Here is a 72,089-nt window from a genome sequence, read left to right on the forward strand (position 1 = left end):
GTAGTATTTATGAGATCACTCATTATTTCTATGTGTATAAATATGCTCATATTTAACTATATTAGAGTCTCACCATGGAAACTAATTGCCATGTGTTTCAATGTAACGAGCAAGGGCACAGATACATTTTAATAATTAAGGGAAAATGTAAACTCTACAATGAGTTTAAAAAGACTGCATTCTTACCGAAGTTTTAAACACTCTATACAGGAACATGCAGAATTGCACCTTAGTTACCATGCTTCTAAGTGTGTGAACAAAGAAGTTAACTCAAGCGTTTCCAAAGTGAAACTCTATGTCTAATTCTTACAACAACTCTTTATGAAGTTAGTTAACGTGGTCAAGTTGCATAGCAAGATATCTTTCTTTTCTTCTGAAACATTAAACCAAAGAGATAGCTTTCATTTTAAAAAACAAAGTATCAGTTGGCTTATCATTTATGATACTCTTATGAATTTAATCTCTTTTAGTGACAAAAAAAGTTGTCAACAATTTAGCATGTGTTTTAGCCATCTAATGGGTTGTTTTCCAGGAGAGCTTTCCTTTCACAAAGGACTATTTCATTCTTCCTTTAAAAATATAATTTATGTGAACCTGATTACTTACCAATTATCCCAGTATTTCCATGGAATGGAAATTCTTGTTGTATGGCCTTAAAATATTTGGGTTTTAAAAGAGTGGTGACATTGGTACTTTCCAGATATTAAACAGTATAGAAATACAAGTGTCTTCCCAAGGATATATAAAGAAGGTAATGGAGGAAGGACGAGGGAACTGCTGGAAAGAACAGTTAAGGCCATTGAATCCAGAATAAACCTAGTAAAAATCTTAAAACTTCTAAGCTTTAAAAGGGAGAACAGTTAAAAGTAGTAACAATTTGTATCAAAAAGAAACATTCTAGGAATAATAGCTAATGTGTACATAAAACAACATTTCTACTTCTTGTATCCTGATTTGTGTGAAATGTGCCAACTAAAGAAAATTAGAGTATACCAATATTCAGTTAACAACAAATGATAAAATGAATGTTTTTTGGTTGTGATGCAATCCTGGTCGATCTTATTTTGAGGAAGGGAGAAAGAGAAGGCAAATAGGAGGAGAAAGAAAGCTAGCAAGAAGACAGGAGAAAGAGGAAACGCTTACCAACGTCAAACAAAAACATTGTAATTGTAAGTGAAGACAGAATCCAAATAATCCACTCAACTCCTTGAATTTCTCTTAATTTGCATGGGGCGACTTAAAAATACTTGATAATTTAAGTACCAGGGAATTCCCCTGACAGATTGGTTACAGTATATGAGAATAAATATTTAGTTCTACTCTGCATGTTCCCAGAGAAGAAACACTGATATATACATACAAACGGACATATATTCCACTTCAATACTTTTTACAGTCAAGGCATGAATTAAACTTTGACTGATTTCTTCTGTAGCCTACCCTATGACTTCCGAAATAATGAACTCGCAACCAGCGTTGGCTTGATCAGAGGATCTAATGAGGTTGTGCATAGCTCATGATCATGTTAGAATTGCTCAGGAAAAAAAATGCTGATTATGTACAGTACTTGGCTTTGCCTCATCTGCACCCAAAGTAACACACTGTCAGGAATTATACATGTCCCAACAGCTTCCTCTCCCTAGATTTAAACAGAGAGCAGTCAGGAAGAGACTCACACGGTAAGAACATTTTTCAGTCTGACCATTTAAAAAAATACAAAACTTGAATTAATCATATGACATGACATATGACATATATGGGGTAGAAGCATACCTGCACTTTACACTCTTAAACATTCTAATGATAAAATGTCAAAAATGAGAAATATGTTGATTTTACTTCACGTTGACAGTATGAATATTTTGATGAACAGTGTTTAGAACTATTTTGGAGTTCATATCATTCATGTCTCATAGAAGCCGTAGGAGATACCATCAATCAATTCTCATTAGATTTTCTCTGCATTATATAGCCACAAACTAAATTTACTGCATCCCTAATACACAGTCCTTTGCGTGAACCTACAATAAAGTCAGGTTGGAAATACTCTACAAAAACAAGCAGTGGTGGCCACTAGTTTTTATTAACTACTGAATATTTAGCATGGCTTACACTTTGACAAAGTTATAGATGGAATAGATTTGTTGTTAAACCACACAAAACATCATTAAAGGTCAGAAAGAAGCCATCGGAGTTAGGTTGCTAGCAGTAGCACATCTCCCAGAGTCGTTTCAGAGTCCTGACTGTGGTTTGAACTGATGCCAGTGTCTGAATCGGTGTCATTTGTATATGTGTTAAACATCCTTTGAGTTAATGGAGGGATCTCCCCATTACTGCTGGGAGCCTCAGCTTCCTTTCCCCTGTTTTCTTTTCCCTGACATCCATCTTTGTTGCTCATGTGAAGTGAACTGAACTCCTTGGCTAGGAGTTCGTATTCCCTTGCTTTCATCTGAAGCAGTGAGTCACTGTATTTAATCTCTCTCTGGATGCCACTCAAGTGAGAGTGGATTTTCAAACCAGCTTTCATGCTTTTCTCCAAATCGCACTTAACGCTTTCCAAATCGGGCTTTTCCAGCTCCCAGGCAGCTGCCCCCTCTGTGTCTTCGCTACCATCCATGCCCTTCACCTCTCTCTCAATCTCAGCAGAGAGTTTATCAATGAGTACTCTGTAGTATTGCAGCTGTTCCTCCAACTGCGCCATCCCCTCACTGTCGTTCAGCTCCTCTAGAGTCTGGTTGTCCTCAGACTGAATGTCTAGCTTCTGCTCTTCGTCATTGAACCTGCGCATTAAGTAGGCCTCTTGAACATAATTGGCCCCATCATTCCCAACCCGGTCCAAGTGGATCTTAGCTTCACATTTTTCAATTTCCATATCTAACTCTTTCATTCTTTGCACTTGCTGGTGAATCGTGTGGTCCTGAGAAATAATCAGATGAACTAAACACTCCATATTGTCTCGATCATGAGAACCCGTGTCCTGCTTAATTTTAGCCAGTTTCCGGAAGGTTTTCCTGACGATTCTTTTTTGTTTATCTGGTGGCAAAGTTTTCATGTAATTCGCTGGGCTGAGCTCCCAAGGCTTTTCATTATTTTGCACCTGTTTGGTTTCGGCTGTTCGCCACAGTGGAACTGGGAGAAAGGCATCTGTTTTAACCAAAACAAACTGCATGTTGGGCTGTTCATCTCCCCAAGCCTTCCACAACTTGAGGATCCTCGTCAAGGGAGGCAGGGCTCGCTCTGAACCCCTCCACTTTTCTACGATGCAGTAGTCACTGGCCTTGCCCAACAGAAATCGCTTTTCTCCAAATGTAGCTTGATGCTCCTCGAGCAGAGCCTGGATGACATCGACGGAGGTGGTGCGTTTAGTTAATCCGCAGACAATCTTCTCATCCTGGCAAACCCAAACCACAATTTCCTTCTCTTCAGGATCCATGTCTTTAGTTGGAGATCTAAAAAGAAAACAAAGAGCATTTCTGTCATCGCCTGTGTAAACTCAGAAAGATGGTTTAGCATTAATGCCTATTCTTGCCTCTACACACTCTTAGGTTGTACCTACAGAAGAATAGGAAGACATGCTTCAGGAAATGAATGCAAAACTTTTGGATTTCTGTTCAGTTTCCTTTTGCAGCCATTGGTGGAAGGGACACAATGTCAGTGAACACTTGAATGAAAAGCAAATGAAGTGCTTATCATTTAATATTTCAAAGTTAATCTTGACATGTTTACAGAACTGAGGCACTGACAGTAATTACAGACAAGAAGCAAAGAAGATGTAGGATGAGGGTCTTCCCCTTCTTACTGATGTCTTAAAACTAAAGGGTAAAGGTGGAAATGTAGAGTAGAATGGTCAGCTTAGGTTATAAAGTTACAGAGTTATAGAGTCAAGAATAGCTGACTCTACAATTCTATAGTTAAAGTGGCCATTCTTTCATTGAAGAAGTGCTTTTGCTACATTGACTCTGTGTCAACCCTGCAGAAGCAGCAATACAAAAAGAAGGTGATTACACAGGAATCTGTAATAGGTAACAGTATCAGGTTTTACATTGCTGTGACAAAATACTTGACAGTCTACTTAAGGGAGAAGGATCTATCCACATTTTCAGAGGGTTCATTAGAGCTCTGGGGAAATCCAAATATCATAAGAGGGAAAGGGGACATATGAAGTAGGGAGCATGGTAGACAGGAAGTAGTAAGACAGCTTATACCATTGTAAACAAGAAGTAAAACCGACTCCTTAAAGGAAGGAATCATGGCCCTACAGACATGACTGAAATGATGAACTTTTGTTATCAAGGCAACCAATCACTAAACTATATGACTTTGCTAGGAAAGAATGAAAGATGATACTTTATAGGGCTATTGTGTTAGGTGCAAAGATATTAGGAAGTGGTTCAATTTAGAATATACATGAATATAGATTTGAGGCATTTCCTCTTTTTTTTTTTTTTTACTATTAGAGGAACTGGTGTATTGGTTTGGTTTTGTTACTAACAATCTACTGAAAAAAAAAGACTACTTTTTAAAGGGACAACAAGGTTCGTTGTGGCTCACAGTTCTAAATAACAAGACCTAGAGACTTCATCTCATGAAGACTTCTTGCTGATAAATATATATATATTCCAGGGTAACACAGAACATCCTACGGCAAGAGATAGAGAAGGCACATGCTTATGTAAAGCACTCCCCAGACTTGCAAACCCCAATAACTTCCTCCCAATCACAGTCCTGAACACTATAGTCATAGAAAGTGTTTGTCCCTTTACTATTGTAAATATATGGCAAAAATAAATCCCTGCATAAAATTCAATGTAAACTAAAATATAAAGAAGTATTTATCCAGAAGTGGATAAAAAGAGTTTTCTTGAGTAAAAATAAGCAAGGAATCTTGACACCTGCAAATATCCTCTTCAGAAAACTGTTAAAACTATATTTCTATTATGAGTATAAATCACATGGACTGTGTCTTTCACAATAGAACGTGGGCAAACAGGTGACTGATTTATACTCCAGTGTGATTTATGAAGCCATGAGACGTATGAGTGGAAAGAGATTTGCTGTGCAAGTTAAGGCAAATTCATCTATCAATTTAATAACACTGAAGCTTATACTCAAAAAAGAAATTACCCATGATATTGTTGCCATCTCACTTAACACTTAGAATGTATAGCTATTATGATGTTTTAGTAGCAAAAGTCACTAATGCTATTGTGCGGATCGTCTTTCCTATGGAATATTCATCTCACTTTGGCTGTTGACTTCTGAGACGAAGAAAAAACAATATCAGCCACGCTAAGAATCATAGAAGACCAAAGCCACTCCCTAGCAGAGGACTTAGTAAAATGAAATACTCAGTTGTAGAATCGAGTTTTTTTATGATCAGCCAAAATATTTTATTTTTATTTATTTATTCATTTTTAATGACGTTCTTTTCTGTCTGCATGTATGCCTGCATGACAGAATAGGGTATTAGAACCCTTTTTAGATGGGTTTGAGCCAATGTGTGCATACTAGGAACTGAACTCAGGACCTTTGGAAGAGCGGCCAGTGCCCTTAACCACTGAGCCATCTTACTGGCCCATGATTAGCTAAAATCTATACTGGATTTTAATAAATCTCTTACAAAATATTTTCACTTACTAATATGTGTTGAATAATATATTTTTAAAAGAAATGTGGTATTTTTCACTCTGTTTATAGCCCTTGGCTAAGTCTTTGCCACATTAAAAATGATACATAGGAGAAATGATACATAGTAATTTTTACAATAAAACAAGTATGTTCTCAAAAAAAAAAAAACCCAGCCTGATTGACCAATTACTGTTTGTGCTATGGCTCCACAGTATACATTAGCTTTAAATGAGCCCGTACCTCCATGTGTCTTAGCCATATACATGTAATACACAAAATTACTGTATGTTTTTTAAGTTTTGAATTTAGGTGTCGTTTACTTTGGTTTTGATGATTTTAAAAGCAGTAACTTATCCAGAACTTATATTTAATTACAACTTATTTACATGTTATGTTTCATGGAAAATATAAACTTTAGTCTTTGTTTTAACTATCAACATTAATTGACAGTACAAATAGCTATAATATTTAAATAAAAAGGTTTTAAGTGTTTTTTTAAATGTTTGGAGTGTTGTAAAAATCTATTCAATATACACAACATTAGGACAGCAAGATGGATCACATGGAAAAGAGCTTTAGACCAAGCCTGTTAATAATCTCCAGGATCCATAGGCTGGAAGTACAGAATTGACTCTTACAAATCGTTCTCTGACCCCTACATGTCTATAGCTGCATATGTCCCTACCACATACACACCTACACACACAATAAAATATATACAATGATCATAAATTTAAAATCTATAGCATTGGAAATCATAACTATTAATCATTTGAAAAACTCCATATATTCTTCTCATACCTGCTGTGTATTAACTAATTTAGTTGTCACCATTACATAGGGACAAAATTGAAATAAATCTCAATTCACAGGTAAATAAACAGGCATGGGAATCTTACAATATTATATGTTAGATGATTTATAGATGTGAGATAAGTAAAAACACCAAAATAGGTTACTTTCATTAAACTTTAGGATGAAAATATAACCTTCTGAGAGCATTATAATCAGTATCCACTGTATAACACTCAGTTCAGCTAGAAGGACATCTCTCATTTGCAGCCATGGGAAAAGTACACAGTAAAGTGTCACTTAAAGAAATAATTATGTATCAAAGCTAATGCAGTAGTGGTCACATTCTAGCTGGCTTGGGCAATTCTATTAGCTGACAACACATGAATATTAAAAACAACAATAGAAACAAACAAACAAAATCCAGAGCCATTTCCTGTTCTCTTTTCTGGTTGGAAACCATGAGTTCTGGTGTTTAGCAGTGGTGGCCAATTGGTCTATGAGCTCTTTTGCCCTGTACTAGAGATGTGTATATCACTGGAAGCAGAGAGCAGAGAATCCTTTTTATGAAGAGTCATAATGATGTCCATTCCCACTTCCAACATTCCCAGAACTCCTTCACCAATAGAAGTGTTTCCTACCTTGAAAGGATCAAGTTACTATACAGAGTTTTCCCTACCTCATAAGGCTGCTGATTTTTAGTTCTTGTCATTAAGCTGCAATAATGTTCATTATAGACAATGAATAAAAACTATTCATTTCATATTATATATAAAACCATTGGAGACTTTTATTATAATCTCACAACCTTACCAGCTCCAAGACTTCATTTATATATTGTTTTAAACAACAAATCAATGCTATGTATTTTCTAGGGTGGACTATTATTAACTATTTAGGGGAATTTTTATAGCCATTATTCAAACAAAGTAATTTTTAAAACTTATGCTATCTGACTGAACACATTTAAATGTAATGATCACTCAAGACTGAATTCAGGCAGTAATTCTTTCACAACTTGCGTGTCATATTTAAAGAATATTTTATGTCTGGCTTCGTATTTTGGAAACTAGTTATTTCATGATACTTCTCTGGCTGACTTTTCTGTTCACTCACTTAACAAATATTTCAAATCATTCATCTATAGAATCTGTACATGATACAGAGACAGCAATGATTTACAAGACTCTCTCTGGCTCATATGGGAACCAGGTATTCATTCAAAAGAAGAATGAGGAGGAAGAGGAGGAGGAGGAAGAGTTGGAGAGGAGGAGGGGGAAAAAGAAGAAGAAGGAGGAGGAGGAGGAGGAGGAGGAGAAGGAGGAGGAGGAGGAGGAGGAGAAGGAGGAGGAGGAGGAGGAGGAGGAGGAGGAGGAGGAGGAGAAGGAGGAGGAGGAGGAGGAGGAGGAGGAGGAGGAGGAGGAGGAGGAGGAGGAGAAGGAGAAGGAGAAGGAGAAGGAGAAGGAGAAGGAGAAGGAGAAGGAGAAGGAGAAGGAGAAGGAGAAGGAGAAGGAGAAGGAGAAGAAGAAGAAGAAGAAGAAGAAGAAGAAGAAGAAGAAGAAGAAGAAGAAGAAGAAGAAGAAGAAGATAAAGAAAACACTAATTAGTTCGACTAATTTTCTTAGTTTATCATATATATTCAAATGCAGCATTGCTGTAGAATAATGATAATCCTTAGCATTTAGTTTCATGGAGCTAAAACAATTTAAAATTAAAACAGTAAAAATTGAAGATCTAAAAACCCCTAAGCTAAATTAAAATTTTTAAAAAAGTATTTAAAAATAATTATATTATTTGATCATAGTAAAACTTAGTCATCTGATATGGATAAATGTTTTAACCCTAAAATTTTAGAAAAAAGGCCATGTTTCTTAATCTTTAGCTTATGCAGGAGTTCTGAACACACATACCAATATTTAGAAATATACTATCTTGTGAAAGTCATGTTATCTTCAAACATATACATATCAAAAGGTTAAATATCCAAACTTTGTGTCATAACTTGGTTTGTGATGCAATATAATAAATACTGGCTATCTAGTGAATACAATTGTAGTGGTTGAGATTCATAACTCATAATACAGCTGGGCACTGTGACCTGAAAATAAAAATGTCTTGAGTGTGGTTTGTTTTGGTTTTGCCTTTTGGTGGTTTGGGGAGAGTATTCATCAGACTCTTTATTGCTGTGTCACAATTTAAGAGGGAAAGAATTTATTTTGGCTCAGAGTTTAAGAAACTCTAACTTGGGAGGCTCCAACCTATCTTGGAATTTGTGGTAATGACTACAGTGGAGGGGGCTTAATTTAACAAAGATGTCCATCTCATGGCAGTCAAGAAGCAGAGGGCAATAAGAAAGGACAAGGGACCAGGTGTTAATATCAAGCGCATGCCCCAGATGTCCATTGATTGCATCTGTTCCCTAGCATCATAATTATAAATTCATAAAGAAGTGCAATCTTTGGGTGAAATTAGATTCTTCAAAATGCAATGAATATTTAATGATTGGAGTCATGAGTACATTTTGTAACACACTTCATACCCAAACTAATAGGCTATAGGCGCACTAAAACTAATTTTACTGTTTATTTTTAATTTATAATATATCTTAGTCTAATAATCTACTACTAATTACTGTTTGTATCCCAGTGGTTTAGCAGTATTTATAAATGGATTCACTCTTGTTACAATTATATGATTCAGTTTTATGTTTGTTGTTCAGCATGCAATATTCTTGTTCATTCCATCTTAATCAATTAAACTTCTTCCTTACTGTTGGAGATGTTTGTATGTATTGACCATTTACATATTAATAGATTTACTTAACTATCAGATACTTTATGTCTTTTGGTAATCACAACGTTAAGAAAACATGCATGTTGTGCTTATAAATACTGCCTTGATTATCGTTGGTAGAACTGAGACAAGGCGATGGTAACTGCTGATGTCATCATCATGAATCGAGGAAATCGTCAATTGCAGTGCTTCTCTCAGTTCCAATTTTAGAACAGAGACTAATAATACTATATTAAAATAAACTACAATAGCATTTACAATGACCCATCCAGAAGCATTTCTGTGCTTGCCAATAGATCATGTTTCAAAACTTTTTTTACACTAATTTTTTTGGGGGGGGAATTCAAAGCATTTTTGTGATTTTTGTGTAGTTTACTTGGTACAGTTTCAAGACTCTGAAGAAGGAAATGGAAGAAGACCTCAAACAATGGAAAAACCTCCCATGTTCATGGATCAGCAGGATTAATATAGTTAAAATGGCCATTTTGCCAAAAGCAATATACAAATTCAATGCAATACCTATCAAAATCCCAACTCAATTCTTCATAGAGTTAGAAAGAGCAATTCACTTATTTTAATACTTTTAGATAAAGCAAATTACAGTAGAAGCTTGGTTCTACATATTTTAACATAATTTATTTGATATTAGATATAGAGGTTTCTCATGCTACCCTATTATATTGTTGAACACAATTGTGTCTATTTTATCTTAAAGTAGTATGCTTCAAAATACTTAGATGTTAATATTCAGAAAATCATTTTAAAAATCAACAGTACTTAGGATGTTTTATTTAACTTTTTAGTTGGTTTTTATAAATTAATTGAAAATTAAAATGCAAAATCATACAGCAGTTGTTCTTAACTGTCACAAACCAGCATGTTTTAGTCAACAATAATTTTTCTAATTCTCTGTAAACTTTGCTTTAATACTAAGTGATAAATATGTGACTCAATTTTATCACAGTTATCAAAAGCACAAATCTTTTAAGTCTGTAAAAGATGAAGTGTGTAAATAAACATTATGTGTAATAGTAATAAAATTATACTCTGATTTTTATTTAATGTAGAGAATGGAATTATTATATAAAAAATCATGTTAAACTTACTGTAATGGTTCATAATCTTATTTTGTAGATATATTTAACTTATGACACAATGACCTGTCTCAATCAGTGAATTCTTCTTTAGCTCACAAACTTTATTTTTAAAGCTCATAAACTTAAGGTTTGTATTAAGATGAGACAGCATGTTTGTGATCTTCTATTTATAACTTGACATTGTTTGGCTGCACTAATATAGTGCATTCAACAGTCAATTTAGAATAGCTTCATCAAAATATTTAGATGTTTTATGTAACATGTATATCATCACATGATAATTACAGCCTTAATAATAGGGACTTTCTCATATTCTCTCTGAAATAATAGTATTGAATAATAATAATAATAGATATTTTATGTGATGTCTATCATTGTATAGGAACATAAAGTTTAAAACACAAAATAACAATAATTAAATTGAATGGCACAAATGTTATACAATTAAGATGAACTGGCTTAGAAATTCAACATTCCTATTATCAAATATTACATTGAATACTGTGAAAAAACATGAAAAAATAAATTATGAATTTAGGTATTGAAGCTTTCAGATAAAATTAAGTGAAATACTATCGATGGCATTACAATGCCAAATGAAGACACTCTAAATATATATTTATACAACAAGGAGCATTAGTATTTAGTCAACCATATGAACCAATCATTGAAGTTGGAGTACAGAATAATTAAAGAGAAGATTCCCTTAACAGAATATAGCCAACAACGATAAACTTGAATGTGAATACATAAAACTTTCCAGTAAAACTGTTGATTTCTGATCATGCTTTCCTTAAAAAAAATAATAAGATTTGGTAGAAATAAGTAATAATTATTCCATAGAGTATGCTTCTCAATCACTCAATCAAAGTGCACTATGATACAGCCCATAAGTTATAATAATATTTGGAACTCCGAAAACATTTTTCTATAGAATCTATGAAAAAATTATTATTTCTCACACCAGCCAGGATATATAATAGTACAATTTAGCTATAATGCAGAGGAGTGTGTGTATGTTTGTTTTCAGTCTGTTTGTTTTTTGTTACTCGAACCTCTGGAGAATGTCTTTATGCAAAAAAATCAGAATTTTTCAAGACTTTATACAAATGACATTTGTGCTGTAAACTATGACATCCTTAATGAAAGATAGTTAGCTGGGAAGCATTAGGGGAACATGGAGCATGAGTCTTGGCTGATTACTTACAAGCCAGTCTCTATTTCTTTATTATTACCAACTATTTTTATACCAAATGATACAAATAGCCTACAGTTTATGAAAGAATCCCTCATGGCAAGAAACCCTCTCCTCTAAATGCCAACAATGGTGCTGTATAAATCACATCATCTTCAATTGTGACTCAAGACTCCATATGGGTCTTGACGTAGCTGAAGACAAGGGTGTCAAAAAACCATCAGTAGTCAAAGTTTCCTCAAGGTGCAATAACCCAAGTTATTTAAAATCAAGCACACAGTGGATCTAAGGTGTTTCTGGCAAAGTGTTCAGGGTTGTGTCCCATGGCTTCACTGTATTCTTGGTTCTGAACAGACAAGCTTCTCTGCCACACACTCCACATGCTGTCTGTTACTACTCAGGACAGAAACTATAGCCAGGAGCTACACCTTGCTGAGATTTAAGACTAATGGCTGATATATAGTGGGTTTTTAACCTTTCATAGAAAGTTTGCTCTTTATAGAAATACAGCAATTCAATTAGCAAATCAGACTTTTAATATGCTTCTACCAAAATTCTTATGCATGGAAGTATGAGAAAAGCATATATTCCTTTACAGTGTGGTGTATTAGAATGTTCTATTTAAAGTTTTCCTCTTTGTGTGGTTGTTTTCAATTTCATAAAAGCTACAGGAATCTTGATTAGGGGTGAAGACAGACTTTCCAACAGTTTTTGAAATAGTTGACAAATACACTTCGGTCATTTTTACATGATACATTCATGTGAAGTGGCACTCGCAACATTAATGATCATAAGACATGTCTATCAAGCCTGAAAAATATATTCTGCTTCCTGTGGTACCACATAGTTAAAAAAATTGATTTAATTTTAATATTTAAGATAAAAATAAATACATCCATGTCAGGAGTGTCCACATTTGCTTATATTTTAATAAATGGTTAAACATAAAGAACATATGGAAATTAATACTTACAATAAATGCCTTTACAGTTTATTATCAATAAGCTGTTGATTTTAGATATAAAACCCGTATGAATTGACTCACAGATTCAAAGATTTATCTGAGCTGTACTTTTGCCCATTTTTTCCATTTTCTGTGGAATCTTATACCAAAAACACATGAAAGCAAAAAACAAAGGAGACATGAGTCTCACAGCGTCAAGCACAAATATTCATGAATCCTGGCCCCGTATTTAATGTACTATAAGGTAACTTTCTCCCCCTTTCTATGTCATAGCCAATTGTTTCCAATTAGGCTTCCAATTAATACATCACTGATTGGAAGAAATACAACTTTTGCATTTGGTCCTGTAGAAACACACTCAGGATGACGCTAGTTTTAGTTGATGGAACTCACCATATTTACAACCTATCAAAGCCTCCTTCTTCATTAGGAAAGAACATCAGGCCAGTAAATATAGAGTGTAGGTTGTTGGGTGAAAGGAGATGTGTGGGCACCGTGTTCTGGAAATCAACAAGGACACCTGGGTGAGGCCTGGCTGTGGTCGGGGGTGTCGATGGAATGTGTTGCCAATGCATTGCTCTCTGGCTTTTCTAGATAGAATGCACAACCAAGATTACAGCGCAGGGAATTTCTGAGCTCTCAAAATTTACAAGGCATTGCAAAATACCTGTGGTGTTCTTGGATGAAATGGAAGTACCAGATACAGCTGCAGCTAGTGATGACAATGTTTCTCATCTGGTGCTATTGAGTTAGTAGGATGTTGGATAGGACCAGATAAATCAATCAGCCACAGCCTTCAAGAAATGTGTTAGCAATAAACTACAAAGAGCTTAACGTTGGGTACTTTCTGTTTTTCAAATGACACCATAGAATATATTGTGATTGTGTAAGAGTGTTTTTACTTATTTATTCATTTAAAAGTGTGTGTGTGTGTGTGTGCGCGCGTGCACATGTGCATGTGCACGTGCAGTGAGGTGGGAGTGGGTGGCTCAGTGGGGGAACACCCTCACAGAAGTAGGGGAGAGGGGGGATGTGACTAGGGGTTGTGGAGGGGAAAGCAAAAAGGGAGATAACATTTGAAATGTGTGTGCATGTGCGTGTGTTCATAACACCTCACACTTGTACAGGACAAAGTACAATGTGCTAGAATGTTCCAGAGTCAGGTCACTACTTTCCAGATGTAGACCCCAAAAAAATTGAAGTAAAGTATCAGGCACAGCAGCTGATGTCCTAACCCACTGAGCTATCTCACCTACTCCCTGTAACCTAATACTATCTTAAAGTAATTGCTTACATGAGCTGCTATACCAACCAACCAACCAACAAACAAACAAAAACCGCACTTAATTATTTTTGCCTTTATTTGTTTGAAGTGAAGCAAGGATCAGTAGAATGCAAATAGATGCTTTTTACTTAAAATTCTCATTCCATGAGAAATGGAAATTGTCTGATGAGGAGGGCTAAGCCATAGGAAGACCAGCCATTTCAACTAACCAGGACACGAAGATCTCTTAGACACTGAGCCTCCAATGAGGCAGTATACACTAGCTGAACCAGAGGGAGGTGGAAGGCCTGGTGGGGTATGGGGGTGGGGACATCCTCATGGAGACAGGAGGGAGTAGAAATGGAATGAGAAACTGTGGGAGGGGTTAATGACTGGATTGTCAAAAAAATAAAAATAATTTAAAAAAGAAGAAAAAGAAAAGTGTCTTTATAGATTTTTAAAGAAATATAATAAATTCCCTTGTTATTTGAAGAAGATACATGTATTCCTCTATGGGTTGGGTTTTTTTTGTACCCTATTAACCGTATGCAATTTAAATGCATAGCAAGTATGCAAACAAAAATAAAACATAAAGTTAGTAGAATATAAAGTTGCTTCTTAACATCTACAGTTCTTGGTTTGCAGACTTCGTATCTTACAGATGATAGAATCCAGAAGCACTTAATTTAAGTCCTTTCTGTAAGTAGATAAAATATTTCCATATCATCTTCATGCTTCCTAGCATATTCTTTTGAATCATTCCAAAATACATATATCAGAAAGATGCAGCGTAAGTATTTTGATAAACTGTCTTGCTTGGAGAAAAATGACAAGGGAAATAAAGAAGACTGAGTATGTTAATTACAGATGGAATTATTCTTATGACAGCTTAGATTTGCATTTGGGTTAGTTCTTGAATGCAGAACCATGTATCATGCTGAACATGGTAGTTGCCTTTATACAACCAGTGTTCTGAAGAACAGTGAACAAATATTATTTTAGGAAAAAAAATGTTAAGGAAATATATAGCAGAAAATATTTTTGGCATGTGTTTCATGAGGATCTGTGCATATCTTTTCATTTTGCATGTGAGTATACGCATGTGTATGGATGCATGTGAACACACATTTGCTCATATGTGCATATGGAAGCCAGTAGTTGATGTCAGTTGGAACTTTCCCCAATTCTCACAATATGCATTGAGACAGGCTTCTAATGAGCTGGATAACCTAGCCAGTTTGCTATGGAAATTGCAGTCTCTGACTCATGAGTACCTGAATGACCAAGGGCCGCATTGCTTGCCTGGCTTTTATGTGAATTCTGGGGATCTAGATTGAGGTCCTCACAAAGTATGCACTTTCTGCAAGGCACAAAAAAGTGCTTTATCTACCAAGCCACCATTCCAGCCCCTATCACAGATTTTATGACTCATAATAGTTATATTTTCTTTCAGGATAAAACAAATGGCGATGACAATTATGAAATTCCTTCAAACAGACTCTCTTCACTCATTTCACCAAAATTAAGCTGTTAAATTGCACGAGAAATTAGGTCTAGGTTATGAACCTTTCAGGAGCTCAAGGTACATGGCCTTCCCACTATAACATGCCAACAGCATAACAAAATGATCCTACATTAAAAGGTTCTGAAATGATTATTGCATGAATGTAGGATAATACTGTGCTTTCTCAGCAAACTCAAACACGACAGGAAGTTGTACAAAAACATACTGCATTAACAAAAACATATAATTTATTAAAGAATTTAGAATTACTTTTCTTTAATATTATGAATTATGTGCTTATGTGCATGTCTGCATATTGGTATGGACACATGAATGCAGGAACTTATGGAAGCCTGGGCATTAGACACCCAGAACTAGAATTACAGAGAGTTGTCGACTAACTAATCTGGGTGCCAGGATTTAAACTTGAGGTCCTCTATAAGAATAGTATATTCTCTTAACTGCTGAACTATACCTCTAACACCAAAAACATAGATTTTATTTTGGAAAAAAAAATATCAGTTCACTAAATTAAGATATATTCTAGAGGTTATTCCTTGGTTTTGAGGCTGTAAACACAGATATAATTCATTCATAGAGCTTAAAATATTGAGAATGACTTAACCACTTTGGGTGCTAAAGAGTAATTAAAATGTCACAAGAACTTTAAGTCTAAAAGTTTATAATACGTAACTCATTAGCTCTTTTCCTAAGCATTAAGAAATGTCAGCCAGCAACTATTATTAGTTTATCTGACACACTGCACCAGTTTTTAATCATTATTTTATAAAAAAATGTGTATGTTTGCACACCATAAGACTAGTTAGGTTTGTGATAGAAGGCAGGACATAAAAGTAGAAACTTGAAAAGGTAAAACTTGGTAAAGACAAAATATTAACTGCGTAATGATACATAAAATTTCATAAGTGTATTTAGTTCCTTTTATTTTGCAAGTTACTTCAGAATAGTCTATGCATTTGAAACATAGCACATGGTTTATTATAATTATCTGTTTGTTAGGCAAACTTTAAGGAATGTGCTGGAACTCCGAGAAGACCATACACTTAGGAAGCAGAGGCAGAAACATTCCAAGTTTGAGACTAGTCCAAACACAAACAAAGATGACACACTGACTTTTCTGTTCAGGAAATTGTCATATAGCTGGAAAATAAAAGCATTGTGCAAAAATATTTAGTTCCTTGTAGCCTCTCTTCAAGTTTGTTATGTTTTCTAAGAAAACAGTAGCATATTATTAATACTCAATGGCTGCTTAATGTGATCTTTGTCTGCCCAGTTCCAAATAATTTTCATATTCTTATTTATTTAATCCTTTTCACAATGTAAAGCTATACTACTGTGTTGTCCATGTAATAGATAAGTACATATCATTTCATGTATACCAATTTTAATTCAAAATTATACCATTAAATGTTTTCTTATTATATTAACTATCTTTTTAATATGAATGCCTCTTTACAAATGGTATTCTGTCAAATTATCATTATGTTGTCTTAAACAACAGCTGTCCCTGCTAGTATTGGGATCTGAAAATGGAAAGAGACAATTCTAGGAGCTAATAGTGTTTCTGACATTTGTAAATGTTTCAATTTCTTAAAAGGAGAAAAATAATCTCATAAGCCAGGGAATGCATCTGACTAAATATTAATGAGCATAAAGCTTTATTGAAACATAGCCATGATTGTTCTTTTATATCATAACCCTGGCATCTTCGATTCTTCAATGACAAAGCTAATTAGCTGGGAGACATCTGAAGGCTCGCAAACTCTAAGACGTTTATTACCCAGCCATTCCCATAGAACTTTTGCCTTGTCATAAATAAATACAGGGAAACTTGTTGCTTTAGAAATTCTCAGAGCATCTAACCTGCTAGTGTTGCATTATAAACTCAGAGAAATAAAGACAATCTTTAATAGCGTATTTTCTGAACTATTGGATATTCTTGGCCCACCTCAGAAAATTTAAGATCTGCACAAAACATGTTAGTACACAAATTCAGCTACTGTTTCTCTATAAGAAATGAAATGTATCATTTGCCTTCTCACAGAATATTTAATAAGAAATTAAGGTAAAAATTGAACTTGTGTGTGAAAATAACGTGACTTTTTCTGATACAAAACATGGTGGTGGGCTTCTAATATTAAAACATTAGCATGATGTCTATTACTCTTGATGTGAGTTGCAGTTCTTCCAATATCTTAGAAAATTGTTCATTTATTTTTAATAAGTTGTATAACCAGACAAATTTCCCCATTCCTCCCAGTATTTAAGAGCTATATATATTAAGCAGTTAATTTCACTCCCTTTCTGACTGCTTGCTTGCTTGCTTGCTTTCTATTTAATTTTTTTGTCTGACATAGGGTCTCACAGGTATAATCCTAGCTGGCTACCTCACTCCATAGACAAGGCAAGCCTAAAAAAGAGGTTTATCCATGTTGCCTATGCTCAGATTATTGGTATCAAGGTAGGCATTACCAGGGCCAGCTGTTTTGATATTTTATGAAACATCACTGAAGAATTGAAGCTGTTTTAAATTAAGTCAATCCGCGATACTTGAGTCAGAAATAGTTATGATAAATGATGGCACTTATTGACTGTTTAAAACTATGCATATCCATATACAAACTTAGAGGATGAATTTTAATAATTAAAATTGATGGAGCAAAAACAAGTGAAGAAGCTCAAACCCGCAAACTCTTTCAAGCTAATTAGACTCAGTGGGGAATAGACACAGGCTACAGCAACTCTGAGCAAAGCTCTACCAATCCGAAGACAAAAAACATTGACCCTTCCCCCGTAAGTAACTCAGATCCTTCTTAAGGTTATAGATAAAATGCGAATCAGTATGTTTCCAAATGAATCATGAAGCCTACAAAAAGTTTGCCTCCAAACATAGATTATTAATATTTTTATCAAAGTTCTCTGAGAATTAGACTTCTGTAAAGTAACTTAATTTTAAGCACAGGAGTAAAATATTAATACAGACAAATGGTAAAAATGGTGCTCTGAGCATGACAATCTGACATATACCTGCGCGTGCATTTACTAGTTTTATGCTCTAGTAATGTCAGCTTAATTTTTTAAGTGAGGGTGTAAGCTGGTCATGCAGAAGAGCAGCCCGTAACATTCCAGTGCTGCAGTGTAGATACAGGACCTGATTCCCATAAACAGGGAAAAGGAAGGGCGTGGACAAGGAATGTGTACTGAAGACAAGTGGAGGTTAAGTAAACTGAGCTCACAGTTGGGATTCCAGAAATTGATTATAATCAAAATGTAAATATTTAACATCAGTATTTAACAAACAAACCTGTGAGGAAACATTAAATCTCTTTGTCCGTTCCAGTGTTTACTTCCCGGTGTTAATTCTGTCTCTACCTGGAAAGTAAACTTTCCTTATTGCTTTGTATTTTATGGAAAAGATATTTCATAACAATTCATCATGTTTACTGCAAGGAATGCTACCTAACCTGATTGGTGCCTGGACTGGTAGCTATGGGTATTGAGATCTACAGTATTAGTTTCTTTGTGACAACTTCAAACAGTAGTTGGCTATACCTTCAAAATAGAAGTCCCTGTCTCAGGATGGAGGAGTAAAGCTTGCCTGTACCTCTGTCCATCGTTCTCTCCACAATGGTACAGAATGGGAGGTTTGTCATCAAACAACGATATCAGGAAACATCCCAAAGGAAGAAAGCAGCAGCTTCTGGTTTCCATTTACTTCTACAGGCTGCCTGTTATTACCTTTGTCCTTTCTTTATGTATTTTTTTTTCTTTCTGATCATAGCAAGATCTCCAGAAGGAGTCAAGACATATCAGCCTTGTTTTTGAAAAGAGATAAAAGAAATGTTGTCTCTATGGATTTCGTGTTTAGTATGTGGACAACACAAGCTCTATGGGAAACTCGACAGCAAAAGCTAGAAAAAGAATGATAGATCGCACTTCGCCAGTGGCATAAGTAGAAGTCAAGAATGAGGGCTGAACTTTTTTGTCTCCACATTCCCTAGGTCTTTGCTTCCTGATTCTTCCCTGTTTAAATTCTTTCTGTCTCTCTTTTTTCTATCCTTTTCATTACCACCACCTCCATTTAACAACACCTTTTCCTCAATTACCTTTCCTATACAAACTCAATAATCTATAACCACTCTCTCTGTTTCATCACTTATGTTTCAACTGCAAAAATGCACTAAACTGGACCTGTTATAAATATATTTTGACTGTTATTCCTGTCAGGATACACCTCATTTTCCCCTTTGCTGTCAGATTAACATTTAATCTGCTTCCAATGTTGTTTCCTGTGGGAAATTCCCTGAAATTGTCCTCTAGAAAAATACTGTTTTAATAATAACCCTACACCCCCACAACCTGTAATGGAAACGAACACCCATTCTCTATGTTTCTGCAGAATCTAGTAGATTCTAAATAACAGCAAATTGTGCTTTAGTTAATTTTAATTAATTTTCCATTGGCCTTGTACTCTCCACATTTGATCTTTGACCCCTGAAAAACTACTACGTTAGGAATTAAATCCTTCCTCTTGCTCTACCTCTCCCCTCCTCCATCCTTTCTTACCAATATTTTCCTCTGTTTATAAGTCTGTCTCAAAGTAAGAAAACTTCTGTGATCACTCTAGAAGAAGACATTGCACTATTAACATCTGATAGGCACAAACTTGTTTGACAACAATTTTTATAGTTAAAGTTTCACTGGAATCAATTTATGCCTCTTTAATTATGTTTATTGTCTGTGACTCTATTCATACAAGTTGTAAAAGTGAGTGATATCTGAGAAAATCTGAGGTAATTGTCAGATGACATTCTATGAACATGCACACACACACAAACATATTTAGGCTCATTTGACTGTGATAACTTAACTACACTAAAAATTTGCAGTTCGATTTTTGAGAATAAGCCATTTCTGTAACTTCTGAACTTACTAAAGTTTTTTTGCATGTTTCTTTTAGCAGATATAAGGCAAAAATAGTGTTATATTTGTATCAAAGACACAGAAGTTGTGCTAAAGTTTGTAAGCAACTATAATCAAAAGTTAAAGGCTCATTTAAAGATGACTATTAGAAGTCGATTGAGTGGGATCATTGGATTAGTCACCCGGGAATCCTTGGCTGAAAACCACTGCCCTTTGCCTATAAAGCCCTACATTATATGTAGGAGCATTATGGTCCATATAAATCATCCGTGCATGGAGGAGGAGCGAGGCAGTGTAGGCAGGATGGATGGTAGCAATCAGAGTCACTTTTCAGGTGTGTATGTCCAAACACCAGGTGTCTGTAGGTAGGATGTTTGGAAATGTCTAAATGACATGCTGGATTTTCACTCTTCAACTTGATCTTCCCTCCCTTAAGTTGTCCTTGTTACTTTCTTCCTGCTCTTTACCAGGGCACACCTATATCCTCAGTGACTCAGAACCAAAACTGCTGTGGTCATTGATTCTCTCTTCCATACTGACATGGCCTTCTTCACCAAACATGAATAGCTTATATATTCTGTCTCTAATGGTGGCTTTTACATATCTTCTTCACTTGTGGAGTAAGTGATCTCTTTAGTTATTCCTTTTCTCATTAGACTATTCATGTTCTTTCTGCACTCCCTCCAACCTTATGTCTCCCGGATGGATGTCAAGTTCTTAGAGATCTATACCATAAGAGGAAGCAAACCATTTATTTTCTGTGAATGACAATGATTCTGCACCAAGAACCTTGCCTTTTACTCTGTCTTTACTGTTGATACTCCTCTTTCTATTTTTTAATACAAATCATACATCTCATTTAGAGTTTTACTTTGCTATGGTTCTCTAAAACCCAGATAATCTTCTCTATTTGTCAGCAGAGGCTTTTCTACCTATATTTATAGCCCTGAATTTCAGATAGCCGCACCATCAGAAGCACTTCCACTTGAATAACTCAGTATTCAAAATGTAAGGAGAAACACAAAGAATCATTAATTTCCCACATGTTCTCAACATCTGCCTTTCTACAGATGTTTTCTATTGGTATCACCACTTACAGCTGCATAACTTACAGTTAATAAACTTAATTATCCATTTTTAAATATGCTTTCACACTAAATATGTTTAACCCCTACTTCCAAATGTATTCAGTTTTTTTTTCACTTCTCTTGCAGTTCAACAATCATTACACTGGTACTAACTCTTGGCTAGACTATTTCAGTAAGTTCTCTCGTGTACTGCTTCCTTCCTTTCTTCCTGCTGCCACAATTTTCCCTTCATATGACAGATGCCTTGACCTTTCAAAAGCTTCAGGAATATTCTTGGTTGGATTCCTCTTTCACTTGGAATGCACTCATAATCACTTGTGATCTATAACACAAAGCCCTTTTCTATGACGAGGACCTTACATATGCTGTTTCATGTACCTAAAATACTCTTCTCCTGGCTCCTTATATACCTCAATCTTTTTTAAATTTAAGTATTAATTTCAAACCACTATATACTCTTCCATATGACAAGCTGATTTCATTTTTTATAGCAACCACAACTGTTTGAAATTTTTATTTATTTCCTGTTTTTATACAGTTGTCCTAATACCATGTTTGTATACTAGACAACAAAAGAATTTGATGACTTCATACCTATCAATTCACGTCCTTAAAACCATAATCTACCCAAGAATTATCATTAATCCTTTATATGTCACCCAAATTAGGGCTTATATAATATTTCAAGATCTTTTAAAACATCAATCAGGATATTGTTTCGTAAGAAGGAGATGTATATATGGAGAGGGGGAATGATTAGGTAATTCAAGTGTTTTTTATTCAGATGGTAAATGCATTAAAACCTTACATAATAGTGCAATAAGGAGAAACTACATAAAACATTGTATTATATGTCTTCATTTACTTAATTATATAAACTGAGATTTCATTAATTTTTAAACAAAACCAAAAATACTAAAATGGTCATGTTGCTAAATATTATGTAGATTTTTAGCAGTTCCCAGAAGAAACTTCCTTTGACTTTGTCTATAAGAAGTGGAAGTGGTAGACTGGGGGTGGGTGGGGACACCAACTGGAGGAATCAGTTGAGATGTGAATGGAAAGAGAGAGAATGTAGTGGGAGAAACACTTGGTATAGGGTGGGAGGAAATTCAAGGGTCAGGTAGAAACAAACTGCAATGGAAGCTCTGAGGGATCTGTTATGGTAACCCTAGATAAGACACCTAATATTGGGGATACGGAGCATGAACCGGCCATCTCTAGCAGCCATAACAAGGCAAGATTTCAAGTGGAGGCATTGAGACATCAACCCAGCCATAAAACCTTCAACCTACAATTTGTTCTGCCAGCAATATGTGCTGGGGTAAAGGTAACAGAGAAATTGTTGGAGTGGCTAACAATGACTGGCCCAACGTGAGTCCAATGCAATAGAGGGAACCCACCCCTGACATTGCCTGAAGGTCGAGAAACCAGAGAGGCCAGATAAGCCAGAGAGACCTATGATAGAAGCAAAATACCTGCCTGGCAAAAAGAAAGAAAGAAAGAAAGAATTCCTAATGATATTATGCTATACTCAAAGTCTTCCATAAACACCATCGGAGATGTACCATCGAACAACTGATGAAAACAGATTCAAAGACACATAGTCAAACATGAGGAAGTCCTTACTGAATCTTGAGGAAGAAGGGCAGAAATAATTGTAGGAGCCATAGGGAACAAGAACACCACAAGAAAACCAACAGTTTGAAGAAGCCTGAACTCATAGAGTGCACAGGGACTGAATCAAAAATCAAGGAATTTGAATGGGTCTAACTAGGCATCCATATGTATATTACAATTGTGTAACTTGCTGTTTTCTGGGACTCTTAACAGAGGGGATCAGGCATATTTCTGACTCTTTTGTCTGCTTTTGGAAACTCCCCCCCCCCCAATTGTGTTGCTTCATATGAGTGGAGGTGCCTAATCTTATTGCAACTTGATATGATGGGCTTGGTTAATATCCCTAAGTGGTCTGCCCTTTTCTGAAGGGAAATGAAAAGGGAAGTGGATACAGAAGAGGGAGAGGGGAAGTGAGGAGGAACTGGGAGGAGAAAAGGAAGGGGAAACTGTAGTCAGGATATAATATATGAAAGAATAAATTAATAATATTAATAACAATAATAATGAAGTAAAGCATTAGTAAGTAAAGACTATGTGGTAACAAACTAAAAAGATTTAGCCAGGTTCCTGTATAGTGAATAATAATGAAATATTAAATATGTGAAGCTTCTAAATAGCTATTTCTTACTGAGCCCAACTCTTTTCTTCATGTGGGAATGGATTTCATACATGTTTACACAATGGAAATTACCACAGCTTTTGGATAGCATCTGCTTTAGCTTTCAAGAAAATCTGAGCTCTTATTAGAAGAGCTAAAAAATAGTTAGCCACAGTCTCTTCTGTGGGAGATTGTGATCTCTGAAAGCCATTGTGATCTTCCCCTAGCTAACCACAACTTCAGGAACTCCAGTCAGATTGAAAAAGATGAGAACAAATACGCAATACTGGAGTAACTAAAGGCATTTAAGAGTCTATAATACCTTAGTGATCGAGGATAGTAAACGTATACCATAAGTACATCAGTATGCTTTAGGAACAGCTTCTATTCATCACATAGCACTGCTGACAGAATGAAAGCTTTCAAAATTTGGACAGCTTTACACACACACACACACACACACACACACACACACACACAAATGAACTAAAATTTAAGAGATAAAACAATGGGTCCTTGCACACAATCTTGATGAACTGATGGATTTAATAAAATCATTAAGACGATTTGAGGTCAAGTAGAGTTGATTAAGTGGGACAAGATCATAGAAGCACTCACAGTTGTTTCCTAAATATTTCTGCTGCAAACTAAATTGGAAAATTGTTTTCTACCACTACCACATTTATGGTCTCTTGCTAAACTGGCCACATAGCTGCCTGGTTCTTATGTTCTTCTGTTTTGATTACACTGACTCAGTCGTATGCCTGGGTGATTCAGCCCCCTCCCACATCTCTCTGCACATCTTTCTGTGTTCCCTTCTCTTGCTCAGGCCTGTCACAGTGGGAGTTTAATAAACGCTACTTAACTACAATGATGTTCCATTATTTTACTTCCATCTACTCCTCTATCTTAGGATTATGTTGAAAGTCAATCATCAAGGCTTCCTGAGTCCATTTCCCAACACCTATTTCTTGCTGTTGCTTACCTATCTCTAGCTCCAGTGGCCCCAACATCCTCATCCTGTTTTGAACCCATGGGTACCAATACTCATGTACAGACAAATACACAATATACACAGTTGAAAAATCAATCATGCCATAGTATATATTTAATATTTATGGCAAAGTTATTTTTCTGGTCTCAAAATTAGTTCATTTTTTAAAATGATAAAATTATGTACTAGGGATAACATACATTACACACCAGTCCTGTATAGAAGAAAATGAATCTGAAACAATCTTTTCACTTACTGACTACCATATGTTTCAGTGTTTTATATGGTGCATCTGTAGGGTGGAGAAAAGCACGGTGCTTTCTCCATAGTATTAAGCATTAAAAGAGTTTATTTAGTCACTCAAAACGGTACTCAGTGTAAGATGAGTTGAGATGAGTTGTTATAAGAAGTGTTAGTGCGGGTGAAGAAGTTTGCTGAAAAAAAAAATCACTTTTCAGCCTTAGAAGAAACTTAGTAATTTATTAATTGTTAGCTGCACATCCTTTTATTTAAAGAACATCACACACACACACAATCACACACGCTCACACACATGCTCACACACATCGCATATAGTGCAATGCTTAGATTTGTTCTTCCATGTGATTATTGCTATTGTCTTTGTATAAGACGTTTTAATTATTTACCCCTGAGTGCACATGGTTAGTGATGACATGGTTAGTCTATGTCATGAATTCTGGGTAAATTCTGAAATCACTGTTGGCCAAAATATACACATATAAAAATGCCATGCATTTTAAGCATTTGGTATTTGTCTTACAAACTATAGTAGTCTAATATAACATATGTCTTCATTTCATTTGAAAGACTGAATAGTTCACAGCTGTATTTCTCTTTTATCTCAAAAGAATTTGGAATGGTCCAAAGCATCAATATCTAGAGAGCACTTCTACCTAGTCACTGAACTTCATTTATAAATACATATGCTTGCATGGGCATCTCTAAAGAGTACTAGTTCTTTTCTTGCTTGGTTGTGTTTGGTTTACCAGAAGTCAACAAGGTCTAAACTGAGGCCCTCTTTCAGTTATGGTAATCTCTACCTGAAGGTATGGTATGGTCACACAAATGGTTGAAGATCAGCCCTGCATGTACACAAACATTCATTCAATAAAAATGCATTGACACTATTCCTCTCATGATGTTCTCTAAACATCAGCTATATTTTAAGAGCATATGTTGGATTCCTTTATTCAATCAGCAAATGTTTATGAAACACTTGTTCTGTTTTTTTTTAATAAGGAAATAGAAAGGCAAAGCAAACACTAATAACAGGCCCACAATTATGAGAATTTTTATGGAAATGTTCACACTTTCTATATAAAAACCAAGAGCATTCCAGCCTATAATATATGAAATCTAAAGTATATTTTCCTGATTGGTCAGCATAGATAAACTCCATTGATTTTCCTTAAATTTTAAATAATTGTGTTTATTAAGGCCATGTATAACACTTTCTACAAACTCTCTTCCATTCAAATAAAAGTATTTTGTACTAGGTTATATTTATTATTGTTAATTACTTTTAAATATATCCCAAAATTTTGACAATTTTATCTGGTAGGTTAAATGTAACATGTAACAGGGGTTAGCAATTGCAATCAATTGAAAACACTGAGTAATTAACTCTTAAGGAGTAACTTGGGCTTACTTTCCTTGGTATGTTTAGATGGGTTTAAAACCATGCCTGGTACTGGAAACCTAGCCAACTCCCCATGGCAAATGAAGTCATTGATCTTAGTGAGGAACCTACAACTTCCACTTCACTAAACCAGAATAATCCCTAGCTACACTCTAAACATTTGTCCTAATACCCACAGAGAGTTGTAATTTTCATCCCTCATCAAAGAAACTTCTCTTTGCTAGGTATGGAGCCCATTACAGAAAATCACAACAGATCAAAAGACAGAGTTGTGGAGCCCATTCCCAATGAATACTTGTCCCTAAAACCCCAACACTTAAGGCTCAGAAATAAGTGAAGAAGCGAAAGGATTATAAGAGCCAGAGGATAAGGGAGTGTTCCCTAGAAGCTTCAGAAGCTACTTGCAGAAAGCAGAGTACCTAATCATGAGTTAACATGGCAAATAATAGACATGGCAAATAATAAACAAGGCAAAGTAGATAGGGACAGGCCTCAAAGCTTCAACTCTTCACAATTACTAGCAACTAAGAAATGCTTGAGAGTCAGAAAAAGTTTACCAAAGGGAAGAGTATACTGATTGGTTACCCAATATCAAATCATCAACCCCAAAACTTACATAAAGTTATATACATGGAACAGGCTACATTTAGGTACTTAGGGATATATATATATATATATATATATATATATATATATATATATATATATATGTGTGTGTGTGTGTGTGTGTGTGTGTGTGTGTGTGTGTGTGTGTGTGTGTGTGTGTGTGTGTTTGTGTGTGTGTATGTGTATATATATGTATATATGTATATATGTATATATGTACATATGTATATATATGTATATATAGAGAGATATATAAACTCATATCTCTAACAATCGTTATGTTTAGTTCTATTTCTTTATTTCTATCTCTCTATATATCATCTATCTGTGTTAGATATACTTACATGTAGATGTATGTATAAATAATTTTGTATCTATATATCTATATCTATGTTAGAATTAACTTCTCTGAATGCTCAGAATGGTTGTCAGCTCCTCTATACCTGTGCATGGAATAAACTTAAAATGTTCTGTTATTCAGTAAACTTAATCAAGACATTTTCTAAATTAAAATGTTAGCCAGCTATAAATTGTTTAACTTGTTTCAAAACAGTTTTCTTTCAAGAGCTGCATTTACTGGCATGAGGTATTTGTTGGTCTGACGCCTACTGAGACATACGTACTACACAGTAAATGTTAGGCTGCCTAAGTTGGCTCAGTTATTTTTTCTTTCCCAAAGCAATTCAAGTTTTAACCTGGAAACTGTTTCACCTCTGCCAATGCTCTAAGGCTATTTTTGTCAGGGATAAAGCATTCCAGTCATTGTTCCTAATGGATTGTCTGCTACAAACTAACAACTACTTAAGGTATAAGGTATCATCAAGGGAAAACTTTTCAGAAACGCAGAGAATGAAGAAGATGTACAGGCCCCGAAATTTGGCAATTCTCAAATTATTAATCCAACTTTTTGAACATTTTAAATCTCCATTCAAAGCTACAAGGTAAAAAAATTACCTGATATTTTACACCTCTAGCTACAGAAAGGAGACAATCTTCTTGTCTAAAATTTTAACTCTATCCATAAAACCTAATTCTTCTTTCTGATGAAAAGTTTGAAGGATTTATTTATGATGTGTGTTCTTTTTTAAAAAATACAGCCAGATATATTCTAATCACCTAACAGTAATGTGCACACCAATGTTTTAAGAAATTATTAAAAAACGGAAAGCCATACTACTCCAAATATGTCCATTAAGTTATATTTTCTGGGGCCCTTTAATTTATACTCCATATGAGAAAGGCTGTCTGTGTAACTTGCAAGAAATTGACATACTTCCCAGTTTTTAGCAAAATCTTTCTGAAACAGTTCAACTGAAAGTTAGGGAAAGTTCAAATGGGCCTCAAAAATAATGATTAAAAACATATTTAGCTGTGTTTTGTCTGTTTGTAGTTAGTAAATATTTATTTGGAAGGAATATATGGGACTCTTCTACACAACAGTAATATTCTGCTTCCAGGAAGAACTAATGGACTTTCCAACCAATTCCATCTGCTCAAGCATTAGAAATCACATCATATACAAGGTTTGGTGGCGTATGCTGGTTATATCAACACTCAGGAAGCAGAGGCAGGAGAGTCATAACCTCAAGGCCAGAGTGATTTTGAAACAGTGATGCTGTTTCAAGTAAAGAACAAGAGTCACATCTCCTAACGAAGCATTCCAGTGTCATCTTGAAGTGCAAGTTGTTCTTTAAAGTTTTTTATAAATATTTTTAATTTCTAATTTTTCATGTAAATTTGTGAAACAAAGACATCACACTCATAAATGTAGACTCTATGAATAATTAAATAGGTTAAGACATCCAATCTCCATCACTGAATGTTCATAAAAGTATTGAATAGATCAGTGTTTTATTACTTACTCCTTTAGCTTTTATGTGAGAAAAAGGTTGCCTAGTAACCATTACATACATCTTTTCAAAATTTAAATAGATTGTTGGAAAAAATATCAACCGAGATTTTCTCTATTTTTAGTCACATTGAACAAAAGTCTTATTAACAAAATGTACAACAATGCTCAGGCTCCTGCCACAGTTCTTCTTGTTCTTCTGAAACTAAAATAAACAATCCATTCCCCCTTGAAAATGGTACTTTCCCAATTAAACATACAATTAGAACATTTAAGCAGATTACTGATGATTATAATCATTAAAGTCTTTAATTTGGGGCTCTTGCGTTTACATGAAAGTTTAAAGTTAAAAGCCCAAAATATGTGGGGCCATGTCGTATTCTTGAATTTCCCAAAGAAAACTTTCCAAATGTTTTAATGAAACTCCAGTGTGGATTTATCTGTCTTGAGTACTGACTTTTATGCAACACTAGCTTGCATCATATGCCAAATAAGGAATAAAGTAATGATGGTCTTCCTTGGTTGAGGAGAAATTATAACTTAGTGTCCAAAACTAAACAAACAACTGTATTACAGGTCTTCAGCACGTCAGGCACTCTCCTAGGCAAGAAAACATAATGATGTCTAGACAGATGTGACTCCCGCCCTCTATGTGCTCTAGACCTTCTTGGCTGAGAGTTCCTCTGCCTCATGTTTTGCAGCTCCATTTATATTATGTTCATGTCTAAAACTCTCCAACATGTACTTTATTCTGAGGACAGTTATAGGAGTATCTCATCTTGCTTAGTCTTGGATGATACGACTCCACGAAAAAAAAGAAATGTGAAAAGACAAGAAAAATTAAAATTAATAGTCAAACTTCTCAAAATTCATACCCACTCCCCAAATTTTGAGCAATCTTTATTTCTGTCTTCTGAAAAGAGTTAAGCCTTACTAACTTCATTCTCTTCAATATGCTGATCGCATAACACAAATGTGCTGTTTAATTCTTCCTTTTAGTTTTACAAAGTATACGCATGTATTCATAAACCCACAAAATGCATATCATACTGAACACAGTTCAGTTGACTCATTGGTTCTTGTCAGATAACTATCATCAATTACATTTTTTTATTAAGCAGCTGACTGGCTCATAATTTCGCGAACATATTTGTTGTTTAGGTGGTCAGATGAGGTTTCTTAAGCCCTTTAGATCCTGGTCAATGAAATGGATAAACATAACCATGAAATCATTTCATCAGTCGTTTTATCTTGAGAGGGTGAACAGACCAACCCAAACAACAGTATCTTGCATAAACTGCCACATTATATTTAATCAATTTCAAGGCCCAAAATGGCATTTTTAATATTCAGTATCAAATACTAGTTTTCTATGTTACTGACTCATCCTGGAGGCTATACTCTCTCTCTCTCTCTCTCTCTCTCTCTCTCTCTCTCTCTCTCTCTCTCCCAACCCCCACCCCTGGTTTTAGTCTGGGCTGAAAAGTGAAAATCTGTAAAAGGAAGCAATTAATCACTGGAGTAGCTTACACACATCCTCCTCATCACTGCCTTTGCTCACACCCTCAAATTGAGGTCGTAATAAATCATGACCCTTAACAACAGCTTTCTGCTTTCTCAAGAGAAACTTGAAATGCTGTTAAACTGCCAGTTTTTCTGTTCTTTTTTTTTTGTATTTTTATTAGATATTTTCTTTGTTTACATTTCAAAAGTTATCCGCTTTCCTTGTTTCCCCTCCAAAACCCCCTATCCCATTCCCCCTCCTCCTGCTCACTAACCCACCCACTCCTGCTTCCCTGTCCTGGTATTCCCCTATACTGGGGCAATGAGCCTTCACAAGACCAAAGGCCTCTCTTCCCACTAATGTGCAACAAGGCCCATCCTCTGCTACATATTCAGCTGGGAGCCAGAGGTCCCTCCATGTGTACTCTTTGGTTGGTGTCTTAGTCCCTGGGAGCTCTGGGGTTACTGGTTGGTTCATAATGCTGCTCCTCCTATGGGGCTGCAAATCCCTTCAGCTCCTTGGGTCCTTTCTCTAGCTCCTCCATTGGGGACCCTTTGCTCAGTCCAGTGGTTGACTGAGAGCATCCCCCTCTGTATTTGTCTTATCTCTTCATCACAATTTCTGCATTTAAAATATCCTGCTGAGAATGTTTTATGGGTAGACTAGATGGTGCAGTAGTCGAAGTGGCAGGATGGAAACACTATGGAGTCTGATAAAGGGCATTCAGGGGTGCATTCAAAGGTTTTAGTGCACTCTTACTTGGCACACAGTGATGGAATCCATAAACCAGTCAAGCAATCTTCACAACAAACAATTTTACAAAATTTCATAGTGTTTAAAGAAATATAAAAATGCTATAATAACTACTAACACAACTAAAATCCACAGCAAAATTGGAACAGGGAAGCTGGAATAGGTTTATCTGGAATATTATTGAATACCTTGTCACCATTAATACATGAAGATATTTGTAATAGACATCACTAGTTATTAAAACCATTGTCTCTTAACATGTAATAAAGCATTTTTATCTCAAAAATACCATATGTATCATATTTATCAGATTGTTAGGACATAAAAGTGGTTAGACAGCTTTACTGCATTTATTATAGCATTTTTAGTTTCTTAAAGAAATTCAGTCAACTAAATCAAGTAGATATTTGTGTACAAAAGAGAAGTATGTGGAATGACTTTAAAGTTATATTACTATATTATCAGGCAGATGCTTTAAAATAATTATATCATTTCCTACCTTGTAATTGTATCCATTTAAATTTACCCTAAGCAGATTATGACAAGCGCAAACAGGCATAATGAAGAGGAGGGAGAAAGACTGTAAAACCCATTTTATTATATCTGCCAAAACAGATGTTAAAAAATATAAAACCTATCTAAAATCGTCCCATTGTCTGTAGAAAAATGTAATGTTTGAGTATAAATAAAATAGTTTGGTAGTGAAATACAAATATAGCTTTTACCCCATTATTCCAGACTCAATCTCTCTCTCTCTGTCTCTCTGTCTCTCTGTCTCTGTCTCTCTCTCTCTCTCTCTCTCTCTCTCTCTCTCTTTCAATGCAGGCTGGATGTATTAACTGAAAGTACAATGGCAATAATGAAGATGTGAGGCACACAGCTGCTTTCCTCCTCTTTGAGTGCCTAAGCCACCTAAAGTTCTCCAAGGCACACAGTCCATAAACAGCTCCTCATGGGAATGTTTGCACGCGGGCGGGAACTTTCCAGAGTTTAGAAATGCCCACTCTCAGGGGAATCAAAGCATTGTTTCCAGATTACATCGGCAGTTGTACCTTTATTTTTCTTTCTTCTAAAAAGTAACTAGAAATCCAAGTTGGATCTTTCCCAAATTCTTAAACTTTTTCAAAAGGTGATATTCTGACACAGTGTCTAAACAAAAATAAATCTTGTTATTTTTCTCTACCGGAAAGTTCAAGATAAAGTAAAGAGAAAATGTTAGTGTTAGTGTACTCAGACTGCCACAAAGGGAAAGAGAGTTAAAACCAGTCGTGATTTCCCATGATCCTTGTACGGGATACATGCATCTCCTCAATATAGAACCTATATTCTGACCAGCTAGCTGGATTTTCATTCTAGATTCTGACTACAAACAGTTCTCATCAGAACCAAAGTGTAAAAAAGCATACTTTTACACTTAGAGAACTGAGTCCAACACACACACACACACACACACTTCTTTTTTTTTTTTAATTTTTACCTGTTTTTATGTCGTGTCTTCAGTAAGTTTCTTCCAAAGGGAGCCATGGTCTGTCAGGCAAGGCAAGCAAATAACACAGTCCTTATCTCAAAGTAATCTGGGCCCTGGGAGGGGTGTCTGGGTCTCTCTGGTGAAAGGAGGAAGGCTGGAGGCTTCCTTTTCAACTCCTCAGAAGTTCCTTGCTTTCAAGCTCATTAGCAGCTGCCTGAGAGAGTTGCTGGAAGTTGTGCAACTGCTGCCTAACTTTGAACTGCAGGATTGTTGTGGCTGCTGCGCCTAGGGAAACCAGCCCAGCTTCAGCCGGGAAGAAGGTGTTTGTTTGGAAGCTCAAAAGATAGAGCTGAGAGAGGAGAGAGGGAGAGAGGAAACGGGAGAGTCAGAGAGGGAGGATAGGAGGGAGGAAGGGAAAGAGAGAGGAAGGGAGGGAAGGAGGAAGGGGAGAGTCTCTATTGTGTGTTGTAGCTATTTGCCAACTAGCTAAACTCCAAGACCTGCCAACCCTACAGGCATGGTAATAGCCATGGAATGGGAATTTCACTCGACTTGGAACCCCCCCCTTTCCTGCTTTCCACACCCAGCCACACAAGGTGTACACACATAAAAGATTTAAAACTAACCCCCACCCCCCCTGCGGCCTCCTGCCAACCAGCTCCAGTCAGTGAAAAGTAATCTGATCTTGGCAAACAGGAATGAGCAGGAGGAGCACTTTCCATACCTACTCCATACACACAAAATAAAAACCATCCCCTTCCCTGAATGCAAGGTGGTAAGGCCAGTTGGGCAGTGCGGGCTACTAAGAAAGCAGGTTCCCTAGCTCTCCATTTGAAAAAGAAAAGGGGGAGGAGGGTGGGAACCGGGAAGGACCAAGGGCTGCTGTGCTAACAGATCACTGCACTGTGGTAGCTGACCACTATGGTGCTGACATCCATCAGCACTGCAAAACCATGTGCTTTGTCTCTGGGACCTTGGGAGTGCCACAGGAAAAGTGAGCTCTTTTAAAGTACCACCACTGTTATTGAACAGTAGAAGGAGACTATGGAACTAAATTAGGTATACTGTCAAAATGTGTGTGTGTGTGTGTGTGTGTGTGTGTGTGTGTGTGTTTGGTATGTAAAACATACCATAAACATAGGTCAAACCTATGATGTAGGCATATGAGAGAGAGAGAGAGAGAGATTGAGGAGAGATTGAGGAGAGAGAGAAATAGAAGGGGGAGGAGGGAGGGAGGTTGGAAGGGAGGGAGAGATGGAGGGAGAGAGAGAGAGAGCAGACACAGGAGCTACAGGAGGATACAAGTCCAGTTCCTGGAGGATTTACTCTGAATTGTATTTAGAAGAATCTGTTACCAACCCCCACCAAGGACTCCCTAAAACAGGAGGAGGGAGGGAAAAATGGGTTGTGGGCCTTAACAATTTCCCCTTTCAGGCTGATGTCTTGAGACCCATCAAAGCACCCAGATGGCCCATGTTTTCCACAGAAATCCTGCCTAGACAGCCGCAGCAGCAAAAAAGACATGGTTGCAAGGAGTCTTTTTATTCTTATACACACTTCACTGTTGAGGACTTCACAGTGCTAGGAAGAACCATTTTTCATTATGTAAACACAACTTTGACTATAGATATATATATATACATATATTTTCATATTAATTAAAATTACATTTTTCTATATAATCTTATATAAACTACGCATATGCCCCTGAAACATAAATTTAAAAAATTATAAAACACAGCATTATAATTTAATTATATTTTATAGCTCTGGAAGAACTGTTTATGAATATATAACCATTTTTAATTCTAGAAAAGCATTTTCAAGAATAAAGGTGTCAACTGTATGTTTTGTTTCTGTGTATGACCACATGAGCCTACATGTGCATTACCACATGCATGGTATTTTTATATGTATGCATTTTCTAAGTAATAAAAATCATATATTCTGGGAGTATATTTCGGTTTCCTTTCTTTGCTAATCCATATGATTTAAGTCATTAGGAAAGCTTACATAGTTTTGCCAAGTTATTCTAAATTGCATTTCCATAGATGTACTGTCTATATATTAGTAGTAATTTTAATAAATTGTAGAAAGTTTTCATTTGCTAATTAATGTCTGTGTGTATCCTATGGCATTGGTTCCTCCCTTTGTTGACATCCTTTGTATGTTTGTGCACTGTATTGTTAGGAAGGACTTCTAATGGAGGAAGAGAAAATATTACATCTTTACTAGCATAACCTTTATGCTGCTTTCAAGTTATCACCAATGAGTTACCTTTAAGAGGTTATTATTTCTCACATAAAATATCTTATTAATATGCTTCATGACAAGCTCTTTCATGTAGAAGAGTTAAATACAGAGAGGCTTGTATACATTAAGCAGATGCATCTTTATTCGTCAATTATATATCAATAATGATGGAGAACAGCACAACATGTTACCATCACTTAGATATTAAAAACAGAAAGAAATAAAAAACATGAACCACATTACTTCAATAGAAAAATAAGAGAGCAACAACCCTAATAGACAATAACAAATTTATGCTTTAAAAAGTCTGATCCACTGATAAGAAGATATTTTATACCTAATTGGAAAGGTGACTTTATTTTGATTTTATACATTTGTCTGGTTTTTGAGATTCAGATGCTCTCCTTTGCTAATTCAATAATCAGAAAATCATATTATACATGCATACTATAAAGGGACATGTAATTTTATGAATAAACATAGTAACATTCAACAGTAACCTTCAAAATATTAAACATTGAAGCCAAATTTATTATCAGAGGTCTCCAAAGAAAATAATATTTCTGACTAGGGCTAATGCTCCCTGATAGTTCTTTAGCTAAGTGAATAATACATTGTGTATGAAATGTTGACATGGGGTATTAACCTAAATACATTTTTATCCAAAACTTGAAAATAAGGCAAATCATGACTACTTGACCTTCCAATGATATAATAGACCACTTGTCTAATAGTCACGCTTAAGGATTATTAGAGGGTCTGAAACAATGTGTCCTTGAGCTATTCTTTGACGAGGAAGAGACTGATGCACAATTATAAAACAAGTATGATGGAAACAACTTTGTTTCAGGAGCAATCCTGATGATGTTGATGGTAGATGATGGCTAGTATAAATCATCCTCCTCCTCCTCCTCTCTCTCTCTCTCCCTCTCTCTCTCTCTCTCTGTCTCTGTCTCTCTTTGTGTGTGTGTCTCTCTCTGTGTGTATGTATGTGTGTTTATGTGTGTGTGTGTGTGTCTCTCTCTCTGTGTATGTATGTGTGTTTGTGTGTGTGTGTGTAAAGAAAGTTGGGCCCCAATAGAAAATGCATACTTTCAATGTTATGGTTAGAACCTGCTTTTGAATCTTTAGAAGGCAGAGGTCTTCCTGGTACAAGCCATCCATTAGAGGTAGCCTTTAGAGATTCTACCACACCTAGTCTCCATCTGTGTTCTGTGCCCCATCTATGGCTGAACTGTGTAAAAGGATCACCTGTGCTCCTTTAATTCCACAGTGAACTGACCTCTCTCTAAACCATGAGCCAAAGTCTCTTATGCTGTTACATCAGATCTTGTTCACAATCATATATAACTAACCACCTTTCATATTTATATTGGCATTTGAAAATAAAAAAAATATGTCATTAAAAGTACGAATGACAAAATGATTTCCCCCAAATAAATGAATATTATTTAAGCTGTAATTCCATTGAAACCAAAAGGTAAAAACTGTTTAAAAAAAAAAACACTTTGACAGAAAAGCCCTACTTGTGTAGGCAGGATATCAGCAGGAAATATATGTACAGATTGTTAGTACAAGTTCATTTTTAAAGTGTAGAACTGAGCTCTATTTGTATTATGAAGTCCTCTTACTTGTTGACAAGTACCTTTGGAGACTATTAGAGCTGCTCTTTGCATGCACACAATAGGGAGTAGAGCCTGGCACATATTCCTGACACTTACATCAACACCTCAATTGTCTTCCGCTTCCAGTGCATTAGAAAGCTAAACTTATGAATATATTGCTCCCATTACCAGTGTCAGGAGACAGGGACAGATTGGGGAAATGCATGCTAAAGAATCTAAAGCAGCAAATATACAAGGTGAACAAGTCCAGAGAGTAAACTACAACATGGGGACCGATGGAACTAGACAATAAATAAATCCAGGGCTTTTGCTTAATGACTGGATTGCAACTGCTCTTTCCGTAGGAAAATACAGTTGTTTCCAAAAATTTTCCACGAGTACAAAGGATGTCATGATTTTCTTATCAAGTAAAACAGGTATATTTTGTAATTTATTTTATTATAGAAAATGCTTTACACAGATTTTCCTCATTGGTTACATATCTTAAATATATAATAACAATTAAAACAAACATGAAAAATACCATCCAGCTTCCAGCTTAAATCTTCCAAAACACAGAATCAGCTCTGTGACTGGGTATTGTGAGATGTCATCATTGAGTTTCATTAACTCTAGCATAAGTGAGTTCACTAAGCTGCATAGAAGTTAAAGTTTCAGTGTTCTAACTACACTGAATACTGTGTTATGACTTTGACATTTCCTTTTAGGGAAGATGAGTAATGGTTAACTGATCTGAGCCTCAGGTTTTGCTATGGAAAATGAAGAAAGTATAAATTCGGTTTCCTAACTTTCTTAAAAAATGAAACTTTAAGGGGAAGTTTTTCTTGAAAATATTTTATACAGACATTTTACAATCTCTGTAGTAGTCATTTCCTCTTCATGTTTTAACAATTAAATTGGCTTGCTTGATTTTTTTTTATCAGAAGCATCTGTGTTGGTATGAGCCAGATTTCCCTGGGGGCTGTGTTAAAAAGAACAGCAGACCTGAGGTTCTAAGTCTGGGATTACACACAAGTGACTGTGAGCCAATTTGTCACCACTTACATGGTAATCTGAGAAGAAATAACATACTAGATAGCTTGTTAAAATGAATCAGCTCCTCTGATTTTATAAAAATACCAACCCTAATTAAGGGAAAGAAATCATAAAATCCATAGCCTTTTGTTCAGACAAAAGAGAGGAGAAATAATTCCAGCCTGTTACATGGGCGGCATAAACACCAGTGTGTGGGTCCTCAGCCCATCAGCATGTGGCCGATAAAATGACAGGAGACACAACATAGGTGTCTACAGAAGAATGTACAAATACTCACCCATACTTGCGGATAATAAATAGTTCACTGAATTCTAAAGGTTGTGTGTGGGTCGCTAATACTCAGTGCACGTCTGTCATCGGCAGTTCTTGCCTCTCTTAAATCAGCTCCTGGTTATAGAAAGTGTGTCTGGAACCTGGCATGGTCATGGTTCTGCTCACAACATCGTTTAATTCCTAGATGTTTAAGTGTCAGGGCTTGTGAAATATCCCAAGCGGCTTTCCGCAGGGAGAAATAACAATCTTGAAATGCTGTGGGCAAAGAGAGGGAGCTGAGAGTACATTTCAGCTAAAAGACCTATGGTGGCCATGCCTTTCGGTTCCCCATAAAAGGCTAGAAAGACACTCCTAAGCTTTGTAGGACTTATATAGCCGGGGTATAGGATGAGTCATCCAGCTTCAATGGGTGTTTCCATTAAAATAGCTTTTAATTTATTAAACTCAGTGTTTGAATAGCTGACTGGCTGGGTGTTGGCCAGATACTTGTGACCTAAATAAAAGGCCAAATGTTTTCACTAAGTAGCCATGGCTGTCATTAACTCTAATGGACAGGTGACAAATCCATGTAAGGCTGTGACTAGTAGACATTGCAGCACCTCAGGGAAAGTTCAGAAAGCTGGAAAACCTGTTAATTGAATAAAATATCTAAAAAAAAAAAAAATAATAAAGCATATGTCTGAGTAACTGTCTCAAAAGTACATTCATCTGTAGTAAATAATATTGTAACATTATTCAGCTCATTATTCAAGATGCTGTGTATTTGACATCTTATTTTGTCCCAGGTTAGTGATTAAAAAAAAGACATTGCTATCCCAATATTATCATTGAAGTGAAAGTGAGCTTCCGGAGGACCCTGCTATACCTCTCCTGGGCGTATACCCAGAGGATTCCCCAGCATGCAATAAGGACACATGCTCCACTATGTTCATAACAGCCTTATTTATAATAGCCAGAAGCTGAAAAGAACCCAGATATCCCTCAGTGGAGGAATGGATACAGAAAATGTGGTACATATACACAATGGAGTACTATTCAGCAATTAAAAACAACGGATTCTTGAATTTTTTAGGCAAATGGTTAGAACTGGAAAATATCATCCTAAGCGAGGTAACAAATCACAAAAGAATACACTATGGAATGCAATCATTGATAAGTGGATATTAATTAGCCCTGAAACTCTGAATACTGAAGATATAATTAGCATATCAAATGATTCCCATGAAGAAGGAAGAAAAGGGCCCTAATCCTGGAAAGGCTTGATGCAGCATTTTAGGGGAGTACCAGGACAGAGAAAAGGGAGGGGCAAAGATAGGAGAATGGATGGAGAGAAGAGGACTTATGGGGCATATGGGGAGGGGGGATCTGGGAAAGAGGAAAGCTTTTGGAATGTAAACAAAGAATATAGAAAATAAAAATTAAAAAAAAGAAAGTGAACTATTGATTAACTGGATAATGACTTAAAACCAATTTAAACCTGAACTCAAGGTGATTTTAGAATTGGCCTGATTAACATGGTTACTCTCTGTGTCCAGTTATTCACTGTATGAAGGCAGACCAAGAAGCCCAGAAATGAGAGCTCTTGTTCAGCTGACTTGCAGGTAATAGAAGCAAAATAGATTACATTGTTGATACTGGTAAGCTGGTTATGGCTTGAAGTCAACTGACATACAAAAACCAACCAACCAACAATGAAACAAAAAACAAACAAACAAAAAAACACAACAAGCAAAATACAAAGCTGAAATGTCTAGACTCAAGGATAGATCATATCCACATAAATATTCATATTTCTGCTATGAATTCTGAATCCACAAGGGAATAAATTAATTTATAAATTTCTCGTAATTTTAGAGTTGGGCACTAATCTCTTGCAATATTCATTTAAAAGAAAAATAACAGGAAACTACGAGGCAATAGAACTGTTTTTGCAAAATAGCCAATGCTTTGTCTCTTGGTAATATAAAAGTATTCACATCCTAAAGTGTTAGACTGCATCTTTAAATAAATAAAAATGGCTATGGAAAGAAATAAGATTCTGTTTGTTATAAGGTTATTTAGGAAGGTTCTTTTGATTTTGCCATGCTAGGGATCAAACATAGTTCTTAATGAATGTTAGGGAAGTGCTGTCCCACTAAGTTACAGCCTGAGCCTTGTGTTCTCTTTGGCAGAGGTAGTTTCTGCTACCTGTTACCCAGAGAAATTCAGTATCATTATCCAGGATGGCCTCAACCTTGCCAGCCTAGAACTCACAATCTTCTTCCCTTAGTCTAAGAGTTCTGGGATTACAGATATGCACTACTATATTTGTTGTTATCCTTACATAGTTCATTGTGAGCGGGTGATATTTGTTGCAGAGAATTGATAGCAGGGTATTGCATCAGATTCAGGAGAAAAATCATAATACCAGTCACTTCTATCTGTAGATTAGAGAGAGGGTTTTCAAACTTGCTTTCAATGCAGAGCATTTGAAAGTTTTCATAGAGGTAGGGAGGAAGACCTGGTAAGGGGATAACATTTGAAATGTAAATAAAGAAAATATTCAATAAAGGGAAAAAAGAAAGTTTTAAAAGAGATTATGACCATTTAAACCCATGAGTTTTATTCAAATATTGCCTAAAAAAAAAAAGCCTTATGTCTGATTTTCTCTGGAAAAAAAAAAGCCTTATGTCTGATTTTAGCTGGAATTTAAAGTTGAATATGCTTAAATTTAAAGATATATACAAAAGAAAATGCTAATGATTTTAATAATAATGATTTTAGCAAATGGTAAAAGTAGTTAACCTATTAGTAATAAACAGTTATAAACAGAATGGTAATTCATTTGGTTGAAGATGGTTGTTCTTCCTCATGGTTAATAGGCGTAAAACCTAGAAATTGATTTGTTCTCTGAAAAAAAATAAATTCTTTTGGAACTTGTATCATATAAAGGCACTGGGTAAAATCTATTCAAAGAAGAAATGATGTAATTCCAGCTTTAAAAAAGTGCCAGTCAAATGGCATGTGTGGAGGGGTATTATATAAAAGACCATTTCTGAATTGTGTTCTTGGTAAGTTACATTTTTGATGTGTTGAAATGGAAGAGACACATCTTTTGAGCATGGAGGTCAGTCAAATAATTGAGAGGTATGGTTCCATTAGTGTTGTTGTTATTTAAACATTATCAATCATTTAATGAATCACCTATACCCATTTTGTTCCTTAGTTGATACTTCCCTCCTATAACGAAGGTTGGAAAATTCTGCTTTTATAAACTGTATCCTGTGCTTTGCGAGTGTGCTCTGAATTTAGCACTGTGCCATTTATTTTCCTGCTGCTGTGGAACCATTTTAATCTCATGTGTATGAAAGTGACAACAGTAATTGTTATGGATTGGATTATGACTCAATCTGAAATCATGTAGTAAAAATTTTATCCCCAATATGACTTTGGGGATAGAGCCTTTAATTAAACAATGAAGGTTAAAGAAGTCACAGGAATGGGCATATAAGCAGTAAGAGCTCTGGTACCTACAGAAAGAGAAATTTTCAATTTCTGTTGCTATCTAGGAGGCACATGAAAACTTGTATGGGTACAAAACAGTAATATGTCATAACTTAGGAATAAATTCATCATTTGAAACTGAATTTTTATGTACTGAAGTCATGATTTTCTAACTTATAAAATTGCAGGAATGTAAATTTGGAAGGTTTACCCACCCTATCTATGATGTATGAAAGGCCAAACAGAATAATAGGTTCATCAAACACCAACAACCTTGGACTGGAATTTGTTCACTAAGGAAAAACCAGTTAGTTATCTTCTATTTCTAGTTGTTTTGGAATTAAAAATAGCCTAACTGGCACCTAAAGCTAGAATACCACTAAGAATGAAGACCCAGTACCACACCTTTTTTTCACCCTCAATATCATCAGTTTTTCAGTAAGTAAATTTTCCAACTACATTAAAGGGATTCCATGTTTGTTAATGATATTTAAAATCAACCAAAAGGCAAACCAAACACAGTATTGTTATCACTATGGCCCAATAGGAAAAAGCCTTTAGTCATGGGAGTGAGGTTATAGTCTGGAAATCTTGAGGTATAGATCTGAAAGCTTATTACACAGCTCTGTGAGTGCAGATTAATGATATAATGTGTGATATTATGACATCTTCTTTACATTGTGTGTGTTTGTAGTCATCTGAGCTTGGGACAGTAGTGATCACAGTTGTTCGTATTAATACTTACTCTAGAAACTGGTAAGAGGACGGGTTAGAAGATCTACAACTTCAAAGATGTTATTACCAGTTTTATTTGTTTTCTTTAATCGAACTAGAATTGCATTATTTCACATTCCACTGTTTTGTCTTCAGCTCCTTCCAGCTACCTCCATGCAACTATTTCCATGTCCCCAAGTTGATAACCTCCTTTTCTTTTTATTGTATTTGTTTCTTGTATGAGTGTCTGTACATGTGTATGAGTATGCGTGTATGTGTACAAATATATAGTAATACAAACTGTTGAGTTCATTTTGTTCTATGTGTGTAAGACTTCCCACAGTACATTGACAACCAATATAGGAGCTCATCCTTGGGAGGCGCTAATTCTCCTTTTTTCTATAATAAACTGGAGAAATGGGGGGAGAACAATAAGGAAGGAGGAAGGGAAAATAACACTCAGTTTGCTTGATAAAAGTCTCAAGAAATCATAATATTTTATACTTACATAAATTATATATAATACATATAATTGTACATACAATATGTATATAATATAATACAATCATTTGTACACACAGTATATATAACATTACACACACTAATATATATAATATATAAAATATATTTACTCTAGAAACTGGTAAGAGGACGGGTTAGAAGATCTACAACTTCAAAGATGTTATTACCAGTTTTATTTGTTTTCTTTAATCGAACTAGAATTGCATTATTTCACATTCCACTGTTTTGTCTTCAGCTCCTTCCAGCTACCTCCATGCAACTATTTCCATGTCCCCAAGTTGATAACCTCCTTTTCTTTTTATTGTATTTGTTTCTTGTATGAGTGTCTGTATGAGTAAATATAATATATATAAAATAAACCTAAGTTGAGTCACTTGATAGTGCTGCCTATGTGATCTACAGACTAATAAAATCACTGTACCAGACAAGAGGAACCTCCTTTTAAGAGTTTGTCAAGGCTAACCAAATGACTCTCAAAACAATATAGACTACCAATGTCACATCTGTTACCTCTCAGGGATTGAGACGGAAATCCTAATGAAGACAACACCACATACTTAGGATATACAAATCAGGTTATTTGAACTGAATCTGAGGCCTCTTTTCTGTGCATATAGCTTTCATGGTTTCAGAAAATATTATGTCAGCTGCCAAGAGATGGAAGCCACTAACCAGTCCTGTGCAGCTGCCGTGCCTATGAACAGCATGCCAAGATATGTATAATGGTACAGAAAAGGGGACACTCAGATACTGTTAGCAAAACAACATCTATCTAATTTAACGTAAGGGCCCCTCAGCAGGAGGGAAAGTATGCCTGATGCTGAATAAACAGAAATCTTTCTGGTGCTACTTAAGCCTTGGATGTTAGAAAATGATCTACTACTGTCATTTTGCTAGACCAGAATAAACCTTACTACTTCTGAATATCATCATCCCCATAGCCACAGATAAGTGTAACTATCAACTTTCACCAAAGAAGCCTCTATTTACAGTAAATGGAGGCCATCACAGAAAATCTCATATGGACATAATATGGAGATCAACAGATCATGATAATCCCATCCTCAATGGCCACATCTACATCATACTTCCTGCATCATTGGCTCTGAGGAAAGCAGGCATGGAAATATTGTATGAACCAGAATGCCAAGAAGTCTGTTGTGAAAGTCTCCTTAGAAACGGCTGCATAAGCAAGACTAAAAAAAGTAACAATATCAATAAACATATTAACATAGAAGGAGGAAATTCTGTGGGATTCCATTTTTAAACAAAACTCTACAGGCAATTATTCACATTTTCATATTACTCCTCTTAAGTGTTGTCTATAGTCCGGCCTGTTTGCTCTCTGTAGGTAGTGAAGAGAGAAAAGCGAGGGCACACTAGAATTCTTTAATCAGTCAGTTGACAGATTTCTATTGAAAGCAATGCAATATTGTACAAAGAACTCAGTGGGTTAGACTTCAATTTAGAAGCAAAGTTTTATTGCTCATCAATGTAATAAAAGTTGAGGAATTCTAATCCAGCAACATGGTTGCTCTGGCAACATATCACATCCAAAGACCTTCTAGTTCTATGTGATCTGACTGGAAAGTGGACACACACTGGATTGCAATGTATTCTAGGTGGAATCCAGGCACACCGTTAGTGTACACCTTTGTACCTAAACAATGTAGATAAGGCTAGGTTGTAGAAGGAAGAAACCATGTTTGAAGGTAATGTCTAAGTGAGGGGCAGATAAAGTGATGAATCAGAGAATAATTTGACAGAATGCGTCAGGGAGGGCACATCCCCACCTCACACAAGAGCAATGTAAAAAAGAGCTCTCTCTTAGAGGAGCAGCACAGAGACAGAAAAGGAGAGGAGTTAGTTACTAGGACAGTTTTCCAGAACAGGTGGTAGATGAAGCCGGAGAAGCCAGAGAATGAGAAGGAGCTAGAAGATGAAAACAGATTGCCAAAGTTAGTTTGAGGCCAAGCAGAACAATTCAGTCAGGAGTCAGTTGAGAGAATCTAGCTTAAATCAGTCAGCACAAAGTTTGGGCCAGAATACCTGAGTTGAACCAGCCAACCAGAGCTCAGAAAGAGCAAGAAAGGGGGGGGTTTATTCAGTAGTAAACCTGTGAGATGGCAATTATATCTGGCAAATAAAAGTTACTCTTACATGTAAAAATTGGAATCTAAAAAATGTTCACAAATATGAAAACAGAGAAAATTAATATAATCATGGCATGATAAAAATCCATTGATTTGATGTTTATTTTAGAAAAAAGAAAACTGTTGAAATTAAAGGTCTAAGTCTTACCCACAGAAAATAGTCAACAGTTTTAAGGAAAAGATAAAGAAAGGAAGGAAGGAAGGAAGGAAGGAAGGAAGGAAGGAAGGAAGGAAGGAAGGAAGAAAGAAAGGAAGGAAGGAAAGAAAAAGAAAAGAATAACAACTAATGCAAAAGAAACTAAATGTGGAAAATGAGAAAATGCTGAAAGTTATCCTGTGAAAGGTAAATAAACTAATAAATATTAAGCTTAAAGCAAAAGCATGGGAATGCAATAATAGCTGACATTGAAAAGAGAGAAAAATAAATTACAAAGCGCTGTAGCCTTTGATTATTTCATGAAATTATATTGAAGCAAGTTTATAAGTGAACATTACTGAAAAATAAAAGTCATTGAAGACCTCGCAGCATGGCACTGAACCTAAAACCAAAGACATCCTTACTGGAGCAACATCTTGAACTGCTATTATTATCAGAACAACAGGAAACTTCCTCAATGATGGCACTGGAAAATGGCCATTAACATGTATGAGGTAACACCAACATTCACTTAGGTATGTGTTCCCATCATGGGGAAATAATCCAAGCAAGCAGACGGTGGTCTTTTAATCTTAAATGAGACAGGCTACTTGGTTAGGTCTCTTCAGTGCTTCAAAATGTATCAAACTCATGACCATTTTCACTTGACATGAGCACCACACAAGACAAAGAAGAAAAAGAGGATGACATTAAATAATGTGAGAAAATCTCGTTTGAACAAAGAGTCTGTGATCTAGAAACTAACCTGTCTAGGATTATTGGAATATAGCAACAGAACTGAAAGTACTAAAAGCAAGAGACTAATTATGACAAGGGCCAAAAACCATGGCTGTCCAAAAGGAAAACACACTCTACAATGGCCAATTTAATGCCATTTGCATAAGCTCCAACTTATGGGGAAGCAGAACTAACAACAGTAAACCTTCAGAGTAAGTCAACTTCTCAAAATACTTAGATTGGTGTCCCATGAATACCTCCCCTTAGGGTAAAGTTTGAGATTAGATTTGTACCATCAGAAAAAAAAATAGTTAAGTGTGGCAACATCAGTTTGTAACCAATTTAAGCATATCTAGCCTTCTCTGTGACAAATAAAGTCCAAGACAAGTTCCACATAACTTTTTCCAGGTTTAGTCTTCACTAGATCAGTGACTCATGGAGATGTTAAAATATTGTCTGGTATCAAGAGTTCCCAGCTGTCATTGATAGTGTTACATACAGGTGTCTCCACCTAGAGTACAGAGTAGGAACTGTTCTCTTTTCCTGCTCTTACCCCTCAGGTTAGATGTAAGTTCACTTGCTGTAACTCCTCTGTTTCTTATGCCCACTTTGTACCCAGTTAAAGCAATGAAACAAAAAGCTATGGAAAGAGGAGCAAGCAAAAGTTAGGGAAACAGAGAAGAAAGTGATTTCAAACGTCAGAAGAAACCCAAAAGACTATTGTAAGTGTCAAATGAAACCTTAGACTGGGCTCTCAATGGGTCATAGAAGTTGGATGTTGGAACCACTGAGAAAAGCACACATCATGGTCAATATACTCTGTATTCATTATATTTTTAATTTTCCCTATTCTATTCCATTCTATTCTATAGTATTTTTAATTTAAAGTAAAATTCAAATTAACTTGTAAAATTGTCACAAGGAAAAGCAAATTATTCTTTATGATGGAGGAATATGTGGAGTTTTCAAATGTTTTATTTTAACTGAATAAATAGCCTTACTTTAAACAAAAACAAAATGCAGTGCCTACATAGTCCATTTAAGTTTGCACAGTAAGAATTCTGAGGTAAGAATCTATAAATCTAAGATCTATCCCATGAACAGAGAGGAAAGCATGGCTAATATAATGACAAGGAATGCAAAACTTAAAACATCTTACCGTTTTACTCACTGTACTTTCAAGATAAAAGCATTAGCTTATCCTTTATTGGAATAATATTTTCTGTAGGATATTCAAACAGAATATTTATGACTTGAATTAAGTATTGTATTTTTGGTACTAGAAGAATTAACTGTCTTTGGCAACCAAATAAATTTTAACTGTGTCACTATTCTAAGAAGAATATTTATCCATACGTAAGCCATATTATCTTTTCATTTTTAAAAGTACTTTCATTGTTAACAGGATCATCTTATATATTTTTAAGCTTTTCTGGTTTATGTGTAATCAAATTAACCTGCCAACATATCTCTCATAGACATATTCAATAAATGAACTTTAGATTGACATTTAGATTAGCCTTAGTCCTCTAATGTTGGTTTCAATGGCTATTTGTAGGCGTATTATACTGTTCACTCTTACCTCCATTCATAGCAACTTGATATGGCATAGTTGCTCTGTTCAAAACGACTCAACAATTGGGGGGACATATAGGTTCTGTTAGTATAACTTACATCCACTTTTTTCTTAATGGCAACTTACAAAATGTCATCTGCAATGTAAAACAATACTCAAGACTTATTGAAAAGAAGTTTTCTCATATCTTCTCCTTTTTCTAAGAATCATCTCAAAATATTTCTTTAATTGAAATCATTCTTTATAGAGAATAAAATCTCCTTTTTGATATAAGAGGAAAATAACAGTTATGTAATAATGAGGTTGTTTGAAATTGTATTGTTTCATTTTAGTATCAATATTTACAAATTGCTCACTACCCAGAGCAGTATTTCTTGTTCTAGTAATTTAATGTAACAAGGCAAAGCTAGCTCTTACTTTGATACACAAATGGTAAACATAAATAGACAAAACTGTAAGCGATTGAATTAAAAATAGACAGCACTATTCCTCAGCTATTGTTATGAAAATATTACATTATAAATGATTCCAAAATGTAATTCTTTAATTCCAATCAGGGAAAACATCTCACATGACCATGAATTAATTCAGCTAAAGCTAGCTTAATTACAGAAGCCTCTGATTTGTACTGCAAGGTCTATGACAGGTGGGATTGCTTTAGCTATTGCTCCTTTTGGTATTGGGTTCATAAAAATTATTTTTAGTCAATGGAGGGGAAGTAAGAAATCAAGACTAATGCTTTAAATGCATACCAAGTCAATTTTGTTTCTGTTTGCTACATTACTTACATTGGTCAATGTAAGTTGTATAACAGGCCAGTTTCAAATAGCAAGAGATAGATTTCCTCTATCCTCAGGAACCATCAGGGACTATTTGCTACATAATAATCTAATCACAACATTTATTCTAAGAATATTTATTTATGTAAAACGTTAGGTATGTTTGAAAGAAAGCAAGGGGGTGTGAAATTAAGGAGACTAAAAAGAAGAGAATGATCAGACATGGAGACAAGAAAGATAAGGGCCCACTTTGCTATTGCAGGCTGAGGTCAAGACTTTGTTCTTAGTACAAGCAAAAACTTCCAAAATCTTATAAGTAGAGAATAGCAAGAATGGGATTACATTATATGAGCCAATTCTCTGTGCTGTGGAATGTCTGCATTGGAAAAGATCAAGCAGAGTTTAGGGGTGAGCATGCAGGTGGCCATGGTTGCAACTTGGGAGAAAGGCTTTGATCTGATGGATGGTGATAATAAAAGAAGACAAAGCATGAGGATATGGCTCATGGCAGACCATGGGTGTTTGCTAGTCCAGAAGTGCTTGGGGATGGAAGACAGAGACAAAGAGATGAAAGCATCCAGGTACTTTGATTATATGCAACTCAGCAAATTTTAATCCTTATAAATGAAATAAAACATAAGAGGAAGATGCTAAGGCTATAATATAAGTAGTTTGGAGGATCTTAAAGGCTTCTTGTGGACAGGATGCCTCCCCAATGAAAGACAAGGAAGCCCACTATTCAAATGATTTTATGTTCAGCTGTAGAAATCATCAATTCAAATTTTAAGGTGAAAAGGGACCAGAGGATATTTAAACCTAGGGCTCATGTAGGCTACTAGCATAAGTAGAAAATAAAATAACAGGATCAAGAATTAAATAATACAAATGATCATGTGTCAAATCAGCTTACAGTGTCTCAAGAAAAAGAAAGAAAACCTGGAATCTTATTGAGCTCTGGGGTTGCCGTTCATTGGTGCAGTGCTTGTCCACCATACAAAGGTCCCTCGTTGCCTTTGGTCCACAGCAACATGAAGCTAATGAAAAAGGAAAACAAAGATTTACACTCTTTCAAAAATCAAATTTGCTATTGGCAAGTGTAACTGAAATGAATCTCAGTGTGACAGATTACAGATGCTGTGGAAATCGCCACAAGCATAAGATATTAATATTTTGAATCAAACATCTCTTACTCTGGATTATTGGTTCTCAACCAATAGGTTGAGCAACCCTTTCACAGGGATTGCCTAAGACCATCAGAAAACACTGATATTTACAATACAATTTATAACAATGGCAAAATTACAGTTGCACCACCTGTAGTGGTACAACTGTAATTTGAACTACTCAAGACCTATAGATGCCCATTTTCTTAAATACAAAAAAGAAGATAATAAATGAAGCCAGAAGTATCACAATATGGTTTTACAGCCTTTTTAAATGTGATAACTCATTCATATGCAGATCACTAGCAAAGAAGGGGTTATAGTTAAATTTATATTGTAAAATTTATCTTGGCTATAGAAACCCATTATCAACTATTCTAAGTCAATCATCTATAAGGATATAGAAACAGAAGAAGGAAGAACCATCAAAAATGAGTTGGGAATTTGTAGAGATTATGGACAAAGCATGTTTATGCGTACAGTGGGAAACTGACCATTTGGTTTCCATTTACCTAAATCTCTAAAGATCCTCCAAATTCCTTATATATAGCAATAAATGTATAATACACATTTAGCATATAAGATAGTGTCTATGAGTCTGGGTGTGTGCACACACATATCTATCATTATGCCATGAAAATGCTCTTTAATTGAACAGAAAAATCAATTAGGCTTACAGAAGTCTGACATATTGTTTGTTCAGATGAATTACATCCACAGCTAAAGACCTGAGATGCATTTAGAGAAATAAAATTTAAGTCACAATTATCTGAGCAATGAGCTGATAAAGGTATATGGCTCCAGGATGATGTCCCTCAGTGCCTTTTTCAAAACTTATTGCCTTAGTCATAGAGTGACAGGATGATTGGGAAAGGCTGAGAGAGCTAAGTAACTCTAAAGGCTCACATAAAACTAGAAAGATGAAAAATGGACATTTAAGAGATTACAGTTCAAAAGAACGACAAATTTGACATGAAGAAAAATGAGAAGTAGCCAAATATTAGTAATTAAGTCAGGGTTGATACGTAAGTTTTAAGCAATTATGAGTTGTAAACTTTCTGAAGAAATACAGAGTTCTTTCCATCCAAAGTCTGCAGTTTGTCAAGAATAAACTTTTAGGAGAACCTAGAGAAAGCAAAAGGCAAGGGGAATACCTTAGGTTTTCTATCATGAGAAGGCTTGATTGGATTGGACCATAAAACAAAGTCTTCCAAATGGGCAAGACTATCACAAGGGAATACAAAGCCAGCAAAAGGAAGGCAGCAAGCTGAAGCTAGTAGAAACAGACAAGTCGGATGTATGTATGTATGTATGTATGTATGCAAGTGATCACATCACTGTTTTATAAGTGTGAATTATTTAACTGCCTCTGTGGATTATTTTGAGCAACTGACTAATAAATGTAGAAAAACATGACCATCCAAAAGTAAAAGTTCATGTACTTTACAGACCTTGACATCAGAGGGAAGGTACCCTGTCCGCATTGTGACCTCAGACTGGAAGGCTAACACAGGAAGTGTGTCACAGATGGACACAAGCTACTTATTACTGTGTAGTGTTCCAGACAAAATGATTTTAGAATAAAAGTTATTCACATATCCTAGAAAGTTACCTAAAATTCTGTGTGAAATGTGTCATTTGGGTAAGTTTAAGAGTGTGTGTGTGTGTGTGTGTGTGTGTGTGTGTGTATGTGTGTGTACGTGCACAGGCATGCAGATGCTTGTACATTTACTTATGCATAAATGCGGAGGCCAGAGATTTGACAGTGGATATTCTATTGTTCTTTGCAAACACAGTCTATCAGTGAGCCTGATAGGCTAGCTTGCTTAGGCTGACTGATCAATATCATTCAGGATTTCTCTTGTTCCATCTCTTTGGTCCCCAAAGTCTAGGTTTAACAGAAACCCATTGCCACTTCCAGTATTTTACATTGGTTCTAGATTTCCAAATTTGTGAGTCCATGCTTGCACTGCAAGCCCTTTACTAAGTGAGACATCCTTCCTGATGCTATGTTATATTTAGCTATTTTATGCTTACTTCTAAATATAATCTCAGATTATAATTACATGATATACCCTTTCTCTTTCCTTCCTGCAAATGCTATCACGTACTCACCTCCCATTTTTGTCTTTCAAATACATGGGCTCTTTTATCCTTTAATTCGTGTTACTGTATGTTTGTGTGTGTGTGTGTGTGTGTGTGTGTATGTCTGTGTGTGTATTAATAAATGTAACATACTTTGTATAATGATACTTGTATGTATGTTTACAAAATCCCATTTGGCATTTAGTATTAACTAATTCTTTGGTATACTCTTCCCTCTGAAAAAACTATTTCTTCCACCCTCAACATTCCTTGGTTGCCTGAAATTTTTTTCTCTTTTTTTCTTTTTTCTTTTTATGCAGTGTTGAGGTCTATTTCTTGACCTTCCTCCTGCCCTCTTCCCTGTCCATGTTAGCATATCTGTTGATGCTTGCTGGTTCATGTTTAGGCAGTAACGTTGGTGGAACATTAAGATGATGCTTCTGACATTTCTAGACATTTCAAGTCAAAAATATCACACCAAATATCCAGTTCCTCTTACTCTTAGAACTTTTCTTCCCCATCTTCTGCAAAGATCCCTGAGTATTAGGTGAGGAGTTATAGAGTTTTTATTTATTTTTTTAGTTCTTTTTTCTTACATTAGTATATTCAAATCATTTATTCTGAAAGGTCTTCTGCTACATTTACAATTTGTCAGTCTTATTAATCACAGCATGTTTCAAAGTGCTTTGTGAGGTATTTGTTTCTCTGCTGGGGCTTCAGCTATCTTGTTTAGAAAAAGCTGACTTTCTGTGAAGACTTCTCTTGGCCATTCTATTTGGGACTCTTTCCAAGCACTGAACAAAAACCACTGGGCACCTGTGACTTCCCACTAAAAGAGACTCTTTCATACTATTCTATAGTTTAAATAAATTAAGGTAAAATGAAAAGGGAAAGCGTTATCAGCATTGTAATCTTACCAGAATGTGTGTTTTATTTATTTTTAATAATAAAGAAGATTATTAAAAAGAATCTGTTTGGTCTTCAGTCATTTGACTGTGGTTGCTACACATTCTTTAATTCTTTCTTTGGTATTTTTATATACATAAAATAACTCTCACTTTAATAATAAATATTCATGCTTTAATGAAGTTAATTAATCAGGAATATATTTGTAAACAGTTCCCTATGCTCCACTTGCTAAAAAACCACTTCAGGGAATAAGCATCACATTTTCCTTTTACTATCAAACAGCTTACACATATTTTAGCACTTTTTCAAAGATGATTCTTTGTGTTTTACAACGTAACAAGCAAAGCAAGTAATTGATTTAAATAGTATTCAAAGAACATATAACTTATGGGCTTCTTTATTAATGAGGGCCTGAAATGATTCTGTCACACAAATGCTGAGAAAATGAGAGAAAAACAAGCATTCTCAGTGAAGGTGGAATGCTTTCTAAACCTCCACTACTCCCCCTAGTGGAAGGAAAAATTCATGCATGCTCCAGGCTTGCCCGTCAATCATCCTATAGAGAAAACTATTCCAGGTGAGTCGAATTTCCCCCACAGAAAGAACAAAACAAAATTAACATAATATAAAACTAAAACTACTGCTTACTTTTTGAACATTGAGTTGTATTCATGTATCTTTTATTATTTAAAATAATTGTTCAATATTTGTAATTAATGACTTCCTTTAGGAGTAATGCAAAGATAATCTCTTACCAAATACTGAATATATAAAACAACTGTCTGTAGTAACAATCCTGATTTTTTTCCTTAGTTATTATTGCATGATTAGTGGGGATTTTAAAAATTAAACAAATCTCAGAAATCTTTGGTTTCAAATATTTATATTCCTAATACCAGTTCATAACACTTCTTGTGTTACCAAGGTCCTTCTCCAGGCATAAAGTCACTGCTCAAAAGGCATTTGAACAATTTCCTTCCAAGAATCAAGAGAAGAAAAGAAGAGCATCGTAACTCACAAATTACCTGAAGATTCTCTCTTAGAAATGTGACTGTGGTAGATGGCATTTGCATAGAATTTTTTTCTGTATAAAAGTACCATCTCTTCTCTACAATAAAAGGATTTAACTGAGGAGGGAATTGGTAGAATGCAGAGAAACAGTGAGAAAGGGTTTATGAAGTAAAGGACAGAGGGAGATGCTGCACAGCCACACATAAACAGCTAAAAAATATAGTAAATCTGCAATTATGTAATTAATCACAGGGGTATCATTAATACAGCAATTCATAGTTTATCTTCTAATGCATAACCTATTTGTGTTTTTATTTTATAAACATTGTTTAGGACATATAATGAAAGAGCAGCATATGTAATTTAGTCTCCTCTCAGTTATATATAATAAAATTTCAGGCAAGAAGGACATAATGCTATTCATTAGATCTAATTTTCTTCCTTTTATACTGACTTTTTCCTTTTCTTTGGATGTTTCATCACCACATTACATTATTATATCCATTATGATATCCAATTTTCTTTTGCCTGTTTCTCTTCCTATTTTATTACATGCTATGTAAATTCTCTATGAGTTTTGAGACAACAGAACATGTGCTCAGAAGTTTGTGTTAACAGAAAATATACCACAAATCTTTAAGTCTTCCAAGCAATGATTTCTCCCTAGAATTTTTCTTAAATATTAAGAATATTTTTTTAAAAAATCACATTTTTTTTTAAAAAAGAATCAAAATGATAAATGTCTGGAGCGGCAGCATGATAGAAAATTAGGGGAAAAGGTACCAGAGGTGCCTCTTAGTATGCTGTATACGGCAGTGATTTTGAACAACTCTTTCCATGAGTCAGAAATCCTGAGCAACAGCTGCAATTAGGGAAGATCGTCACTTTCAATCAAGGTTCATGGGTGGGGAATGAGATGAGGGACAAAGGGAAAGGAGGGGGGATGGGGATGAAGGCAGAGCACATCCTGTGCAGTCATGACATCATCCCCCTGCTCACAGATATATAGGGAATGGCCAGAGCATCTCTCACAGTTCCCTCACTTTCCAAGCCCGCTGAAGGCAAGAGGAAACACCGAGAGAGCTCCTTCAGTGTCTGTCTGACTGTGTGGACCTGCTTGTCAGAAGCCTGAGAGAAGATGCTAGGAATGAACTTCCAGCTGCTGTGCCTGGCTCTCCTGGCGTTCAGCTCCTGGAGTCTGTGCTCAGGTAAGTTCACCTGCATCCTGCAACTCTCTGAAGTGAGTGATTTCTCTCACAGTCTGCTGCTACTCAGGTAAATGAAGGTCTCTCTCTCTCTCTCTCTCTCTCTCTCTCTCTCTCTCTCTCTCTCTCTCTCTCTCTCTCTCTGAAAGAAACTGTGATTGTCATGTTTCTCTCCCACTCTGATTACAAGAACTGAAATTATTATTTTTCCTTTTAAAAATCTGTAAAGCAGTTCACGGGGTTTCAAGGAAATGCAACATGTTCTCCTTTGGAATATAACCACTAAAGGGAAAATCCATACGAGTAATACAACAAAGATAAAAAATTTGAATAGAGGCAATGCTTGTCAGCCTGCAGACATGAAACGGTCTCATTCACAATATCTTAATTCTCATCTTTTCTCATTGTCTTAGGTGGTGGCTTCTTTCACTTACCTTTGTGATTTTCCTCAGATTATTTTTAAATCTATATGTGTTTTATAACATGTGAAATAAATATCAATAACTAAATGAGTGTTTCTAATGCAACAAAAGTGTCCCAAGTCCTTTGTGAAAGTGCTTTTATAGAATTTCATTGTGGCAGTTATGATGTCCATAGCTGTTACTTTTCTGAATGTAATTTGAATTGGCACAGCCTATAACCATAAAATTGGTATACTTCTATTTATGATAAATCTAGCTTTAGAGTGTTATACTGTATATATCAGTTAAGGAGAAGGTATGTATTCTTCTTAAATGTGTATCACCTCTTCTTAAAATTAAAATTAATTTAAGAGTAATATAAAATATTTTGATGATTGCAATGTATTTTAATTAATAATTGGAAAGTAATTGGGCAAACATAGCATTGGAAAATCTTAGAGATAAAATATTTGTAAATATTGTACTTAATAAGCAGGACTCTTGAGTGTTAGTTCAAACTAAGACTATTGAGTGCAAAGATAACTATCAGAATGGATTCTGATTTCTTTAGGATGATTTTATTAGTGTAAGAGCTTGTAAATATCTTATGAGCCAGTGCAGTTTTCCCATAGCTATAATTTTATCAAGTAGTTACAGAGAAATAATATAATTATAGAGCCTAAAAACAGCTTATTGATTAAAAACCATATATTAGCTCTTGAAATCAATTTCTGTGACATGGACACATTTTTATCAGTGATTAACAAGATTAATTTTAACATTCATTCTTAAAAACAAACAAGCAAACATGTGTGTGTAACAAACCAAGCAAAAGTGTCTCTGGAATAGCTCAGCTCTTACACATACTTTATCAGGTGTTCACATCAGGTGGGAGCCTATCTTTTAATGACCACAGAGTAAAGAATGGGGTAATTTTAAGCTCTGCCTTCTTTTTTCACAAGATGCTAACAGATATTAAATGCTCTACAACATCTTAGTATTTCTAAATTTTGCTTCCCTATACAATACACATAAATGGGATTTGGGAAAATGTGTTCTGAAATGAATCAAGGATCTGTTTTCCATAGGACTTACCACGTATTGATGGAGAACCCTGCCTTTGCTTAAGCCTTTTCCTCGCTAGCTTATGGAAAACAGAGAACACACAATTCAAGTCTCTTGCAAAAAACAGAATCCAATTCCTTCAAAGAGTATTTCTTAAAATGACATTTGTAGTGAAGCTAATCTCAGTATCATTTATATTCTAAAATTACCAATGAGTAATTCCCTGTGACTTTGCCATGAGATAAAAAGGCAACACTTGCATTTGTATTTTATTATGTTCTTTATTACATACGTATTTTGTATGTGTGAGCTATTGCTGGTAAGAGTAACATAGTGCAGGTTTTTTAAAATAAGGTCTGCATTGTACAATATAATTAAGTGTTATATTGGGATTCGGGATTCAGTGAATAGACTATTCTAAATCATAAATACTTTGCTTAGCGAATTAAGATGTGCTTATTTTCTTAGGAGTGATTCTAGAGAAGCTGTCAGGATGAAATTAAGCTGTGTTTCTTTCTGAATATTGCTTTGAAGAAATTACACACAAAAGACAATAAGCTTCAAAAACTAATCCTTTAAAATAATCTGAAGTATGATGGTTACAGTATAATTACTTGGAGTGTGATTACATAGTAAGCATGTGGTTTTGATTTTATTCAGATTCAGAAGAAGATGTAAGAGCACTGGAAGCAGATCTACTGACTAATATGCATGCATCCAAGGTAACTGTTCACCTTTCTTTAACCCAAGTTAGAAGGATGTATGAATATTCACTCTAAACTTCATATTGTTTTCTAATGTCAATCAAAATAGGTATAGTTACCTACCTCAAAGCTGTAAAGGTCTTTGGGAGACATTTTCTTTTTGAGATTTTTTTTTTTTTATGTTTGTAAGGAGTCACCATGTGTTGATATGAGAGACAAATGTCTATAGACTGTCAGTTTATATTTTTCAATTTTAAGTAGGCAACCACAGATAATGGAATGAAGATTTGTAAACAAACTTAAAGTAAATGGTTTTCAATATTATTACATTGGAATGATGAAAGATATACTGACCTGAAGTTAAATAAATTAGTAAAACATAATTGAAGTTGTTACATGTCCTGGTTGATTGTGAAAAATAAAACAGATTTCCTAAAACATGGCAACATGGGGAGGAAATATGGTAGAGAAGAAATCTATGGACAGGCAAACATTAACCTTTATATCCAGTCCTAAAGCCTTGACTTCGTATCTAATCAACCTCAGGCAACCAAGTTAGTCAACAAGATTGGCCTTGGCTTTTCTTATATTTAAGTGCAAAATTTGGAATGGAGAGCCTATACATTTATGGTTCTCTGATAGGCCATTATAAACTCCACTTCCTATGAGAGAGTCTACATTCTTTCAATAGCATTAGCCATACACAGTTAATATTTGTTCAACAAGTCCTGTAAAATTCTGCACTCTGAGCAAAATCCTGCAACCTGGAGAGCACTTTTTCTAGTTACCAGCATTTGAGTAGAAATAAAACTGTTAGAATGTATCACATTACAATGCTATCATATGAAATTGATTGAATCAGACTTAGGAAATCACTGTGTATCACAACTGATGGTTAGAATACAAGTTTCCTGTAAATAGATAGGGACATTTTTTTTGAGGTGAACACATGTCTTGGTACATTGAGAGCACAGTTAACACAAGTCTGGGATTTAACAATTGTGATGAAAAGTGATCAAGACACTGACCTAAATTCTGAAGCAATATTCCAAATCAGTTCTTACAAACAGAGCTCTTCTGTAATTGAATGAACATATTCATGACTCAAAAATCTCTAGTATACAAAGGCAATTTTTCTGTTTGATACTAAGCAGAAAGGAAAGATTCATTTGGTAAGTGTGTGTTTGAAAACACATGATGTTGTTACATTACAACTAATGAAGATGTGTGTGTTCTGCCTTGGTTCTTAAGTAACAGGCTAGTACAATCAACGACCACAATCAATTCAATTTTTTACTAAATCAATTGAATACCAATTATTATTTTGAAAATAGCGTATCAAAATAGCCTCTTTATACATCTGCTTTATGAATTAATATTAATAATAAGAAATTTAATTGTGTAATTTTAACAGATGCTTTGTTTAGTGTTCAGTCAGGTAACAATGGCTGCATTCTTTCCCCCTCCAGCATAGAAACATGTGGAATCTGTCCATATTGCCTTAGCTTATCTATAAAGCCCTTGGTGTCTTACAATAGGTTTTGTTTTCGAAATTGTAAATGTACATTGTTTACAAATATATACTCTAAATAAACTCCAAAAATGACAATATTTTTGCAAGTGCTACAGTTCCTAGAACATGTCAGAATCTGGGTTGCCCTCCCTGACCAAGCAAATGTAAGAAAACTAACTTCAGTTTCTAGAGTGATATCATTTTCTCCACTGAAGATCATTTTGTGCAATGGTTTTTATTCACTCAGCCTAAAACAATTCAAAAGGAAGTATTTACATTGCATTGGCCCATTTCAACTTAGGTAACTATGATACATCTTTGACAAGAATGTATCGAGGTGAATAATCACTGCACTTTGCGGCTAGGATAAAAATAAAAAAGTGTATTTCATGTTTTTCTATAAAATTGTTTATCCTTTAGAAATTATCATTCATTCTGTCATTCAACCATATTTTTTTATATTTATACTGCTGTGGAATAACTAAATATATGTCCACTTTAACCTAATGACTACATTTAAATTGTTAATGAGAATAGTATAATGAGAATAGTAAGAAGCAGGTATTGCTGAAATAAAATGGAGAATATTTTTTCTAAAATATTACACAAACTCAGAACATTGGATGGAAACTTTATTCAAGGCATGAAGTAAAAAGGATTACAACCTTTTTGAAAACAGGGTAAAATCCATGTACTCATAGAATTGAATGTCTATGAGTTATGGATATAATAAAAAAAGGTTCACTCATTCACAGTTTTGTTGCAAGTAGAAATTAAAACACAGTGGTTTAACATAATCAAAGCATGTTCCATACTAATCTTACAGACTTTAATTGCAATATCTTTTTTTTTTAAATTTTCAGATCAGCAAAGCAAGTCCTCCCTCTTGGAAAATGACCTTGCTAAATGTTTGCAGTCTTATCAATAACCTGAACAGCCCAGCTGAGCAAGCAGGAGAAATGCAAGATGACGACCTTGTTGGCAAAAGAAAACTTCCCCTTGTTCTGGATGGTTTTAGCTTGGAAGCAATGCTGACCATTTTCCAGCTCCAGAAAATCTGCCGCAGCAGGGCCTTTCAACACTGGGAGGTATAAGAGAACCCAAATGAGGATCATTGCACTACTGGGCTATCATCTGTATTCAACCTAGACTCTGATGAGATCATTGTAGGGAGACTTAAAAATACTAGAAAGTCATAAACCATCTTTTTAGGTCACTACCTCTTCTTTAAGTGTCCTCCAAATATACTATTTAGAGAATAACAAAACCTTTTCTCTTCACTCTTAAAAGGGTGATATGTCTTAAGGTACATTTGAACCATATATGTAAACAGATGATATGCTGAGACAGTTTCTCCTATATTGGTAATGGTGACATGTATTAAGAAAGTTAAAGTAACTCCGAATATTTTGCTAAAGTCAAAAATCCTTTGTACTTATCTATAACAAGCATCAAAAAAAGTTCCAAAGAATATACAAAGATCAAAGGGTTTTAGTCAAAATCACATTAGCAAGTTCCTTAGAATTGTTTATCTGCTTTTGTAATTGATTATTGGGCAATTAAAATATATCTTAATTTTTAAAATAATGCAATAGGGCTGTGTGTGTGTACAATAGGGATTAGATCTAACTTCAAAACCTACTTCTTTACTGATGAAACAAGCAAGACATTAAAGGAATGTCTTTAAACGTGCTGTATAGTTAGAATATTTATTTATGCAATTTGGGTTTTTATTTTTGTTTTGAGACAAGGTCTTGTAGCTATGAAGCCCTGGCTGGCCTAAGACATACCAAGTATCCCAGAATGAAATCAAATTAGTAACAATCCTCCTGGCCTTGCCTCTCAAGTGAATCACATGTGTGCACTACCATATCTGGTTGGCTTATCTTTAAAGGGTGAAAACAGAAATTTTTAGTAATCTACTTTACCAAAATAGCATTCCCATTTGGTGCTTCAATTTTTATTGCTTGATATACGTTTCACTTAAAAATTAAATAAAAAAGCAATAGAGCTTTTGGGAGAAGTATCAAAACTTTGAATGGAAAGCAGAAAAAAGAAAGTAGAAGAAAACTGAATGTTCCTAAAAAGGAAAATGGAATGCAATTCCATTTTTCCAATTTGGAAAAGACGTAATTTTTCAGATCAAGTTCTGAGAGGTTTGTTTCATGCTTTGTATTTGTGGGTGTACAGCAACACTGCTGATCTGATGGTGCCCTACCTCTTAATGTAACAAGCCTGTGAGTGGCTGCCACAGAGATACCCTGTGGAAGGAGGAACTGCCAGCAGAACTGCTGGTGTTTATACTAGCTGGTAAACAAACTGATGCTTTCCAGATGAAAAACTAAAAAGTCTAGTTCAGACTCACATTTTTATACAATTCAGCCTTTAATTTTAATTCCAGCTAAATGGTATAGTACTTAAAACACTATTTAGCTCAATAAAACATGAAAATTCAAATCTTAGTGGAGGGAAATGTCAATTATACCTTATTTATCCAGACAAGAAAGACCCCCCTCAATAAACTCATTAGCGGATAAGTCAATGGAACATAAGACTAGATCCTTGTTATTTTAACTGTTGAGTCATTTGCAAATAAAATGATAGTATCATTCTGAGCACGGAACAAGTAATTACAGACTATGCATTTTTAACAAAGTAAAGATTAAAAACCTACATTGCCTGACAGTAGCTGCTTTGCCTTCCCTGAAACTGAGTCTCTGTGGTTTGAAATAAAATACTTGGTGACAGGATGGCATGCTTGTGCGTTTCATTTGAAATATCAGTATTTGTTATTGTGACCACAAAGTTTAGGAGACAGCAGTAATCTGAAGAAATCTTAGATATTTAAACAGAGTTTCCACATTTGTTGATCTCTACAACATCTAAGATACTTGAAACAGGCAATTCTTTCTTTGTTTAGGAAACTTATCATTGCAATGAGCATCAAGTCATGTCAGTAATGGATGAAAATCAACACAAAATTCTGTTACCTTCTTATTCAAATGGCATGTTATATATTGTGACATTACATTATTTTGGACTGCCATTATGTATTCAAAACCTCAAAACTAATTTGATATCCCTAGTGGTTTCTCAGTTGGAAAATGTGAATACATTTCTGAAAAGAGGTAGGCTGTTGAACTGGGAAAAGATAAAAGCAATACAGAAAGATTATGATCTCAGAAAGATTATTCTATTTCAGTCACTGATAAACATTTGTCCTGTGACAAAAAGTTTCTCTGATCCTACAGGTACATTCTGTCTAAATTCAATCAAGTAAGATGTAGAAAAACATCTGAAATATATTTTATGCATCTAACTTGCTTGTGTGTTTTCTCTGTTTTAGATAATTCAGGAAGATATCCTCGACAATGTCAATGATAAAAATGAGAAAGAAGAAGTGATAAAGAGAAAAATCCCTTATATTCTGAAAAGGCAGCTGTATGAGAATAAACCCAGAAGGCCCTACATTCTCAAGAGGGGCTCCTACTACTACTGAGAAGCTAATTCTTGATCTGTGATTGTGATCAATTATCTGTTATCTAGATATATATTATGTTTATCTAGATATATAATTATATGTGTGTGTAATTGTGACAGAATTTGATCATTTCATCTTTTCCACAGTTGTACTTCATTAGATGTGATTTCTCTTGCATTCATGTAAATTGGACGAAATGTTCTCAAATAAATGTAGATCTTGAGCATGTTGTGTCCTGTATAATTGAAATAGAAAATAATCATGTCATATGTAGAATGTTTTGTAATTTTGCAAGATACGTTATGGATCATATGAGCAGTCATGGCATTTAGAATTTTATAGGAAATTATGAGATTATAACAAAATTGAGCATGTATCATTAACTCAGAGAAGAATAATGGCACCATTTTGATTATTTGATTGCTTTATTATTAACTGAACAAAATATACACTGCTTTCCATAAAGTGCTAGTTCATCTCTAGGTTCAAAGGGAAGTTACTATCATATAAAGACCCATCTGAATGAATTGTTAATGAAACATCATTCTTTATGCTTTTCTCAGTGTCTCTTTACATAAATATTTTGCCTGTCAAGTGAATTGATAGCTAATAAAAGTCAACAAGCCATCAGAATCTAATGCTTTATTGCATATGTACTTATTAGAATTCTTTTTAATTTCCCTCCTCTATTTTATATTTATAAGCTATAATATCATACATGCAATTTAATATCATGCATTTGTGATTAATATATTTTCTTATTAGGAAGGTATACTTAAACTAAATCTGTGCATCTGATAATTTACCTTGACTTTCTTTTAAAATCAAGATTATGGACTGATAAGTTTTTGTATCTAGCTGTTATCTGTGACTTCCTAAATTATTTCCCTTACTTAGTCCAAGAAGATATTCTCTTATAGATCTGCAGTCGATTCCATTATTCTCCAGGAAAGATGAATTAAGAGCCCATTCTAAAGTCATTCTTAGAATGCTGTGTATTTTGGTGAGATTATCTTTCTCCAAGCTTAATATAACTGAGAGAAAAGTTTGCAAGAAAATTAGAGATTGTAGAGTTTTCATGACAAATCTCTGATTTTTACTACTACTCCTACTATTTCACCATCCTTCAGAAGTCCATAAATCTAATTTTTTCATGATATTTGCTTTGATTATTTGGGAATTTCACATCATGAATCCACATCACAGTCATGTCCCAGTCCTCTAATCCTTCTAGTCCTCCCAGTCCTCCCAGCTCTCCCAGTCTTCCCAGTCCTCTTGCCTACCCTTGTGACACCCCTCTCATCTTGTAGTAGGAATCATATATTCTTTCTAGTATAAAACACAAACAATCCTGGTATTTCTTCCAAGTTGTAAGCCTAGACTGGACAGGTTTTGCGCTATTCTGACTTACATCCAGTCATACTTCCCTCGTTCTCCAGGCCACATGTTCATGGTCCATCTGTTCTCCACGATGCTTCCTTTATTCTCTCCTGAGACCCTTCTCACTGATATTCAAGTCGTGCCTTTCTCTCCCTACTACCCAAGAGCAGGCTCTAAACTCTTATTAATTAATTAACTTTAATTGTGGATCAGTGTTTACATAGTATGACTAGATGTATATGAAAAGCTCTTTGTTGGGTGCAATCAGATCTTAGGACCCAGTATTTAGCATTTGAATACATAGCTGCAGCATGGGTCATACACACAATAAATGTTTATATTTAAACATGTCTACAGGACCAACCATGACAGCAAAGACTGTCATGGAGATTAAGAATATGTTCTCAAATTCAGAATGTCCAGATTGCACTCCATTTGCTTAATAGCAAACATGGGCAATTTTTATTTCCTTAACTGTAAAAAGTAATAAGAGCCTGTTTGTGGAAAAGTGAAGTGGTTTGATTACATACATATTATAACATGTTATATAACACATAGGAATGTGGTGGAAAATATTAACAACACATTATTTTCAACCATTAGTATTTGCAATGGATCTAATTTTCCCATGATAAAATTTCTTGATACATTATTATACTATCATTGGAGATATGAATGATCTCCTAGCATGCCTTCTCATTTATTTTACTAGCCACCAAGAGTCATAGTTCATAAGTAAGTTTATTTTATGATAAACAGTACCAGCCCCTGTTCTCAACTACTAACTAGCTTTTCCTTGACACTCTGTAGCATAGAGTGAAGAAAGGAGATGCATATTCTAACCACTTCCATACAATTTTTCTGTTTATTTTTTGAACTACAGCTTATTTCAAATATAAGATCTATAGAAGAAAAAGTAAAAAAAAAAAAAAAGTGGAGGAGTGTTCCTCTTTCTCCACATCCTCGCCAACACCTACAGTCTCCTGAGTTTTTAATCTTAGCCATTCTGACTGGTGTGAGGTGAAATCTCAGGGTTGTATTGATTTGCATTTCCCTAAAGACTAATGATGTTGATCATTTCTTGAGGTGCTTCTGAGCCATTTGAAATTCTTCAGGTGAAAATTCTTGTTAAACTCTGTCCCCCATTTTTAATAGGGTTATTTGGCTCTCTAGACTCTACCTTTTTGAGTTCTTTGTATATCTTGCATATTAGCCCTCTGTCGAATGTAGGATTGGAAAAGATCTTTTCACAATTTGTTGGTTGCCATTTTGTCCTTTTGACAGTGTCCTTTGCTTTACAGAAACTTTGTAATTTTATGAGGTCCCATTTGTCAATTCTTGATCTTAGTGCATAAGCTATTGGTGTTCTGTTCAGGAAATGTTCCCCTGTGCCCATGTGCTCAAGGGCCTTTCCCAGTTTCATTTCTTAGTTTTAGTGTGGTTTTATGTGGGTGTCCTTGATATACTTGGAGTTGAGCTTAGTACAAGAGATAAGAATGATTCAATTTGCATTCTTCTGCATGCTGACCTCCAGTTGAACCAGCACCATTTGTGGAAAAGGCTATCTTTTTCCACTGGATGGTTTTAGTTCCTTTGTCAAAGATCAAGTGACCATAGGTGTTTGGTTTCATTTCTGTGTCTTCAATTCTATTCCATTGATCTACCTGCCTGTCACTGTACAAATACCATGCAGTTTTTAACACTATTACTCTGTAGTATTGCTTGAATTTGGAGATACTGATTCCCCCAGAAGTTCTTTTACTGTTGAGAATAGTTTTAGCTACCCTGGGTTTTTTGTTATTCTAGATGAATTTGAGAATAGCTCTTTCTAACTCTAAGAAGAACTGAGTTGGTATTTTAATGGGGATTGCATTGCAAGCTGGTACAACCACTCTGGAAATCAGTCTGGCAGTTCCTCAGAAAACAGGACACGATAATACCAGAGGATCCACATTATACCACTCCTGGGCATATACCCAGAGGATTTCCCAGCATGTACCGAGGACACATGCTCCACTATGTTCATAGCAGCCCTATTTATAATAGCCAGAAGCTGGAAAGAACCCAGATGTCCCTCAGTGGAGGAATGGATACAGAAAATGTGGTACATTTACACTATGGAATACTATTCAGCTATTAAAAACAATGAATTCATGAAATTCTTAGGCAAGTGGGTGGTACTGGAGAATGTCATCCTGAGTGAGGTGACCCAATCACAAAAGAACACACATGATATACACTCACCGATAAGTGGATATTAGCCCAGAAGCTCAGAATACACAAGAAATAATTCACATATCTGTTGATGCACAAGAAGAAGGAAGGAGAGGACTCTGGTCCTGGAAAGGCTCAATACAGCAGTGTAGGGGAATCTAAGGGCACGGAAGCGGGAAGGGGTTGATTAGGGAACAGGAGGAGGGAAGAGGGCTTATGGGACTTTTGGGGAGGGGGATCCAGGAAAAGGGAAATCATTTGAAATGTAAATAAAGAATATATCTAATAAAAATAAATCAATTAAACACAGGCAAACACAGAGAAAGAGCCATATAAAATGGTTCATGCGATCTTAAGGAAAGGGAAATGGTAACTCAGTGGAAAAAGGTCTTCTCAACATATATGACCACAATAACAAGAAAGGCACAGGTAATAAAATGTGCATAGAAGGGGCTTCCGGGCAGCCAACTGGAGAAGTCGGTGTGCTCCGGTGAATCCAGCGGGCCCCAGCAGGAGCCTTCAGGCACCTGCTTTGGGATCTGAACAGCCGGGGCCACAGCACTCAGTCTCCAGGAAGTGCGGGAGACCTGGTGTGCACCCAGAGGCAGTCTGGGAGCTCACAGCACAGCTCATTTCTGTGGCACAGAGCTTAGGCTTCAGTCCTGAGGCCTCTGGCAGTAGCCCTCAGACCTCTCTGCTTCTGGATCCAGATCAGCATGAGCAGCAACACCACATCTCCAGGTCCTGAAAGAGGCAAGTGAGGCTTCTGGGTGGCCAGCGGGGAGAAGTCATTGTGCTCCAGTGAATCCAGCAGGTACCAGCAGGAGCGTTCAGGTGTCTGCTTCAGGGTCTGAACAACCTGGACAACAACACCCTGTCTCCAGGCAGTGCAGGAGGTAAGCTGTACACCAGAGTCCACCTGGGAAGGGGCAGCTTGCACTGGTGAGTCCGGCATTGACAACACCAACTAACACCAGTGAGAACTAGATGGCAAAAGGCAGGCACAGGAACATCACTAACAGAAATCAAGGCAATATGGCAACATCTGAACCCAATTCTCCTTTACCAGCATGCCCTGGATACCCCATCACACCAGTAAAACAAGATTTGGATTTAAAATCACTGGTCATGATGCTGGTACAGGAACACATGAAGGACATACTTAAAGAAATTCAGGAGAAAATGGATCAAAAGTTAGAAGCCCTTGCAAGGGAAACACAAAAATCATTGAAAGAAATCCAGGAGAATACAAAAGCCAATAATGAGGAAACACAAAAAACACTTAAAGAAATACAGGAGAACTTTGGTCAACAGGCTGAGGTCATGAAAGAGGAAACACAAAAATCTCTTAAAGAATTACAGGAAAGCACAAACAAGCAAGTGAAGGAGCTAAGCAAAACCATCCAGGATCTAAAATCAGAAGTAGAAACAACTAAGAAAACTCAAAGGGAGACAACTTTGGAGAAAGAAAGCCTTGGGAAGAAATCAGGTGACAGAGATGCAAATATCAACAACAGAATACAAGAGATAGAAGAAAGAATCTCAGACGCTGAAGATACCATAGAAACCATGGATTCAACAGTTAAAGAAAATGCAAAAAGCAAAAAGCTTGTAACCCAAAATATCCAGGAAATACAGGACACAATGAGAAGACCAAACCTAAGGATTCTAGGCATAGATGAGAGTGCAGATTTACAACTTAAAGGGCCAGCAAATATCTTTAATCAAATTATGGAAGAAAACTTCCCTAACCTAAAGAGAGAGATGCCCATGAATATACAAGAAGCCTACAGAACTCCAAACAGACTGGACCAGAACAGAAATAATTCCCATCACATAATAATCAAAACACCAAATGTACTAAACAAAAAGAATATTAAAGGCAGTAAGAGAAAAAGGCCAAGTAACATATAAAAGAAGACCTATCAGAAAAAAAAGCAGACTTTTCACCTGAGACTATGAAGGCTAGAAGATCCCGGGCTGATCTCATGCAGACTCTAAGAGAACACAAATGCCAGCCAAAACTACTATATCCAGCAAAACTCTCAATCACCATAGATGGAGAAACTAAGATATTCCATGACAAAACCAAGTTTACCCAATATCTATCCACAGACCCAGCCCTACAAAGGATAATAGGAGGAAAACACCAATACAAGGAGGGAAACTTCACCCTGGAAAAAGCAAGATAGTAACCTTTCACCAAACCCAAAAGAAGTTAACCAATCAAATTTAAAAAATAACGTCAAAAATGACAGGAAGAAACAATCACTATTCCTTAATATCTCTTAACATCAATGGACTCAATGCCCCAATAAAAAGACATAGACTAACTGACTGGATACGTAAACAGGACCCTACATTTTGCTGCTTACAGGAAACACACCTAAGGGTCAAAGCCAAACACTACCTTAGAGTAAAAGGCTGGAAGACAATTTTACAAGCAAATGGTCTCAGGAAACAAGCTGGAGTAGCCATTTTAATATCAGACAAAATTGACTTTCAACCCAAAGTAATCAAAAGAGACTCTGAGGGACACTTCTTGCTGTGTTCAAAGGAAAAATACAGCAAGAAGAACTCTCAATCCTGAACATCTATGCTCCAAATGCAAGGGCACCCTCTTTCGTAAAAGAAACTTTATTAAAGCTCAAAGCACACATTGCACCTAATACAATAATTGTGGGTGACTTCAACACTGCACTTTCCTCAATGGACCAATCAGGAAAACAGAAACTAAACAGGGACATAATGAAACTAATTGAAGCTTTGGACCAATTAGATTTAACATATATATATATATATAGAACATTCTATCCTAAAGCAAAAGAATATACCTTTTTCTCAGCACCTCATGGTACCTTCTCCAAAATCGACCATATAATTGGTCACAAGACAGACCTCAACAAATATAAGAAGATCGAACTAAATCCATGCCTCCTATCAAATCACTATTGAGTAAAAGTGGTCTTCAATAGCAACAAAAACAACAGAAAACCCACATACACGTGGAAATTGAACAATATTCTACTCAATGATACATCGGTCAAGGAAGAAATAAAGAAAGAAATTAAAGACTTTTTAGAACACAATGAAAATGAAGACACAACATACCCAAATCTATGGGACACAATGAAAGCAGCGCTAAGAGGAAAACTCATAGCCCTGAGTGCCTCCAAAAAGAAAATGGAGAGAGCATACATTACCAGCTTAATGACACACCTGAAAGCCCTGGAACAAAAAGAAGCTATTTCACCCAGGAGGAGTAGAAGGCAGGAAATCATCAAACTCGGGCTGAAATCAATCAAGTAGAACAAACAGAACCATACAAAGAATCAACAAAACCAGGAGCTGGTTCTTTGAGAAAATCAACAAGATAGATAAACCCTTAGCCAGACTGACCAAAGGGCACAGAGAAAGTATCCAAATTAACAAACTTAGAAATGAAAAGGGAGATATAACAACGGAAACTGAGGAAATCCAAAAAATCATCAGATCCTATTACAAGAGCCTGTACTCAAAACAACTGGAGAATCTGGAGGAAATGGACAATTTCCTTGACAGATACCAAATACCAAAATTAAATCAGGACCAAATAGATCATCTAAACAGTCCCATAATGCCTAAAGAAATAGAAGGAGTCATAGAAAGTCTTCCAACCAAAAAAAGCACAGGACCAGATGGTTTCAGTGCAGAATTCTATCAGACCTTCAAAGAAGAGTTAACACCAATACTCTTCAAATTATTCCACAAAATAGAAACAGAAGGAACACTACCCAATTCCTTCTATGAAGCCACAATTATGCTGATACCAAAACCACACTAAGATCCAACAAAGAAAGAGAACTTCAGACCAATTTCCCTTATGAACATCGATGCAAAAATACTCAATAAAATTCTTGCCAACCGAATCCAAGAACACATCAAAACGATCATCCACCATGATCAAGTAGGCTTTATCCCAAGAATGCAGGGTTGGTTCAATATACGGAAATCCATCAATGCAATCCACTACATAAACAAACTCAAAGAAAAAAAACCACATAGTCATTTCATTGGATGCTGAAAAAGCATTTGACAAAATTCAGCATCCTTTCATGCTTAAAGTCTTGGAAAGAACAGGAATTCAAGGCCCATACCTAAACATAGTAAAAGCAATACACAGCAAACCAGTAGCCAGCATCAAACTAAATGGAGAGAAACTTGAAGCAATCCCACTAAAATCAGGGACTAGACAGGGCTGCCCCTTTCTCCTTATCTTTTCAATATTGTAGTTGAGGTACTAGCTCAGGCAATTCGACATGTAAGGAGGTCAAAGGGCTACAAATTGGAAAGGAAGAAGTCAAACTATCATTATTTGCAGATGACATGATAGTCTACCTAAGTGACCCAAAAAACTCCACTAGAGAACTCATACAGCTGATAAACAACTTCAGCAAAGTGGCAGGTTATAAAATCAACTCAAGCAAATCAGTGGCCTTCCTATACTCAAAGAATAAGCAGGCTGAGAAAGAAATTAGGGAAATGACCCCCTTCACAATAGCCACAGACAGTATAAAGTATCTTGGGGTGACTCTTACCAAACATGTGAAAGATCTGTATGACAAGAACTTCAAGACTCTGAAGAAGGAAATGGAAGAAGACCTCAAAAAATGGGAAAACTTCCCATGCTCATGGATCGGTAGAATCAATATAGTTAAAATGGCCATTTTGCCAAAAGCAATATACAGATTCAATGCAATACCCATCAAAATCCCAACTGAATTCTTCACAGAGTTAGAAAGAGCAATTATCAAATTCATCTGGAACAACAAAAAACCCAGGATAGCTAAAACTATTCTCAGCAACAAAAGAAAATCTGGGGGAATCAGTATCCCTGACCTCAAGCAATACTACAGAGCAATAGTGTTAAAAACTGCATGGTATTGGTACAGTGACAGGCAGGAGGATCAATGGAACAGGATTGAAGATCCAGAAATGAACCCACACACCTATGGCCACTTGATCCTTGACAAAGAGGCTGAAAACATCCAATGGAAAATAGATAGCCTTTTCAACAAATGGTGCTGGTTCAACTGGAGGTCAGCATGCAGAAGAATGCGAATTGATCCATCCTTGTCTCCTTGTACTAAGCTCAAATCCAAATGGATCAAGGACCTCCACATAAAGCCAGACACTCTGAAGTTAATAGAAAAGAAACTGGGGAAGACCCTTGAGGACATCGGTACAGGGAGAAACTTTCTGAACAGAACACCAATAGCGTATACTCTAAGAGCAAGAATTGACAAATGGGACCTCATAAAATTACAAAGTTTCTGTAAGGCAAAGGACACCATCAAGAGGACAAATCGGCAACCAACAAATTGGGAAAAGATCTTCACCAATCCTACATCAGATAGAGGGCTAATATCCAATATATATAAAGAACTCAAGAAGTTAGACTCCAGAAAACCAAACAACCCTATTAAAAAATGGGGTACAGAGTTAAACAAAGAATTCTCACCTGAAGAACTTCGGATGGCGGAGAAGCATCTTAAAAAATGCTCAACTTCATTAGTCATTAGGGAAATGCAAATCAAAACAACCCTAAGATTTCATCTTACACCAGTCAGAATGGCTAAGATTAAAAATTCAGGAGACAGCAGATGTTGGAGAGGGTGTGGAGAAAGAGGAACACTCCTCCACTGCTGGTGGGGATGCAAATTGGTACAACCACTCTGGAAAGCAGTCTGGCTGTTCCTCCGAAAACTGGGCACCTCACTTCCAGAAGATCCTGCTATACCACTCCTGGGCATAGACCCAGAAGACTCCCCACCATGTAATAAGGATACACGTTCGACTATGTTCATAGCAGCCCTATTTATAATTGCCAGATGCTGGAAAGAACCCAGGTATCCCTCAACAGAAGAGTGGATGCAAAAACTGTGGTATATCTACACAATGGAGTACTATTCAGCCATTAGAAACAATGAATTCATGAAATTCTTAGGCAAATGGATGGAGCTAGAGAATATCATACTAAGTGAGGTAACCCAGACTCAAAAGGTGAATCATGGTATGCACTCACTAATAAGTGGATATTAACCTAGAAAACTGGAATACCCAAAACATAATCCACACATCAAATGAGGTACAAGAAGAAAGGAGGAGTGGCCCCTGGTTCTGGAAAGACTCAGTGAAACAGTATTCGGCAAAACCAGAACGGGGAATTGGGAAGGGGTGGGTGGGAGGACAGGGGAAGAGAAGGGGGCTTACGGGACTTTCGGGGATTGGGGGGGCTAGAAAAGGGAAATCATCTGAAATGTAAATAAATTATATCGAATAAAAAAATGCTCAACTTCATTAGTCATTAGGGAAATGCAAATCAAAACAACCCTGAGATTTCACCTTACACCAGTCAGAATGGCTAAGATTAAAAATTCAGGAGATAGCAGGTGTTGGAGAGGATGTGGAGAAAGAGGAACACTCCTCCACTGCTGGTCGGGTTGCAAATTGGTACAACCACTCTGGAAATCAGTCTGGCGGTTCCTCTGAAAACTGGGCACCTCACTTCCAGAAAATCCTGCTCTACCACTCCTGGGCATATACCCAGAGGATTCCCTAGCATATAATAAGGATACATGCTCTACTATGTTCATAGCAGCCCTATTTATAATCGCCAGATGCTGGAAAGAACCCAGGTATCCCTCAACAGAAGAGTGGATGCAAAAAATGTGGTATATCTACACAATGGAGTACTATTCAGCCATTAGAAACAATGAATTCATGAAATTCTTAGGCAAATGGATGGAGCTAGAGAACATCATACTAAGTGAGGTAACCCAAACTCAAAAGCTGAAGCATGGTATCCACTCACTAATAAGTGGATATTAACCTAAAAACCTGGAATACCCAAAATATAATCTACACATCAAATGAGGTACAAGAAGAAAGGAGGAGTGGCCCCTTGTTCTGGAAAGACTCAATGAAGTAGTATTCAGCAAAACCAGAACTGGGAAGTGGGAAGGGGTGGGTGGGAGGACAGTGGGAGAGAAGGGGGCTTACGGGACTTTCTGGGAGTGGGGGGGCTAGGAAAGGGGAAATCATTTGAAATGTAAATAAAAAATATATCGAATAAAAAAATATCCAATAAAAAACATAGCTGAACAAGTGTTCTCAACAGAGGATATGCAAGTAGATGAGAAACATTTACCAAAATGTTCAGCATACTTAGACAAAAGGGAAATGCAAATCAAAACTACTATGAGATTCCATCTTAGACATATCAGCATTGCTAAGATCAATATCACAAGTGACTGCTCATGCTGGTGAGGACACTTGCAAAAGAAAAATGTGCTTAGAAACCCTATACAC

At 35.8% G+C, this 72,089-nt stretch overlaps 2 protein-coding genes across 2 annotated transcripts; one reads left to right on the top strand and one right to left on the bottom strand.

Annotated features, from left to right (window-relative positions):
* Positions 1 to 954: 954 nt before the first annotated feature.
* Positions 955 to 32,674, bottom strand: Rassf9 (Ras association domain family member 9). Its single transcript, XM_052165320.1, has 2 exons — positions 32,331 to 32,674; positions 955 to 3,449 (listed from the first exon to the last, which is right to left on the bottom strand). Exons 1-2 carry the CDS (start codon positions 32,375 to 32,377, stop codon positions 2,195 to 2,197), a joined length of 1,302 nt encoding a protein of 433 aa, XP_052021280.1. The 5' UTR covers positions 32,378 to 32,674; the 3' UTR covers positions 955 to 2,194.
* Positions 32,675 to 53,820: 21,146 nt separating this feature from the next.
* Nts (neurotensin) lies at positions 53,821 to 61,604 on the top strand. The gene is made up of 4 exons (XM_052165540.1): positions 53,821 to 53,984; positions 56,108 to 56,169; positions 58,528 to 58,752; positions 61,011 to 61,604. The coding sequence occupies exons 1-4, from the start codon at positions 53,915 to 53,917 to the stop codon at positions 61,161 to 61,163; spliced, it is 510 nt and encodes a 169-aa protein (XP_052021500.1). The 5' UTR covers positions 53,821 to 53,914; the 3' UTR covers positions 61,164 to 61,604.
* The last annotated feature ends 10,485 nt before the right edge of the window (positions 61,605 to 72,089 follow it).

Source organism: Apodemus sylvaticus, chromosome 20 (genome assembly GCF_947179515.1).
Source record: "Apodemus sylvaticus chromosome 20, mApoSyl1.1, whole genome shotgun sequence".
NCBI lineage: Eukaryota > Metazoa > Chordata > Mammalia > Rodentia > Muridae > Apodemus > Apodemus sylvaticus.

Coding starts and splice junctions, on each gene's coding strand:
- Rassf9 (XM_052165320.1), bottom strand. CDS start 32,377: ATGGCTCCCTTTGGAAGAAACTTACTGAAGACACGACATAAAAACAG. Junction 3,450..32,330: donor AAGACACGACATAAAAACAG/GTAAAAATTAAA, acceptor TTTTCTTTTTAG/ATCTCCAACTAAAGACATGG.
- Nts (XM_052165540.1), top strand. CDS start 53,915: ATGCTAGGAATGAACTTCCAGCTGCTGTGCCTGGCTCTCCTGGCGTTC. Junction 56,170..58,527: donor CTAATATGCATGCATCCAAG/GTAACTGTTCAC, acceptor TTAAATTTTCAG/ATCAGCAAAGCAAGTCCTCC. Junction 58,753..61,010: donor GGGCCTTTCAACACTGGGAG/GTATAAGAGAAC, acceptor TCTCTGTTTTAG/ATAATTCAGGAAGATATCCT.